Genomic DNA, 62,580 nt, shown 5'->3' on the forward strand with positions numbered 1-62,580 from the left:
ATATACCTCATAAACCCCTAACTAGAAGGAGGAAAAAGAGGAAAAAAGAAAAGAGGTACATTAGATCAGATTATAAAATATAATTAAAAGCCTCAGGCCTCGATCGGGCGACTTTGAAGCCGTTGGGGGTCCTGTCGGGTACCCCTCGAATCGCCATCGCCTGGGTGATGTCGGGATTGCTTTTTCGGGCTGGTGTGTGCCCATGGCCCGCAGTTTGCGCCGATTTACCGGCTCCGAGGCAGGAGCTCAGACAAAGCGTGTCTGATCCGGCCGGCGGCCAGGCCCCGCCCCCCTCCTCAACACTTTTTGACCCTTAAAATGTACCTTTATTGAATGCCATCAGTATTCTCTGTATTACGTTGATAGCCTTAGCTATTTCAAGAAAAACTCCAAGCACCATAACCACTAAAGATCAAGCTCCTTAAAGGCACATTCCAACCACTGTAACAACTTTAGTGTGCTGTAGGAGTTTTTGTGACAGGAGTACCCTAGCACCCCCATTGTAAGTAGTTAAACTGTTTTAAAATGGTTTACCTTCTTACCTGGGATCGGTATGGCGCCACTCTCTGCCTCCGATATTGACAATGGAGAGCTGGAGGCACCTGAACAGGAACTTCTGTTAACTCTTGTGAGCTGTGCTCTGTAGTGCAGGGCTTGATCTTTGGCTACGAGTGGCAGCTGCCAGGCTAAGCTCAGACAAAGAGCTTCCGGCTATCTGTCTGAAGTATTGGAGGCAGATAGCGGCTTTTAGCTGATCCCAGGTAAGATACAAGCAGTTCTAAAACGGTTTACAATGGAGGGGTGCCATGGTGACATTTGTTGATGGGCAAACAAAAAAAGGCCTAAAAAAAAAGCCCTAAAATCTTTGTGTGCATAGACAAACAGTTGAATGCAGAAAATGCACAAATAATGAAAATGCTATTAACAATGCGCAGAGTCCAATTTATCAAGATACGATCTGCAGTTGGTTCCTTCTTTACAACTTCACTATGGTTTAAACATAATAAAATATTTATTTGAAACATGGAACACAAAACTAGCATATAGAGTAAGAAAGCAAAGCAGTTGTGTGTGTGTATAGACTGGTCACTAACATCAGTCACTAAGAAGCATACTGTATATGCACACATTCATAAACAACATATAATATTTAGCCCACTCCATTTTAACGTAGAACTGTCACTTTAGAGAAGTGGCAATTTCTTGTTCCTCCAACTCTGTAAAAACATTTCCAGTGTTTACTTGTACAGAGCAGCAGAGGTGAGTAATAAACTTAAGGATCACTATAGGGTCAAGAACACAAACATGTATTCCTGACCCTACAGCATTAAAACCACCATCTATCCCCCTGGGCCCCAAATGCCTCCATAAATATAGTAAATAATCTTAATGTATTCAAGCCTGAAGCTGTAACTCTGCATGCTGTTTGCCTCAGAAAAACAATCTGTCTGCTGACATAATCAGAAGTGGTAGCCTGATCCAATCACAGTGTTTCTCCATAGGAGTGGCTGAGACTGACAAAGAGGCAGATCAGGGGCAGAGCCAGCATGATTCAAACACAGCCCTGGCCAATCAGCATCTCCTCATAGAGTTGAATTGAATCAATGAATCTCTATGAGGAAAGTTCAGTGTCTGCAGGCAGAGGGAGGAGATACTGAATGTTTGGATGCATTTTAGGCATCCATGACCCAGGAAGGATCTCTAACAGCCATCTGAGGAGTGGCCAGTGAAGTTATCACTAGGCTGTAATGTAAACACTGCATTTTCTCTGAAAAGACAGTGTTTACAGCAAAAAGCCAGAAAGTAATGATTCTACTCACCAGAACAAATTCAATAAGCTGTAGTTGTTCTGGTGAGTATAGTGTCCCTTTACCTCCACTGCATTTACACATTGTGGCAAGACCACTGTGTACATGTGCTGTGTACAGAGCATTGCAAGTTAACTCATTTGCATATTTAGCATGTTCATTAAAATAAGAAACTATGAAGACCTTACATTTCTTTAGCAGAATCTATAGATAATTTTGACTTAGCTATTCGCTAAAATTGAGGAAGTAATAGTTCCTTTTAGTTTTTTTTTTCTGCTTATTCTGAACAATGAATGGAATTAGTTTTATTTTCAACACTATGATTAAAAAAAACTTACCTCCGCTGCATTTCTGTGTTGCAGCAAGACCTAATTTCATCACACAACTCAACCGCATAAACAGATCATTCATGGATACCATTGATATGTATGTAAACAGGTTGTTGATCTAAAGATAAATCTGTTTGCCGTTAGGGAGTCAACTGAGTTTTTGTGCCTTTTTTGGATCAACGGCATAAAAGAATGGACTTCAAATTTAAACTTGCTCGACTTTTTTCGTCTTTTTTCAAACTGCAAGCTAGTATATGTTGCTTTTTTGTTGTTCAGGTCCTGTTGTATACAAACCCATGACTGCCGTTCAAGTTTTAAATAAGGCCGATGAGGTATTTGTGACTGAAAGAGGTGCAAAACCAGGAGTTTTTGGTAAATACTTCCATATAATACATAAAACAGAAAAGCGATGATGTAACACGCGGTTACGCTTGCGGCGCCAAGAGCGGAGGTAGCGAAGGGGGGGGGGCATGCAGGAGCCGGTTTGGAAACGGACAGAGTAAGTGCTGATCTTTTCTCCGGATGAAGGACGCAGCAGCAATTACACATATTGCAACAGTAACCAGCAACCAATGCTAAGTATCAGAGAGATCAGGGAGGTCTCAGTAAGGTACCGTGAATGTTACATATTGCACTGACCGAGGTCTACGACAGCTCCTGGAAAGTTTTTTTTTTTTTTTGGTGATATATATATATATATATATATATATATATATATATATATATATATATATATATATATATATATATATATATATATATATATATATATATATAGAGGAGCTGAAGAGTACCCTTGGATCTAACAAAAAGGGAGAGGAAAAGAGTATCGAACAAGGTTTTTTTCTTGCAGTTTTTTTCATCTCTTTTTTTTTTCTTTTTTTGTGTACTGGCTTTTTGGTATATAATTTATTACTTATGTACTGAACTAACTTTGAGACAAATATGATCAACAACATTTTGGGGGTGTAATTAAAACTAACTAAGACGTATAATTAACTAATTAAGTGTGGAAGGGTGTGGACTTCTGATGTACAGAGCTAACTGAACTTAGCAATGGGAGAGAAGATAGGAATAACCCTAAATAATTCACTCAAAAGTAACTAATTGCTACATATGAAACAATTTGATGATCTATTCACCAAAAGGGGATAAAATAAACAACAGAAGTGAGTACCTCTATCATTGTAGATATCCTAAACGGATAAAAGGACCTTTATTTATTTATTTATATATATATATATATATATATATATATATATAAAAGAGTGAAAATCCTTGCACTCAGGCTCTAATTATAAAGGGTACTTGCTGTGTGCTCAAACCTGGGACTTTCAATATCCAACAAGAAGTAGTGATGGTAGCACTCACGGTCTTCAGTTTAAAAATCTTCTTTATTTGACAAGAATTAAAACATAGGGTCTAGGATCAACGTTTCAGGACTTTCATCAGGATATATATAGATATATATGTATATACTCGAGTATAAGTCGAGTTTTTCAGCACATTTTTTTGTGCTGAAAAATCCCAACTCGACTTATACTCGAGTCAATGTCTGTATCATGGCAATTTATATTGCCATAATACAGACAAGGGGCTGTGTAGGAGGGGGACTGGCAGAGAGCGTTTACTTACCTCTCCTGCAGCTCCTGTCAGCTCCCTTCTCCTCCGGTCCGGTCAGCTCCCCTGTCAGCTCCCACTGTAAGCCTTGCGAGAGCCGCAGGGTCATAGTGCGGCCGCGAGACTTACACTGTGAGCTGACAGAGGAGCTGACCAGACCGGCACGGAGGACAAGGGAGCTGACAGGAGCTGCAGGAGAGGTAAGTAAACGCTCTCTGCCAGCCCCCCTCAACTGAACTGCTAATGCCACTGGACCACCAGGGAGTGAGAGCCCCCCTCCCTGCCATGTATCAAGCAGGGAGGTGGGACGAAAAAAAAAATATATAAATAGTAATAAAATAAAAAATAATTTAACAAAAAAAATTATTAAAATAATAATTTAAAAAAAATAATAATAAAAATGCCCACCCCCCCACCAAGGCTCTGCAACACATACACACACACACACTGCACTCATACACACACACACACTGCACTCATACACACACACACACTGCACTCATACACACACACACACTGCACTCATACACACACACACACTGCACTCATACACACACACACACTGCACTCATACACACACACACACTGCACTCATACACACACACTGCACTCACACACACACACACACACACTGCATTCATTATATACACACACTGTAAATAAATATTCAATTAATATATATTTTTTAGGATCTAATTTTATTTAGAAATTTACCAGTAGGGGCGTGGCCTGACAGCTTGACAAGACGGTCGCATGAGCTGTTAGCTCCTCCGTACATTGACCCTCCACAGTGATTAAATCAGCACTATTTGCTCCCAAACGGCCACAGCAATCTGCACTGACCTCACTACAGGACATGGCATCCAGGTCAGCAAGAAAAATAAAACATAAACAAACCCTGCTGCAAGTTTGGGCGCTCACCCCGCCACGTTTGCAGGCCCAAGGTGGCGCTGGCACGCCGAGATCGCCGGCGGCCTACTCAGACCACAGCGACCTTATCTCGGTCTCTGAACCAGCAGCAGCCCCAGCCACAGACCTCTCAGTCCACAAAATGTTAAAGGCAATGCAAACATCGCTGCAGGCTGACTTTACTAAAATGGCGTGTGAATTAGGTCAGATATCCAAGCGCTGGGGGAAAGAACTACGCATCTCGAGGATAAAACCGAAGAACTTATATCGGCCCACAATACCTTGACAGATGCCTACACTGAATTAAGAGAACGTCTGGAACATCTTACCATTAAAGTGGCGGACCACGAAGACAGAGACAGACGCAGCAACATCCGCCTCTGCGGCATCCCAGAAGAAGTCCTCCCCCAGGACCTCCAGGCATATGCCACATGTCTCTTTCAGCACCTGGTCCCGGACCTAACACAGCAAGATTTCCTCATTGACCGCATTCATCGACTACCGAAGCTGATATTCGTCTCTGCGTCAGTCTAAAGGGACACAATCGCAAAATTGCATTATCATACCACTAAAGAGAAAATCATGAGAGCTTCCAGACGCACCCACGACCTACCGGAGAAATTCGCAGGTGTCCACTTGTTCACAGATCTTTCCGCCTCCACGCTATCGAAACGAAGGGAGCTTACCCTCATCACAAGAGCCCTGAGGGATGCCAATGTTCTATATAGGTGGGGATTCCCAGCCCGCCTAATTATCCGACAAAACGGCACAGACCGGCATGTTACCAGCATTGAAGAGGGCAAGAAATTCCTAAAAGAGTGGGACATACCCTTACCACAACAGCCTGACCGGGTCACCCAAGAGGACCGCCGAAGATCACAGAGAAAGGTCCAGAACGACTGGAATGTAGCAACCTCTGCTAAGTGACCCCTCCACACTCACATTGCTTCTGGCCTACACTCCAGGGCAGGTCTGCCAGACACCCCTGCCCACAAGAGTCACTGACTGTTCTCTCTCTCTACAAATTTTAAATTTTTGATTGTTAATTACTGTTTACTTATTATTTATGCATGAGGTTCCAATTTAATTGCTCAGAGAGTATCTGGATAAGCCTTGCGGCAATGGTGGGGCCCCTACTATTTGGGCCCGGCCATTGCAGCGATGCGAAGAGCAGGTTCGCACACAGCCCCTTCGAGTTACTGCCCTTCGGACATTACACGTGGGCTACCCCCGACCCGCGGGATGGGCCGACCATGTGGGGACATACAAGTATATGTCGCTCCCAGACAAGCCGAGGTCAACCCACAGCCAAAAGACCCCCTGACGGGACCCCACAAACCACTGAGGGTCAATCACCCGACTGTTTGCTAACACCCCCCAGGCTTGCGTGAGCCTTGTTATCACCGTCTATGCCACTCGGCACCTCCCATGACGGAATCTTGTATATAGTTATTCCTACCCTACTGTATCAGTTTATGATATATATAAGTAATCCCTCCCTACCCCCCAAACCTACTAAGCAGTTACTGCATCGTCCAAGGTATATAGCTAAATATGTGAACACACATAGGTCTACCATACACCACAACCACATTAACACATTGAACGGATCGCCCCATGAAGGCACCATCACCAGGACACCTGGCATTCAACTAAATAAACCAGAGACCAAAACCTCTTTGTTCTATCCCCACGCACCGCACTATAAAACACTAACGATAGCATGCCAAGCTATTCCACTATGGCGCACAAGTAGCGTCTCCAAACCAGACACCGCTAGGAACATTGCAGCCCGCCCCAATGACCACTTAGCCACCAGACATCACCTACCTCAATGACGCTTAATTTTTTGTCTCTAAACGTCAAGGGTCTGAACTCCCCCCATAAACGTAGGTTAGCATTGGAAGAGGCGAAGAAACATAAAGCCCATATAGCGTTCTACCAGGAGACCCACTTCAAATGGGGTACCCGTCCCAAGTTCTGCTCCAAACTATTTCCACATGATTATCACTCATGTTATAAGAAACAAAAGAGAGGGGTATCCATCCTGATAGGGAAAACAGTTGCGTTCTCACTGGTTAAGAAAATTGGGTATAGACATGGAAGGTACCTATTGCTCTAATGCTATATCAATAATGAACCGTATACACTGCTTAATATATATGGCCCTCACACAAATCAAACAGAATTTCTGGACAACATATTTGCCCTGGCCAACCTATATAAATTCGGAGAACTCATCATAGGGGGAGACACTTATTTCCTTTTAGCCTGTTCTCTCGATTCCACATCAGCCCACAAACTCACCAAAGCATCTGCACGCAACTATAGCGAGACTATAGCGACTATAGCGAGACTATACCTTCCACTCCCCAGTCCACAACACTTACACCAGAATTGACAGATTCCTTCTGCCAGCCACAACAATGCATAAGCTTCTGTCAGCCTAGATTGGCCTGATTACCTGGTCTGATCATGCGCCAATAACACTAGCTCTGGCAGAACAGTTCCCTACGGCAGGCAAAGGGTCATGGAGACTTAACGACTCCCTACTATTAGATGGACCAAATCAAAGCTGACTTGCTCTCCTACTTCCACACAAACACGACCCCTGAAATCGACTACTTGGCAAGCACACAAAGCTGTCATGCGCAGTCTTTTCATTAGAGCAGGTAGCTATGCCAAAAAACAACGGCTCAAAGAATACACTACGCTGATATCTGAGATAACAGACCTCACGCACAAGAACAAATCCAATCCTACACAAGATATACAGCATCAACTCTTATCACTGCAAACCAAACTCAGAGACCTAGAATTGAAGAAATTTACCAGTAGCTGCTGCATTTCCCACCCTAGTCTTATACTCGAGTCAATAAGTTTTCCCATTTTTGGGGGGTAAAATGAGGGGCCTCTGCTTATATTCGGGTCAGCTTATACTCGAGTATATACGGTGTGTATGTATATATAATTTTCTCTCCTTAATGGCTGTTGGTCAATCAGATACAGCTGCATGACTTTTTACAAAATGTTATCACTCCATAAGAATATTAGATCTATTTAAAAATAAAGGGAAGAGAGAGACTGGAGGAGAGTAAAGGGGGAGCAAGGGAATATTTAGCATTAATAGCATTTACAGCTAGGGGGTCCCCCTCAACTTTTACTACTTGTTGTCTTATGTTGATTCTTCCTGTTTCTAGGAAGTTCAAACTAACAGCTAATAAAATGGGGAAGATAGGGGAGGAAGAAACAGATAAGGAAATCCAGTTAAAATCAGGCCAAAGTTTGTATTTAATTAAATGAAATTAAGGCTTATGATTAACTAGGCGCAAACAGAGAAGGGAGTGACCTCCAAGGAGTAAACCACCTGAATTCAACAAGAGGAAAGGAGAGAGATGAAGAAGAAGAAGAAGGGGAGAGAGAGGAAGGGAGAAAAACAGGAGTAATTCCAAGTAATTGACACAATAATCAATATACAAAATCCGGGTGCAGGACTTTGAAATTTCATCAATTAAGCAATAAAGAGAGAGAGAGGGTAAGGTAAAAGGATTAAGCTGAGTTTCTGGATGTACTATATTTTCCCTGGAGCTTAAAGAAAGTGAGCAGAATATATTTGGAAAAGGGCAGATTGTATAAATGGCTACCAAAAAAAAACAATGATCCAAAGAATGCAACGAAGAGAGACAAGAAGCAAGAGAATAAACCAGAAAACCAACTCTCTTTCTTCTCCCCCCAAACAAATAAATCAAACTTAGAGGCAAATGAATTGGAAGAAAGCATCACAAATATGCACCCCAAAAAATCTTTCATCTAATATAAAAGATCAGACTGTTTTTTTGGAAGCTGCATTCGATTCTTTGCTTGAAAAATGTAAAATTGAAATTAACAACATGAGAAAATAAATTAAGAAGGAACAACACCAAATAAAGATGCAACTCCAAGAAAATGAACTGCACATGCTCCAACTGAAAGAAAAATTTCAACAACAAGAGAAACTAATTAAAAAGCAAGAAGAAAAAAATCTCCAATATGGATTAAAAAATTGCCGACCTAGAAGATAGAACGAGAAGATTACGTGATATTCCAGAAATCATTACACATGAGCAACTAGAAAATTATATATTGGAACTTATAAAAGCTCTTGACATATATATATCAGGGTATAACCATATATTGGAGCGATATCATAGAACATTCAAACCCCCAGATATACACAGTTCAAAACCACGAGATGTTATTATATGCTGTGTATCATCTAGACTTAAGGAACAGATCATGATAGCGGTGAGAAATATCCACACGATTCCTGCATACGCACAAGTAAAGATCTACCCTGATCTTTCCTACCATACTAGACCGGAAAGAATACAATATACTGATTTAACCAAAATACTTTGAAATAAGGGTATAAAATACAAGTGGGGTTTCCCCACAAAAATAATTATATCCTACGAATACAGTACAGTATCATTTGACTCTCCATAAAAATTTGCCAAATGGCTTAAAGAAAAAAACCTGCAAAATTAAAATGAATAAGAGAAGATCCTAAAGCATTTAAATTACATGTATTTTCTCTTCTCTCTCTCCCCTCACGCCTCTCTAAAAGAAAAAATTTAATATAGACAATTACTGGTTAATGACTCCTCCCAAAAGGCTCTAGACCCTCTCTTATTATACAATGCTGATATAAAAGATCAATAGGAAATTTCCTGAGCTGCAGATCTACAACACGATATAAAGCGAAATATAGGGATTTAAGGTTTTTGTTTTTTTTTCTCTCATAATTTTAACTTGATGGTTTATACTGAAAATGTATCTACGGGGGGCGGGGCCGGACCGCCGAGCCGAGCGGTCGCAGGGAAGAGCAGCTCCTGCATAGTATGGCTTCCCCACGCTATAAATCGTGATTCTCACGGACCCAGGCGACCAACAACTGTGACCAGCAACATAGACAAGCTACCGGAGCCGGGGAGAGGCTTGCTCCCGGAGCTCTAGTCCCCCGGAGGGGGTTTCCCTGAAGCGTTTCACGGGATCCAGCCTGACGGTGAGTGGAGTGGACGGCCGCCGCTCCACTATCCCGCCCAACGGAGCATGTCATGCATGAAACCTAACGGTGGTTCCGGCCCTGAACCCCCCCCCCACCGGACCGGGGGGGTGATCCCGGTCCATGCCCCAAACTGAAATCGGAGGCACTACCAGACCACCGTGCAGGCCCAAGGCCAAGATGGCGGAGGCCACATGGGCGAGGAATAACCTGCTGAGCCCGCGCCAGAGAGCAGACACATCCTGACATGGCACACAAGGCTGCAACTCACACCACAACGGGGTACCCAAGCCCAGAGATTCTCCGGGCGCAAAGCCCCGCAGACCCTGCTCGATGCACAGCTCACGTGGATGGGGCTGCCCACGAGGCCGCTCGCCCTTCTTCTGAGCTGGGCGCTCAACGAGAGGAACCCCTCTACTGCCTGCCATACACCCTGGGAGAAGCGACACCCAGGGCCCACGATCCTGCTGATGGGATCAATGGCATAAGGGCGCGAGCGCCTACAAAGGCCTCAGGCTGAAGGCTAGTGGCGTCCGGACGTAGTGCTACCACAACACATGGGAAAATGGAAGACGGACGGAATCCACCTCGAAACACAACAACGTACCCGGTGGAGCGTGCAGACGAGCGGGTAATACCACGTAACCTGGACTTGGGCCTAAATCTCTGGAACAGCCGGACGCAACATCACTGCACATTGCCTTGGTCCGACCGCTAGACATGCCGCACATACCTTGGGACGCAGCAGGCGGGAACTTCGCTCATCGGGACATACGGGCATGCAACACTGGGCAGCCTGCAGCACCAAGCGGGACTTTACCATGTATAATTTCTTTGCCCATACCAAAAGGCGAGACTATCATTTTTGCTTAACCTGTTGGCCCCCTCATAACCTTTGACACTGGGCGAAATCTAACGAAGTTTCACCTGTACCGGACACATGGTGCCGGTCTTAGCTTCCCTGCCCTACCAACGACACGCATGTGAAGCTGTACGAATCTAAGGAGCCAGGTTATCTAGCCCCCATGTCTAGCTTGTATTTAAACATGTACTCAGCAACTCGTACTAGCGTAGGATGCCTGTTTGCTCCCCTTGGTATGTCTTCCATGCCTCCCGGCCACTCACTCATTGGCCTCTGCATAGCATGATATATATTTTACGTATACTTAACTACGGGCCAGACTCCCAGGGCCAATCCTATAAACATGTGTACCTCCTATGTAAGCGACTAGCATTTCCACGGGGCCAACTGCATAATACCTAGCATGTACCTAAACAGATACCACATAAGTATTCGCAGTTGAACCATGTCCAGCATGCACTCTACTCTTGACTATCACCAAAGCAACCTTATCTTTAACAATGTTTAGCCTGTTTTACACGACCTATCCAAGTTGCGTATATAACCTTTGTTTTGACCTCATAGAGAAGCTTTGGTGACCTGCTTAAGGCTCTCCACTTTATTATAAATGCTTTCCTCGTGTTTGTAATTTTATTGAATGCTTAAAAATATAAAATGAGGCAGTTTCTCATGAGAGATGATGTACTGTATTGACGTGACCCCCAAGCTGTATGAAACTGTACACCCCCTCTTTTATTCTGTACCCCAATTAACTAATGCCTCAATAAAAGACAGATTAATAAAAAGAAAATGTATCTACATTCTTAATTGAATCACTACTGGTACAAAATGATGTTGTAAAGCACAATATGCGAAGAATAATATCACACTAAGATATATAGTAATTCTAAAGAAGGCACAAAGTTATTAAAAGGGTTTCACTATTACTTACTTTAGGACACACAATAAAATAAGAATATAGGATAGGATATCACCTAATATGCCCTAAATAACAGAGAGAAGTATTGTAAATATTATATAATATATCACGAAACACAGATTATTTACACAAACTTAAAAGTAGAGATCACACATATGAAATACATACTCTTTATTTATGAGAACAAAACAGAAGATTTTAGATAAATGAGAATGGAGAGCAGAGGACAAAAAGAAAGAGAAAGTTGAGAAGGAGGGAGGCGAAAATAGAGGGAGGGGACAATTTAACCAGATAAGAAAGACCTGATTTAATAAAGGTTAGATAAAGAAGATCATATACTGGTCTTTCATAAACAGGAGATGGAGGTCATGGGGTGGGATGAGAGGGGAAGAGGAATAATAGGTAGATAAAGAGAAAAGAAAGATGGGGATGGGATATAGTGATTTATAAAGGTAGGAAGAAAGAATAATTTGCTCCCCAAGCAGTCCTCCGATTGGGTTGCCATTTGCGAATGGCAATTATTAAGGTGCCCCTGGCCTTGGGTAGGGTGCCCACAGGGACACGAAGGTACCCCTATATATACGGGTTTTTTATGTTATATGTGTATATGTTTGCTCGGTCTGTGATGAAACTGGAATTTTGCGTTATGGGCTTGGGTCCTGATGGTTTGAAGGACGAAACACTAAGAAAATATAGTTAGATTTGCAACGATAAACACCCAGGGACTTAATTCCTCATTTAATAGATCAATCTTAATAGAATAGGATAGGTATTGGATCAGCGCTGAGTGATCTAATAGGAATGGGGACAAATAGAAAGCTGCAACCTATGGGTATGAGGTTCCCTCTAATAACCTCAAAGGAAAAATGGCAAAAACACAATAATAGGTCGCGCTAAAAACAGATAAATGTATAATAACAATGTAAAATAAATAAATAACAAGATAAAATTAAACAAGATCAAAAAGACAAAAAGAAGAGGAATAAAAATATTAATATTAATCCACTTGCACACACTCTAACAGTGAAGAATGGAACAATAATAATGTATATATACTGAATAGTACAATATCTCCCTTATATTTATCCTGCTCTTATTGGTCCTCAGTTTGCACTATTGGAGTTTCTTTGCTTTGTCTTTTTATGTCTACCACGGAGTCAAGACACCCCATGAATTAGAAGATCCATCTTCTTTATTGGAAATTCCTACATACCAAGCCTTCCACTAATTTATTGGAATATACAAGAAGACTATTAAGTATTGGGACTACTTTTTTTTTTTTTTATATTCAGTATATATTCATTATTATTGTTCCATTCTTCACTGTTAGAGTGTGTGCAAGTGGATTAATATTAATATTTTTATTCCTCTTCTTTTTGTCTTTTTGATCTTGTTTAATTTTATCTTGTTATTTATTTATTTTACATTGTTATTATACATTTATCTGTTTTTAGCGCGACCTATTATTGTGTTTTTGCAATCTTAATAGAATATCTGAAGAAACAGAAAATAGATGTTTGTGGTGTCCTGGTCTAAATTTTACACAACGATCCTCTCAACGTCTCTTGAACACAATAAAAAGCAGGGGTTGCTATATTGCTATACAGAGAATTAAATTTCAGAAGTATTGTCACGAGCGTGGGCTATAGGCCCAGCCGAGACAGCGGGGAGAGTGTGGAAGTGACCGGGTTAATGAAACCAGGCCCCTGGTTACCTGTTGCTAGTCCCAGCAACCACTCAATTAACCCCTGCAATCCCTTCTACACTAACCCTCTAGTACACACTTTACTGCCACCACCAAGACTTTAATCCCGGGCGTCTTAGGTTACCCCACACACAGGAGAATTATAGAATCACAGTTCTACTTTTACTGATCAAACCCATATAATTAACCATTTTTGGTAGCGTGTTTACCTGAGCTTTCCTCTGGAGAGTGAAGCTCATAGAGAACAGAGACACAAGCTGATTAAGTAAACATTTAATCTGACAAATAAGATTCACAGTGCTGAGTACAAAATACAGAAATAAATTGCAAAACAGTACATACAATAAAATAGGAGAAAACACAAGAAATTCCTTACATGTATTTACCCCATATAGAATTCTTGTGGGAGTCTTAGATGGTATAGGTCTCCTAGAAGTTGCTGACCAAAGAAAAAATTAATAACTCCCTGGATAGTCCAGCACCCTCAGTATATACCTAAACTAGTTGTTTCTCAGTAGGCAGACCGCTGGAGGGGGATCAGAGGGAGTTGGTCTGGCAGCTTATTGCCCACTATATGCAATTCCTTGTGTCCAGCTCTGGTGATGGCTATCTAGATGTTTTATGGTCTAGGCCTGGTGCAAGATCAAAGACCACAATAAATGTCATCCCAAGGTTTACAAAAAAACAACTCTTAACATATATCAACACACATCAAACACCAACTCATGCTTTTGGCATGACAAGTATATATACAGAACAAGATATTGAGGGAAGATTTGTTATAATAGTCTGTGAGATAGATAACATTATATATACAATAGTTAATCTGTATGCACCAAACCACTATTCACTACCCTTTATAGGTAGAGTTTTAAAAAGAATGGAAACGGTCAAACAAGGTATCCCGGTGATCCTAGGGGACTTGGTATGCGACCCACTTCTAGATAAAAAAAAAACATTACGGGACAGATAACAGACAGAGGACTCCTCAAACACTCAGAAAAATTTAGACAAATAATTCAAGATTATTCATTATTGGACAGCTGGCGTATTTTCCACCCAATAGATGCAGATTTTACTTGTTTTTCAAAATCTCATTATGCATATTCTCGTATTGATTTGGTATTAGGAGATATTAAGTTAGCACAACAGACAAATATAATTAATATTAATGAGATCACATGGTCAGACCACAATGCAGTCATCTTGGATATCAAAGATTCCTTTGAAATTCCAAGACCAGAATGGAGGTGAAATGACAATATCCTGTCAAAAAAAAGGATATAGAATTTATAAAGAAGCAAACAGAGTACTACTTTAAAGAAAACCAATCTGATCATATCTCCTCCTCAGGAATCTGGTGTTCATATAAAGCGGTGATTAGGGGCGTTTTAATGAAATTAGCCTCTGAGAACAGAGAATATAGTGAAAGAGAGTTAACTAACTTACACATTCAACTATATAATCTTTCAAAAGATAACAAAATGGCCCCCAATGAACAGTTCACAAATAGAATTTCTAGTCTACAAGACATGATTAATGAATTATTGTTAATGAAGGTTAGTAAAACACTTGAAAGATTAAAAGCAACCTTTTGTTATAGAGGCAATAGAGCGGACAGATTGTTAACCAATAGAAATGTCCCGAACAGTTCGCCGGGAACTGTTCGCTGGCGAACATAGCTTGTTCACGGTCGCCGCGGCGGGCAAACATATGCGATGTTCGGTCCGCCCCCTATTCATCATGGAGGTGGGAGGGTCTGGGAGGGAGGGTCTGCTGCTGATTGGCTGGAATGTGTCTGCTGACTGTAAGGTACAGGGTCAAAGTTTACTCAATGATGACGAATAGGGAGCGGACCGAACATTGCTTATGTTCGCCCGCCACGGCGACCGCGAACAAGCTATGTTCGCCGGCGAATAGTTTCCGGCGAACTGTTCGGGACATCTCTATTAACCAATAGACTTAAGAAAGAAATTAAGCAAAAAATATTTTCCAAAATTCTATATAGAAGTGAGACTTGCTTATCTCCAGAAAGAATAGGAAAGGCTTTTAGTGATTATTATCACTCACTATATAACCTACCCTATAATCAATATAATCCAACAGATTATTTTAAAGATAAAATAATCCCAAAACATTCAGAATCTCAATTAAATTAATTGAATGCCCCAATCTCCCTATATGAAATACACAAACATATAGAAACCCTGAAGCCAAATAAAGCGCCAGGGCCAGATGGATTTACAAGAACCTTCTATAGATTACTTAAAAGGGAAATATCACCATATCTAGAGACTACTTTCAATGAATTTATATTAAAAACTAAAATACCACAGGAAATGCTAAAGGGCAATATGGTCCCAATATTAAAACCGGATAAGAACCCAGAGAAAGTAGAGAGTTATTGACCGATCTCTCTTTTAAATGTAGATATCAAGGTGTATGCGGGAATACTGGCTGATAGAGTTAAACAAATAGTTACTCATATAATACATAGAGACCAGGTGGGATTTATTCCGGGACGGCATTCCTCAAGCCCTATAAAAAACATGATAGGGATAATGGAACGGGCAAGAGAAGAAAGTATACCCATGCTGACCCTGTCATTGGATGCTGAAAAAGCATTTGACAGGGTCAGCTGGGATTTTGTCAGAGAGTCATTGGTTTCATTTGGATTCTCAGGTGAGATACTTAGTGCAATAATTGCATTATACAGTGACCCTCAAGGCAGAATAGTGGGTCCTGGAATTAAGTCTAAATGGTTTGGAATCTCTAAGAGTACACGCCAGGGTTGCCCTTTATCACCATTATTGTATATTTTATCGATTGAACATTTGGCCGTAGACATAAGATCTAAACAAGGTATAAGGGGGTTTGGAGAAAACAATAATCAAAAAATCAAGTTATATGCTGATGATGTATTGATAACAGTTCAGAATCCAGAGGACTCCATAGACCAAGTGGTCGATGCCATCAGAAATTATAGTATTTTTTCTAACTACAAGATAAATAATGAAAAATCCACAGCATTATATTTAAACACGTCCTAAAATAATATTGATAGAATAGAAAAAAAACTATGGATTTAAACAAGTCAAAAGTAATTTCAAATATCTGGGTATAAAAATCTCCAAAAACCCAAAGAAATGGCTAGAGAGTAATATTCTTCCTTTAATTAAAGAAACAAACCATAATTTGAAGAAATGGAAAACTCTGGAAATCTCTTGGTCAGGGAAAATAAATACACTAAAAGTATATATCGTGCCAAAATTCTCGTATATTATGAGAATGATCCCTATCAAGATTCCAGATAGCTGGCTAGAGTTAATTCAAACATCATTTACCAAATTTATCGGGGCAGGCAAAAAAAACAGAATTAAAAAAGATATTATTTCCAGGAAAAAGATGAAGGAGGTATGGGTATCCCAATTATCCAGGACATTGCACAATCTAATCTATTAGCGCATGTCCTAGTGATAAATAAGGAAGACTCTAAATGAAAATTGGTATAAAAGCGAACAGAGCATGACCTCGGGAGGTAGGGATTATAGAACCCTTCTATGGTCAATGGATAAAGAAACAAATTACTGTATCAAAAACTCCAAATCACTGACAGTCCAACAAATGTTTCCCACCTGGTCTCTATTTAAAAAAAATAAAAATGGGTTAAAAAATAAAATAATCCCTGGCATAAATTTAAGAATACTGGCAGAAATAATGACAGATATAAATTTAGAAATCTGGATTTCATATGGTTTAAAAACGATATCCAACCTTCTGTTAGGAAATAGAGTAAAATCCTATGAACAACTCCAAATTGAATATATCATACCTAATAATGATTGGCTCAAATAAATCAGGGTAAAATCTTTTTTGAATACATATTTAAGATTTAATCCTCTGGAACCACCATTTAAGCTTCTATCAGATTTATATGAGCAGTCAGATTATACCCATTTGGTAAATAAATGCCAACAAATAATATATAAGACTCAGAGAAAGCCAATTCCCCGGGCAATTAATAAATGGAATCACGATTTGGCCAAAGATATAACCATGAAAGAATGGAATAACTCTTTAAATACGTTATATAAAGTCTGCCACTGTTTAAATATACACGACTCATTACAAAATATTAAACAGATGGTACAATACTCCCCACAAAATTGTAGATTATACTAGCTTTAGTGTAACTATAATCTTAATTGTATTAATGACAGGAGGCGAATATTTGCTTAAGTCTCTCTTTACTAGAACTCCATAGCACATTAACATAGAGAGAAAAATACCAGAGACAAAAACATCAGGAATCCATAAAAGGCTCCTCCCAACCAACTATTTCCTCTTTCATGCTGCCATAAAATAAGGTACATAACAATGCCAATAAACAAACAAAAGGAAGAACAAACAAATAACGTAATGATGAATGCCATCCGGAAGAAACTTGGAAGAATGGATGGAATCTTGATCTTTATCCTGTAAGACAGTCGGTTCTACGAACTGTAGTCGAACCATTAAACTGAAACGAGATAAACAGAGTCGAAAACACAGATTAGTGAACTAAATGTACTGAGAAAACATGAATCCCATCATCCGGTACTGACAGTATAACAACATGAAACAATACAATATTCCAGATACCTCCCCCAACTTCCCTAGATATCTACCAAGACTAACAAACGTAGCCTAGGAGATCAGGCAAATAAACAGAAAATCAGTCAAAACAACTAAACCAAAACAGGGGGGGGGGGGGAGGGGAGAAAACTGGGCGGGAAATATTCGCCTCCTGTCATTAATAAAACTAATATTATAGTTACACTAAAGCTAGTATAATCTACAATTTTATAACATGACAGGAGGCTTCATATATGCTGTTTTTTTTTTTTTTGCAGTGCAGGAAAGTTTAACATACAGGCATGTGATGCCCCGACGGCATTTCACGTGCTTATGCAAATAAACAATAATAACAGCGGGGTATCAGATATATCTTGCACATTTTTTAGGGTATAGGGTGCGATTGCATGCAACAATAACATGGTAAGATAGGTTGTAGGTTTTCAGTAGCTTGTGGTCAACATGCTAGCTAGATATTCATGATGCTTATATCAACGTTGGTTATATTTACGCTTAATATGCATTATATAGATTACGTGATGGAAAGTCATAACAGTAGAGGAAAAGAAACGATAACCTTTGCTCAACAATTGGTATGACTGTTAGCTTGTGGGTCACTGTGGTTCGGAGCTGTGTGTGGTGATGCCTCCTTTTCTCCATGGGTGTCAATCCTGGTCACACAGTACAACAGGCTTAGGCTGAAGATGATGAGCCTGGCGCTGACCTGTATGGAGGCTTTGTGTAGAGAGTCTCTATTATCCGATGCCATCTCTTGTGAAGCAGTGGACAGTGGTTGAGGTAGTGTCGGAGGCTGCTGCAGCGGTGGCCAGTGTGGGGACATCCTTCCAGCCCCAGGCTGTTGTGTAGGCCTGCACCATGGTGCCATGAACTCTGCAGCTTCTGGAGCCTGAGTTTCTTCCCCTGACGGGGCAATGGAGGGCCTGGTGGTCTTTGGCCTCTTTCGGCAGTGACGCCTCCTTGCGTGTGGACGATGCGTCCGGGACTTCGCCCTTTTTGCCTGCAACCCGGGTGGGCACTGTGGTTTGGGAGTGTGTGGGGCGCCTGTCGCTTTGCCCAAGGGTATGCTTTCCTCTCCCCACCGCTGTCTGCCTCCCCCACCCATCATCCGTGCTGGACTTTGAGCGGTTTGTGCTGCTCTCATGCGGTCTCTAAGGTTTGCCCAGAAGCGGCTGAATATTACCTCCAGGCGCTGTGCAGTGTCTTGGTATATCAGCGTGTGCTGGGGTTGATTTGGCGTGGGCGGCGTGTCACTATCCGCCATCTTAGGGGTGCCTCGTGGGCGCCGACAGTGGTCTTTCTCCACCTCGCTTCTTGGTGTGGCTGGCGGCTCCAAACCCACCGTGCGGACCGGGATGACCCCCGCCAGTCCAGGGGGTTGGGGGGGAGGGGGTAGGAGGTGAGTCGTTTGGAGAATCTCTCTGCCGAGTCGCCCGTGAGGAGAGCGGCCATCTCTCCCCGACAGGGCCTCGAGTAGGCATCTTGATGCTGGTGCCGGTTCCCGGTAAGCAATTGGTTAATGGCTGGTATCAATCAATTTGCCCGGGTGTCCCCGGTTGTGCTGTCACCTTCCAGGCGTTGAACGTGCTGTTTTATTGGGGTTTTTGCCCCAAATCGTGCCATGATGCTCAGGAGCTCTAATTCAGCACGTCCTTGCAGCCTGGAAGCCAGGCTCCGCCGCCCCATATATGCTGTTTTAACGCTCCGACAGCAAAGCAAAAGAAGCATGGTCCGACGGTCTAAAGTAGAATTGTCGAAAAGTATCTTCTCGGGACCAGTCCGCTGAACGCAAAATATCATTGAAGGGAAGCGCCTGCCATGAAAGCTCCGGAAGCTGCGGCGCCTCTAACTGAATGCGCTCCGAAGGTCGCATTCACCCCCGCCAGTGTCAATAACCATCTTATCCATCGAGCCAGGGTAGGGGAAGAGACCGGCTTGTGGGGTCTGACATACGAGATCAACAACTGGCCAGAATGAGAAGAGCGAAGTGGAGAGGTAACTGCTACATAACAAGCTAGCGCCTTCGCCACACAGAGTTTAGGAGAATCCCTGAAGTAAGGGTACGACACAGCCGTCAAATCCAACTTGGTACGTCTAACCACCTTGAAGGTGACCCCCTCTGGAGAGAACGTGAAAGCGTTGACATCGAAGGCCCGGACATCAGAAACACGTCTGAACGAGACCAGACACAACAAGAGGGCAAGTGTGGCCGAAAGCTGGCGAAGTGAAAGGTCCTGGTTATCCGGCCAATCCCGAAGGAACGCTAAAACCCAGAGGGAGGAGTACTTAGGCACCGGTGGACGCGCCAGCCTCATCCCATGCAGAAGTCTGCAGACAAGCGTATCCTGGCCGATGGGAAAATCTCTAAGCGGGACATGCGCCGCTGAGATAGCTGACCTAGCTGACCTAGCCGCACTACAATCGTCCCAAGTCAAAGAGGTGAGACTAAAAATTCAGCACGCTGGTTACAGGGCCTGTAAAGGGATCGGTATCCCGTTCCAAGCACCAACGACACCAGGAACCCCATGCTGAGAAATAGCATCTCCTCGTCCCGGGAGCCCAGAAATCCCAGAGAAGGTCTTTAGCCGATTGCGATAACGCCTCGACATTCCAGGTACCCCTGAAAGAGCCCAGGCCACCAAGTGCAGGTGGCCGTCCCTCACTAAGGGGGTGCGGGTTGCCCCGGGAGTCCGAGAGGAGCATTCGAGAGGTCAGTAAGAGTAGAGGATCCCGATAGGAGAGATCCAGGAGCTCCAGAATCCAGGCTTGACTCTGCCATAGCGGAGTCAGCAACACCAAGGACACACGTCGACGTTGAACTTGTAGCAATACCCTGGGAATCATAGCAAACGGAGGAAACGCATACGCTCCCTGCGAAGGCCACACCTGGAGAAAAGCGTCCACTGCTGCGCACGCTGGATCTGGGAGCCAGCTGAAGTATGTCTGGATCTGGTGATTCGTCCTGGAGTCGAATAGATCCACCGTGAACGGACCCCTCTGATACGTGAGTTTGAGGAAGATGGGTCGAAGGAGTTTCCAATCGCTGGCATCCCTCCAATGTCTGGAGAACCAGTCCACCGTTAGGTTCGACTCCCCCGGGAGATATTCCGCTGGTGCTGTTGCGTTGGAAACAGAAGCTGTAAATCTCTTTCGTCACCACCGACAGTGTTCGAGACTGAGCGTTCCCCAAGCGGTTGATGTACTGCACCGAATCGCAAATGAACCCGCAATCAACTCCAGGCAATTGATGTGGAATTCCGATTCCTTGTCCGACCACGGGCCCCCCGTAGACCGATCGTGCACTTGGTACCCCAGCCCCAAAGACTCGCATCTGATTCCAGCACAAAATCCGGGGTTGGTCCAAATATCGCCTTGCTGTTCCAGGCAGACATATGCAGGAGCCATCAGTGCAGTTTGGTCCTCACGTTCAGAGACAGGGGAATCATCTGGTCGTAAAAGAGGGTCTCCTGCGCAGAAAATGAGCCTTCAGCCGTTGCATGGCCCTGTAATGCAGTGGGCCCGGGTAGATTGCCTGTATCGAGGCCGAGAGGAGACCCACCAAGCGAACTAACATTCAAAGGGGAATCTGGTCTTGCCGTAAAGTAATTCTTATCTCCTTCCGAATGGTTGCTATCTTGGCCAAAGGCAGGAGGAGAACACATTCTTTCGCATCAACTTCGAAACCCAAGAACTCTACCGTCTGGGAAGGCTCTAAGGCCGATTTCTTCAGATTGACTACAAACCCCAGGTGTTCCAATAAGGAGATCACAGAGCGTGTCTGATACCTGAGACTGGAGGGGTCCTTGCAGAAGATCAGCAAGTCGTCCATATATTATGCAAAGGACGCCCTCCGACCTGAGTCGAGCGACCACCGTCTTCAGGAGCTTGGTGAAGCACCATGGGGCCGAGCTGAGGCTGAAGGGAAGGCACGTGAATTGGCATGGCTCGCCTTTCCAGACGAAGCGGAGGAATCTGCGAAAGTCCTCGTCCACCGAGACGGAGAGGTAAGCGCCATTCAGGTCCAGCCTTGTGAACCAGTCTCCCGGCCGGAGAAGGTCCCGTAGAAGATGGATACCCTCCATTTTGAAGTGGTGGTAGACCACGAAGGCGTTCAATTCCCGCAAATTGATTACTAGGCGGAACTCTCCTGACTTTTTCTTCACTAGAAAAATCGACCTGAAGAAATCCCCCGAATCCGGGGCCTGTTGGACTGCGCCTTTGGCGAACAGTGCCCGAACTTCCGCATCTATCAAGGACTGTTGTTCTCTTGAGATGATGGGGACCCAAAGCATAGAAGTAAATCAACAACAGAATGGCTTAAACAGAAGAAAATACGCCTTCTGAAGTGGCCCAGTCACAGTCCTGACCTCAACCCGATTGAGATGCTGTGGCATGACCTCAAGAAAGCGATTCACACCAGACCCAAGAATATTGCTAAACTGATACAGTTCTGTAAAGAGGAATGGTCAAGAATTACTCCTGACCGTTGTGCACGTCTGATCTGCAACTACAGGAAACGTTTGGTTGAAGTTATTGCTGCCAAAAGAGGTTCAACCAGTTATTAAATCCAAGGGTTCACATACTTTTTCCACCTGCACTGTGAATGTTTACATGGTGTGTTCAATAAAAACATGGAAACATTTCATTCTTTGTGTGTTATTAGTTTAATCAGACTGTGATTGTCTATTGTTGTGACTTAGATGATGATCAGATCACATTTTATGACCAATTTGTGCAGAAATCCATATCATTCCAAAGGGTTCACATACTTTTTCTTGCAACTGTATATATATATATATATATATATATATATATATATATATATATACACACACACATACAGTATATATATATATATATATATATATATATACACACACACACACACACACACACACACACACACACCGTGGGCAACATGTACATGTTTACAAAATTCAGATTTCCAGCAACATTGTGAAATATGCTGAAGTCTACCTAGATAGCATAGATAGCACTAGCAAACTGAGGACAGAGATGACTCAAAGTCTCTCAGTCCCATTTGCATTCCCCCCTCCCCCATCAACTAGAATAGTGTGGGGGGACACAGTAATTAGGCAGAGCTTCCCCTGCGGCTGCCATTCAAGTTCTCCCTGCGGCCGCCAGCACACATATCAGTCTGCCCACACAGGTAGCAACAAGTATGTATGTCAGTGGGAGTGTGTGTGTGTCTGTGTCATGCTGTGTGTGTGTGTGTCTGTGTCATGCTGTGTGTGTGTGTGTCTGTGTCATGCTGTGTGTGCGTGTGTCTGTGTCATGCTGTGTGTGTGTGTGTGTGTGTGTGTGTCTGTGTCATGCTGTGTGTGTGTGTGTCTGTGTCATGCTGTGTGTGTGTGTGTGCCTGTGTCATGCTGTGTGTGTGTGTGCCTGTGTCATGCTGTGTGTGTGTGTGCCTGTGTCATGCTGTGTGTGTGTGTGTGCCTGTGTCATGCTGTGTGTGTCTGTGTCATGCTGTGTGTGTCTGTCATGGTGTGTGTGTGTGTGTGTCTGTCTGTGTCATGGTGTGGGTCTGTCTGTGTCATGCTGTGTGTGTCTGTCTGTCATGGTGTGTGTGTGTCATGGTATGTGTGTCTGTGTCATGTTTGTGTGTGTCTGTGTCACGGTGTGTCTGTGTGTCTGTCTGTGTCATGGTGTGTGTGTGTGTGTCTGTCATGGTGTGTCTCTCATGGTGTGTGTATGTCTGTCATGGTGTGTGTGTGTGTGTCAGTCGTGGTGTCTGTGTGTGTTTTTAAAAATAGTGTTTTACTCACCTTTTTTTTTTTTCCAACGTCGTGCTGGTCTCTGCCTCTATGACTGAGATCATCAAGCTTGATGATCTCAGCCAATCCGCACTGACACAGGAAGCGCCTCTAGTGACCGTCTGAGTGTCTGTCACTAGAGGTGTCACTAGGAAGCAATGTAAACACTGCCTTTTCTCTGAAAAGTCAGTGTTTACATTCGAAAGCCTGCAGGGACAGGCTATAGACACCAGAACCACTACATTAAGCTGTGTGTGTGTGCGCCTGCTAGTGAGTGAGCTTGCTTGCATGTGTGTGTGTGCCTGCTAGTGAATGAGCTTGTGTTTTTATGTCAATGAGCTTATGTATATTAGTGGAATTGTTTGTCTATGAGGCTGTGTATCAATGAGCTTGTGTGTGTCAGTGAGATTGTCTGTGTCTGCATGTGAGTATGCTTACTGCATAATTAAATGTTTTACTCTGAAATGACCAATATTTTATATTAGAAAAAGCTATAAATTATAAATATATATATATATATATATATATATATATATATATATATATATATATATATTACTCAATCATCTGGGGTGGCAAGACATAGCCTTACATATTACATGCGACAATATATGGCGCAATGACTTATGGGGCTGGCATAGATTTTTTTTTTCCAGGGCTGCTTTGTATCCCCAGTCCGGCCCTGTGTATGAGTGTGGGGATAGATGCGTGGGATTGGTTGGGAAAGAATGTGTGGGTGGGATTATGTTCTGTGTGAGTTAGTGGGGGGGTGATTTTACCAGCAAACAGCTTCCCGCCCGCCCGCCCTATTAGTATATTTAGTTGCAGCTAGCCGGGGGTATGTCCTTGCCAATTAAGTTTGAGGTGGTTAGGTTAATTATGTGGAATGAAGTGAAAACGTTTTCAGGTTCTCAACCTCCCCTGCTCTAAAGGGTTAACCTTACGTTACCTGTTATGACGTGCCCACCGAGCGAGGAAAAGGTCGGCTGGTGGTAAGCATTGGAAGGAAGAGGAGTGCCGAGGGGGGAGGGGAGAGGAAGTGGTACATAGGCGCATGGTCAGTTTATTGGCAAGGACGGTTGGGTTCACTGTATGACACTATGTATTAAGTTATATGTTAAGTTATGGTTATTTATGTTTAACGTTTTAGTTACAGAAAGAAGAGAAATTATTAAATAAATTATAGATGTGTTATACAGTATTTATCATATGTTGTAATAAATGCTGTGGCCTGTTTCATCCATACTACATTGTCTGTCATTATTTTGGAGGGTTGAATTGGGTTGGTTTATGTATTATGCTGTATCGCGATTCCCCACTACGTACATACATGACTAAATGACTTGAAGTGTTTAAAATGGATGATGGGCATTTTCAAAACATAAATTTAATCGCCACTATTTTTTTTTGTTTTTTTTCAATAATGATTATCATCCATTTTTTAACTCTCCAAGTCATTCAGTCATACTAGCATTATTTACCCCAACCCATTCAGTCCACACTCACTTCAACAACTGAAGAAGGTGTGGGATAATGTTAAAGGGACACTTCTGCCCATTGGAGTGGTCTGGGTGCCAACTCCTACTACTCCTAACCCTGCAAGTGTAATTATTGCAGTTTTCTATAAACTGCAATAATTACCTTGCAGGGTTAACTCCACCTCTAGTGGCTGTCTACTAGACAGCCACTAGAGGGAACTTGCTGGATTATAGCACAGATTATCTGTGCTAGAGCGTCGCTGGACGTCCTCACGCTGTGTGAAGACCTCCAGCGTCGCTCATTTCCCCATAGGAAAGCATTGAAAATCTTTTTCAATGCTTTCCTATGGGGAGCGCTAATGCGCATGCGCGGCATTGACGCGCATGCGCATTAGGTCTCACTGGCCGGTGGGCGGGATCAGTCTCGCCCACCGGCCGACGGAGTCAGTAGGAGGAGCAGCGCGGAGGAGGAGACAGCGACGAGGTACGTCGCTGCCTCAGGTAAGTGACTGAAGGGGTTTTCACCCCTTCAGTAACCGGGGATTGGTGGGTGGGAGGGAGAGGGAACCTGCAGTGCCAGGAAAACAGATTGTTTTCCTGACACTGGAGATTCCCTTTAATGTGACTGAATGACTTGGAGAGTTAAAAGTGGATGATGGTCATTATTATAAAAACCTGTCAATGAAGCTGTCGGTTTTAACCTGTCATTATTCAATAACCCAGGTATTTCTGGTTTGGAACTGTTCACACCAATAAAGAAAGTGGCCACTATCCCATTATCCCAACAAAGTTAATGGCTGCTGCGTAAGCTGCAATAGACTGCCATGACAATGTAAAATTCATTATATGCAGTCTACCATGACAATATAAAACTAATCTCTTCATGGATGAATTAATAACATTAACAATATGAAGACATGCGTTTTATATTGTCATAGCAGGCTGCATGTTATGAATTTTACATTGTCATGTCATGGCATTCTAATGCAACTTTGCAACATACATTGTGCACAGTAGCCATTTTCTTTATTGACGTGAACAGTTTCAAATCAGAAATACCTGGGTTATTGAATAAATAAAAGTAAAAGCCCCTGGTCTTTTTGCCTCCAAGCAACGCCCCAGTAAGAGCTAGAAATCTTTAAAGTAAACAACTATACTGTAAAAATGAAGCCTCTTTTTCATTGAGGCTATGTGTGTCACGGCAAGGGGAGATGTGGCAGGAGCTGCAAAAACAAAGTGTTTTAACTCTTAAACTGCAGGCGCATGATTTACACACCAAAAGGTCTTCAGTAAACTTAAAGGTCACTATAGGCACCCAGACCACTTCAGCTCAATAAAGTGGTCTGGGTACCAGGTCCTTCTAGTTTTAAACCTGCAGCTGCCAACATAGCAGTTTCAGACAAACTGCTATTTTTACTCTGCAGGGTTAATCCAGCCTCTAGTGGCTTTCTCCCTGACAGCCATTAGAGGCCGCTTCTGCAATTTACATTCAGTAAATCGTACTTATTTGACGCAGGACGACTTCATGGAGTCCAGCGTCAAATAAGATCCCCATAGGAAAGCATTCGGCTACACTCGGGATCTGACGTCGGCAGGGGAGGAGAGGTCACCAGCACCGAGGGAGCCCGGTGCCGGATTAATGTAAGTGGCTGAAGGGGTTTTAACCCCTTCAGGGCCGAGGGAGGGGGGCCCTGAGGGAGGGGGGGGGGGGGCACACCAAGAGCCTATAGTGCCAGGAAAACGGGTTTGCTTTCCTGGCACTATAGGATCCCTTTAAATGTGTTCCCTGACCTGCCTATGACCTGTATAAAAGTTGGTGAATCCATTACCAACACAAACTAAAACTAAAATGACTTGTTTCATTGTTATACGCACAATAGGTAATCCTGGGTACATACATATGATTTACTCAAAAGTTTTAATTAAAGTTCACGTTACTTACAGTAGTAATGCCACCGTCTGAAGTGTCCGCTCCGCTTGCTCAGTCCCTCTGCAAACTGCAATCTCAGGTAGGTAAGGTGTAGCCGCACTGTCCACTCCACTCGTTCCCTCTGCAAACTGAAATTTTAGGCAGGTAAGGTGTAGCCGCACTGTCCGGTCCACTCGCTCCCTCTGCAAACTGCACTGTAAGCTGTCTACAGTCTCCGGTAAGTAAGGCTCCTCTCTGCCTGCTTGTTCTGCTCCCCTCTACTTACTCTGCTGCCCCTTACTTCAAGTTACTTGCTCTGCTCCGCCATTCTTTAAGTTACTTGCTCTGCGCTCTGCTCCCGTTTACTTGCCATGCTCCCCCTTACTTGCTCTGTTCTCTGCTCCCCCCACCTTACTTGCTCAGCCCCCCTTACTTGCTAAGCTCTTTTCTACTCTTGCTCTTCTCATCAGTGCTCTTGCTCTGCAGCTCACCCTACCTTATATGCTCAGGTCCCCCCTTACTTACTTGCTATACTCTTTTCTCCTCTTGCTCTTCTGCTCAGTCTGCTTCCCTTTGCTTGCTCTGTCCTCCTCAATGCTCTTGGTTGTTTTGTTCTGCTTGCTCTTTGCCTCTAAGGTGTGGCCCCACCACCGCGCGCCGCAATGTGCGCTCCGCTCCCTCACGTCACTCTCCCTCTCTATGGTCTCCTGAGGTCTGCACCACACGGTAGCGCCGGTGAGTGAGCAGAGCTGCCGGAAACAACTAAAATCATCAGGGAAGTTCTGACAGAGAGGTGAGACTCTCACCTCGTGGCTGTCAGAACTTCCCTGATAAAAAACAGCGGTGCTGGCTGGCTCAGCCTGGCCATATAAGTTTAACTTGGATTTTAACTGGGGGGCGGGGGTACAGCCTGACCTAGGGGGGTCATGCCCCCCCATAGCGACGCCACTTTGGTGGGCTAAGACTTAACACGATATGCCGTAACTGAATCCCAAAATTTGTTTGCTAAGATAGGTGATTGCATGTAGCCTTGTAAAATGTAAATCTGTATTTTTTTTTGTGTGTGTGTTCATGCTGTTCCTTTATCTGCATTTTGTATATGTTTTGGTCTTTACGGCAGCACCACTAAATAGAAAGGCATGTTCTGGGAGTGCCCCCAATTCCCATTTGTTTTTTAACTTTAAACTGTAATGTCAATTTATACTGGCTGTGAACTGATATGCAGATCGTGCTTTATGCATATATTATTTCTTCTTCATCGTATGCTATATGTAATTGTAAAGCTAGAATCAAAAGGGTTATTTACTAAAGGAAGAATTAAAAGTAAATTTCAAATTTAAGGCCACAGTCAGGGCCGGCGCGTCCATAAGGCGGCACAGGCGGCCGCCTTAGGGCGCACCGGCTCTGGGGGCGCCAGATTTCAGTGACCGGCAGGAGGGAAGCGCTCCCTCCTGCCAGGTCACCTTCTGGATCCCCGGCGGGCGGCAGCGTTCTAATGAGAGGCTGCGAGGGTGCTCTAACCTGTCTGCTCTGCTCCCTCGCGCGCCCTGTGCTGATTCTGCGGGAGCCGGAATATGACGTCATATTCCGGCTCCCGGCATCAGCAGACAGCCCGCGAGGGAGCAGAGCAGACAGGTTAGAGCTCCCTCGCCGCCTCTCATTAGAACGCTGCCGCCCGCCGCACTGAAGCCCCACTGGACTCCAGGGACACATCCACACCAGCTCTCTCCAGGTAGGGAGGCTGGGTGAATATTATTAATAATTTGTGTGTGTCTGAAAGTGTATGTGTGAGTGTGTGTGTCTGAAAGTGTATGTGTGAGTGTGTGTGTCTGTGTATGTGTTTGTGAGTGTGTGTCTGTGAGTGTGTGTCTGAAAGTGTATGTGTGAGTGTGTGTTTGTCTGTGAGTGTGTGTGTCTGTGTATGTGTTTGTCTGTGAGTGTGTGTGTCTGTGAGTGTGTGTATGTGTCTGTGAGTGTGTGTCTGAAAGTGTATGTGTGAGTGTGTGTTTGTCTGTGAGTGTGTGTGTCTGTGTATGTGTTTGTATGTGAGTGTGAGTGTGTGTATGTGTCTGTGAGTGTGTGTGTCTGTGAGTGTGTGTCTGAAAGTGTATGTGTGAGTGTGTGTCTGTGTTTGTCTGTGAGTGTGAGTGTGTGTCTATGTGTTTGTGTGTGTATGTGTTTGTATGTATGTGTGTCTGTGTATGTGTGTATGTGTCTGTGTGTGTCTGTGAATGATTGTATGAATGTGTGTGTCTGTCAGTGTATGAGTGTGTGTTTGTGAGTGTCTGTCAAATCAGTGAGATTATGTTTGTGATTGAGTGTGTGTCTGTCAATGAATAAGTGTGTGTCAGATCAGTGAGTCTGTGTCTGTCAGTGACGTCTGTGTGTTTGTCATTGAGTGTGTGTGGCTGTTAGTGTGTATACACCACTGAGTGTAGCGTGGCGGAGCGGAGCGCAGTACAGGAGCTTCTGTTTCCTGTACCCGGCCAGACTGACAGGAAGTGCTCACTGAGAGAGCACTTCCTGTCAGTCCAGCCAGGTACAGAAAACTGAAGCTCCTGTAGAGGGTCTGCTCCGCAACGCTACAAGACAGGTAGGAGGCACACCAGGAAGGGGAGTGTGACCGCTAAGAGGGTGGGGGGTGCACCAAGGGACAGAGAGGGGAGGGGAGAGAAAAACCAAGGGACAGGGAAAGGAGGTGGGAGGGGAGAGGAACACTAAGGGACAGGGAAGAGGGAGGGGCTGGTTAGGAGGCACATAGGTGAAGATGTTAATTTTAGAGGGGGGGGGGGGGGTCGGAAAAATGCATCTTCGCCTATGTACCCAAAAATCCTTGCACCGGCCCTGGCCACAGTTGCTGTTCTGAAAGCATAGGGCTATTAACCAAAGTGAGAATTCAAAGTAAGTGCAACGTTTATTTCACATGTAAGGTCAAAAAAATAGTTAAACAGCTATACTTCCCATATTACCACAGTCCTTAAAATTCGCCTTGAATTCTCACTTCAGTGAATAACCCTGTGAGCATTACATTTAGAATGCAGACCACTAACCACGCTCTGGGTTTGTGCTGTCTCTTTAATTGACTCGATTAAAAAAGCAGTGAAGGGAGGGAGGTGGGTGTGTGAGGTCTGGGCTGGGGTTTTCGTTTCACTGATTGGCTCTGAGCATATAGATCACCTGACCTGTTAAAGACTCTGAGCGATTAGTGTGTTTCTCTGTGAGCAGTCAGAGTATACTAACAGTAGTGCTAGTCCAGTGTACTGTGTGTTGGTCTGAATTAACCATGATGATCCTGGGGTATTGGGATATCAGAGGGGTGAGTGAGCCTGCACATGCTGGTAATGGTTGCTGTGTGTGACCAGGACATATACTGATTGCTTGCTTTTACTTCCTTTTGCAGCTGGCTCATTCTATCCGCCTCCTGCTGGAGTACACTGAGACCCCATTTGAAGACAAGCACTATGTGGTGGGAGATGGTGAGTGTCTGGGCACAGGAAGAACTAGGGCAGGTTTGGAGGGGTGCAGAGTTAATGCATGCCTGTCTATTTCTGGGGGGAATGCTAGCTGTGAAGGGAGGGGTGATGTCATTCATTGTGTCTATGGTTACATATTTTCTTGCATTCTATAAAAAGCTTTTCCATGTCCCTGTTGTCTGCACACTTGCAATGTAAGGAACACGGTGTTTGTGCCATTTTTCATCCAGCCCTTTTTAATAAACTTTATTTTGATACTGGTCGGTTTGGAGTTTTACAGACTAATTTTGGACTTTCAATATCACCCTAAAAAAATATTCTGTTTATGACCCTCTATTAACTCTTAAGTATGCATATAACGCTCTGCATCACTACATATAAGGGAGACCGCTCTATGTATTTGGCAGGTGGCTTTCTTTTATTCTTAATGGGACACTTTATGCACCAGAGCCACTACAGCTTAATGTAGTGCAGAGATAGGCAACCTTTATAGTAGTATTGTGCCAAAACAAAATCTTGAAGTCCCTTTGAGTGCCTGTTCATTTAAATTGAGGTGTGTATGTTACCATATTCTGCGTGTTATTTATGGATGTTGCTTTGTAACATGTTTGTGTGTGTATGTGGGCTGTTTTATATTGCATACATTAATGAGTAGTTTGTGGTATTGTGGATTATACTTATGAATGTGTGAGCTGATTGTGGAAGTGTGTGTATGTGTCAGGCTGCTTGTGGGGCTATGAGTGTGTGTGTGTATGCAGATTGTCAGTAGAGTTTTGTGTGTGTGTGTGTGTGTGTGTGGGCTATTTGTATGAGGGGGAGGTTTATTCTGCAGCTCTGTGTGTATCTAGCGGTGTGGGTGGCTTTCCTGGGGTCCAGTAGGGACTGGGCTGGCCAGGTATAGTTCCAGTTCAGGAGCTGTGATAGAGGCAGCGGGCTGCTTATATCCAGTGCAGATTCCTGTTCACATGTGCTGGGAGGAAGTGATCTTGTATAACTTCCTGCAAGTGCTGCAAAGCGTAAGTTGAGGATTATCCATCACACCCTGCAATCCCCGCTTGGTTTAAACTAGCAGATATCCACGTCCAACTGGGACTCCTGATAGGCCAGAGCTTGTGCCTCAGGCAGCCTCGAGTGTCATGCATGGCACACGTGACATGGGTTGATGATCCCAAAGAAGTGGTTCTGTAGTCTGTCCCTGCAGACTTTTTAATGTAAAACTTGCCTAGTAACCGCTCTAGTGGCGGTCACTCAGACTACTAGAGGTGCTTCCTAGTCCAGTGCTGCACAGTGTGTCTTTATGAGGAGATGCTGATTGGTGTGGCCTTTTGCTGTGCATGTGCAATTTCCTTCAATGCTTTCCTATGGGAAAGCATTGCGTTGGTAGAGATTATTTTTGGCATCTATATAGCACTTATTCCGCAGTGCTTTACATTTTTATAAAAGGGGAAAATTGAAAAATAAATGAGATAATTACAAGATGTTACAGGAACAATAGGGTTGATGAAGACCATGCTTAAACGAGTTTACATCCATTGGCAGGATGTAAATCCTAGAGAACCAGTCCTGCTCTAAGAAACAAACCCGTGCTTTGTAAATGTCCATATCTCCATTCTTTGTCAGCTGGGAAAATGTATGTATGTATGTATGTCCCCCATGATGCCTGCTTCACCCTTACATGTCTTATATAACTATCCAAAATATATTTTTAATTTTCAATGAAACCTACAGAAGTGATAGAAAATGGTAATATAGGAACATCAGACTTTGTTACGTTAACAGTGCAACCTTCACATGCATTTTAAATTTAAAGCTTTATAGTGAAAATTGTTCCCTGTATCACGGGTGCTTCTTTTTTTGGGTGGTCCCCCATAGTTGGGTAAACCTAACCTTGTGTGTGCAATTGCTTAGCGAAGTTGTAACGTTGGTATCCATATCTAGGGTGGGGCCAGCAATGCTAAGTCTGGTGATACGGTTTACAGGCTGCATTAAAAAAATAAAATAAAACTAATTTTATATTATATCTCTCATTTATATATCATTTTCTTTTTTCTTTTTTTCAATTGCTCCGACTGGTTTTGGGGGGAATGTCTGAGCACTTTCACCAGCTGCAGCCCTGTATTGCACTGTAAATGAATCTGTTATTTTGTACTATAAGGGAGGCACATTCAGGGTTAAGTTTTCAGTTTCTGCACTAAGCTCCATTTAGCTGGCTACAAACTAATTTTGTGTGGGATTTATATGTTCCAGTGTGAACATGTCTTTGTAGTTTTCTTCAATCGCCCTGTGTATGATTCTGTTGGGGAGCAGAACTAATTGTGCTATTAGCGTGTTGCCAGGATTCTTCTCCGTGTGTATTATGGCAGCTGGAGACAGATTAGTCTAAATTTGTAATGGAAGCCAATGCAGAAGTCTTATGCCAGATTGTTAAAGGGACACTCCACTTCCCAAATAAAATATAAAAAAAATACTGTTTGGTAGGTCAGAGCTCAACAAATCCTAGGTGCCAGGTTGCCATGGTGATCAGTAATTTTAGTCTAGCATTTGTGTGCCTGTTCCCGCCAAGGTGGGTGGTGGCCTGCTGACCGTGCATTCTGTAGGCAGGCAGCGAGGGAGCTGTGATCTCCCTGCTGTGGTGTGCAAGGCAGCAGAGCAGGAAGAACACAGCTCCTTCACAGCCTGCCTACAGAACGCGCAGCTGGCTTTCTTCTCTGTCCCCCCAGTCAGCTGCCCACAGGGAAAACCAATCCACTCCACCTTCCAAAAAGTAGGGAGGCTGGGTGGGATAAAATTGCATTCTAACAAATAATGGTTTTGTGTGTGTTTTAGGTGACCAGTCCCCCTTCTGATCACATGGGAATAGTGTTTACTTCTTCACTGGCAAATATCTGTGGTATAAAAATCTAAAAGTATAAAGTGCAATAATTTGGCACAGCAGTGCCCCACTGCAGGTCCAAAGATCCTTCAACTCCTGGTATTGTGAAATAATAATCGGGTCAGAGATGAAACAAGGACACTCCAGACACAGGTCAATGAAGAACAAAGGCTATTTATTATTTTGCAGCTGCAAAGGTCTGTCAGACAATGGTCTTGGAATACTGATACTGGAGAAACTGACGGAAGCCAAGCACAGAGAGATGGACACAGGTTTCTTCAGGAAGGAAGAGATTCTTTATTGGATCACCGATCGGGACTCAGAGGGACTAATGTCACCAAAATACAGCAAGTTCTGAGCCCCGGACAATAGTGCAGGCTCCTTATATAGGCACATAACTCCTCCCATATTAAGCTCCACCCGCACATTCTCTTGACCAATCAATACAAATAAGAATTAACTTCCTGCTTGACCGCATGGCCTGTCCAGCACAATGGAGGAGGGGGGAATACTACATCCTGTATTCTTGCACATGCTCCGTACACTACTGATCGTATCTTGCCTCGTGCAACCAACTGATCGATACGTCAGCATATGCACGTACACATGCCACGTGGTAATCTCGGCCTACTAAATTTATTTTTACCGAGATTCCACCACATTCCCCCCTTTGATGCCTCTTGATATTTCACAATTACTTGAGGCATCACTTAACCTTGGTTTGCATACACCGCAAGTTACCTTGAACCAGACCAGACTTATCTTATGATGTGAATCTTCAACACTCATCTTCCTGCATTGGTTCTCCCTGATCTAGAGCCTTATATTTATAAATTGCCATTATCTGTGCAGCAGCCTTCCTCTCTGCTATATTTTCTATCAGGCTTTGCACAGACCTAACTACTAAGGGTATAAGACACGGCAGGAGTAGACACAACATTAAAATCAGTAGGACTCCACCTACCACTGCCTTAAGCCCTCCAAACCACTCATACCAGCTACCAAACCAACTACTTGGATTATACCCTTTCCATACCTGAGTAGGCACATGCGCTAGTTTAACCATATGGCTAGTAAGCTCAGCTATTGCTTGCCTTTCGTCATCTATTTAAAGACAGCAATTGCTCAGGTTAAACTTCCCACATACACCTCCCTCTACTGCCAAAAGGTAATCCAAGGCTAATCTATTTTGGTATACTGCTGTCCTCATCCTGGTATTATGCTTCGCTAGAAGATTGAGCGCTTGTGATGTCTCGTTAGTAATAATCTCAACCACCGCCTGTAATCGTATAATATGGTTGAGCATATAAATAGGGGTTCTATAACCAAAGGTACCATCTTCTGCCCACGTGGCTGGCCCATAATAATCTATAATACGCTGGGGAGGCCATTCATTATCTTCCCAGACGCCTATCTCTATGGGTCCCCTTTTCTTCCTATGATTCACATCATACACTTTAACACCTAAAGTCTCACCTGTTTCAATAGGTAACAAGAAGAAGGATGGTTTGAGCATACCCAACACACATGCCCCTTCCCAGTCCTGTGGCAACTCCGAATAGGCTTTCTTACCACCGATCCAGTACAAATTTGCTGGGGCTCTCCAGGTAGATGTGATAGGTCAAACCACACATCCTTTAAATTGGCGTATCTAGCAAACGGGTTAGATGGTTCTGAGACATTTGAAGCCAACCACCAAGTTGTATTCTTTGTATCATCATCATAAGCTTTTTGTCCTAGACAAGTTAATTCTCCTACAGAAGTATTATACATCATTCCTTTCCTTGCTATGCAAACATAACCTATGATGGAGGTCTTTAATCTCCACTCAGATTTACCTCTAACACTCATATGATAATCGGCTTGTGTAGATATTAATTGGTCAACTGCCTCAGAACCGGACATTACCTCCTTTGCTTCCCAAGGCCATTGGTCTCCCATGTTAGTACCTCCACACACATAGCAGTTGGTAACATTAAGACTACCGGCAATACTTTCGGCTAAATCAATGAACAGGTTTTTAGCATTATGGGGGATCTTATTATCTATACTCATCTCTTCATAAAAGGAATGGTATACTTGATGAGTCTGGGAGGATACCGTATCAGTCTCTATCCCTATAAATAATACTGTCCCAGGATCTAAACCCGTCCCATATATTTGAAACCCAAATAAATTACCATATGTATCTAAGAACTTGTCGGGGTTATTTATAAGTATATGGACTGGATTGCATTCCATAGACTTACAATATGGGCTGGTAGGCAACTTAGTCACAATCATGTCCTTGTCTACTGTCTGTCCCCAAGTTGCCCACCCCACACAAGACCAATATGGGCAAAAGTTATAATCTCTATTTGGGCATCTAGGACTCACATATTTATTTTTACTACTGGGACAAATATATTTATCGTTGGACCCATACGTCCTCTCCCATCTAAGATCCCCACATACATTCCACGGCTTTCTACCACTTGATATCGCCTTACACGCATCAAATAGCAGAACACCCGAAGAATGTACGCATTCAAGCACCGTCTTATTAATTAAGGTCCCCTGAGGATCTCCATTCCTGAGAGTCAACCAAATTGTACGAGGTTGATACTCTGGACTGAAGCACTTAGGTTCTCCTACTCCTAAATGGCACACACTATATTCTATATTTAGGTATCTACATCTTGATACATCTCCTTTACACTCCTATTGTGAATGCCAAATTAGGGTTTGGGAAATATGGTTACCTGTTCTTGTAGTCTTAATGCATACCTCACAGCTAGGAGTGTCGGTACCTCTACCTTCCTGAATATAAAGATACACATAAATAAACATTATTAAGAACACATCTTTCGTCGTCATCCTCAGTCTTCGTCCGTGCGAAGGCACCTCAGCTTCCAGGATGTAAGGGCTGCAGGGAATGGAGTTCTGCTCGTCTTCACAGGAGTCCCTTCGAGACTTTTCCTGGCTTATATACTATACGTCGGTGAGCGGACAGGCTTTATTATGGCCCTCTCACTCACGTACCAAATCTCTGAAACAATAACATTTTGTAATCCACAAAGTTTCTCGTCACTCCGACTGAGTCGTGCGTTTTAACCGGATCTTGCAGGGATTCTCTGGATCTGCTGTAACTTGCCAAGAATCGACTGCTTCTGGTTTAACCCTGGAGTGATGTATCCACGGAGTCACTTTGGCTACTTTTATCGCTGTAGGGGTAGACAAAAGAACAACATAAGGACCTCTCCACTTGGGCCCTAACGGTACATTATTCCACTCTTTAATCCACACTTGGTCTCCTGGGTGGTAACTATGAACTGGGGGATAAATATTCACAGGTAATCTATCTTGTACCCATTTCTGTACCTCCTCCATAGTCTTACCCAACTCTACAACCTGCTGCCGGGTAATTCCTTCTCCCAACTGACTCAAATCCCCCCTTAAGTTACCAAGTACGGGAGGTGGTCGCCCATACATGATTTCAAAAGGAGAGAGGCCCATCCTTCTGTAGGGGTACTGCGGATTCGCAATAGAGCTATGGGTAAGAGAACGTTCCACTTAAGTTGGGTTTCCTGACACATTTTAGCCAACTGATTCTTAATAGTTCTATTCATTCTCTCTACCTTACCAGAACTCTGGGGTCTATATGCCGTATGAAGCCTCCACTTTATACCAAGCATATGAGTCAGTTGTTGTAGGCACTGATGAACAAAAGCTGGACCATTGTCCGATCCTATAGAGCAGGGTAGTCCATATCGGGGTATTATTTCTCGTAACAGGAATCTCACAACTTCTCCTGCTTTCTCTGTACGAGTAGGACATGCTTCTACCCAGCCTGAATAGGTACACACAATTACCAGCAGGTAACGATGTCCACCCGATTTAGGCATCACTGTATAGTCAATTTGTAAATCGGACATGGGGAGTCCCCCCATAAACTGGACTCCTGGTGGCTTTACTGGTCCTTGCCTTGCATTATTTTTAGCACACGTTACACATCTTCGTACAATGGCCTGAGTCAAGTTGGACAATCTTGGTATGTAGAAATGTTTTCTGAGAGATTCTTCTGTGCTGTCTCTCCCAGAATGTGTCCCGTTGTGATAATTTTGGACAATTTCTACCGCTAGTGATGCTGGAATGACTATTCTTCCATCTTCTAACTGATACCATTTGTTCTCCAAATACTTTCCAGGTTCAGTCTTTAACCACTCCTCTTCTTGAGCTGTATAAACTGGAGTCCATTGAGACAGTGGAGTTGGTATAAGAGCAGCTATATGCCCCACATACTCCTGTCTTCCCGATTCAGCGGCACGCTTAGCTGCACTATCTGCCATCCGATTTCCTTTGGTTACATCACCATCTCCTCTCAGATGCGCTCGACAATGTATAATACCGACTTCTTTCGGCTCCCACACTGCTTCCAATAGTCGTAGGATTTCAGCTGCATACTTGATTTCTTTGCCTTCTGAATTCAATAGTCCTCTTTCTTTATACAAAGCTCCGTGGGCATGAGTGGTTAAAAACGCATATTTGGAGTCCGTGTAGATGTTCACTCTTAAACCTTCAGCCAATTGTAACGCTCGTGTCAGTGCTATCAATTCTGCCTTTTGTGCTTCTATCACCTTGTCTATTGTTGTTACTGCATATCCTGCATAGCGGATCCCTTCTTTCACATAACTACTGCCGTCGGTGTAATATTGAACATCGGGGTTCTGGATGGGAAAATCACGAAGATCTGGTCTACTTGAAAATACTTCATCCATTACTTCCAAACAATCATGTTGACTTTCAGTAGGTTGTGGCAAAAGGGTAGCTGGATTTAAGGTGTTTACAGTCTCTAAATGCACTCTTGGGTTTTCACACAACATGGTCATACGGCTGTTACTAAACCAATGATTTCCTTTGTAATCCAACAACGTCTGTACTGCATGTGGGACTCGTACATAAAGTTCTTGACCCAGAGTGAGTTTATCGGCTTCAGCTACTAGCAGGGCGGCTGCAGCTACGGCTCTTAGACAAGGTGGAAGTCCGCTGGCCACTGCATCCAGTTGCTTAGACATGTAGGCAACAGGTCTTTGCCATGATCCCAAGTACTGTGTCAATACTCCCACAGCCATTCTTCTTTGCTCATGTACATACAGGTAGAATGGTCGTGTGTGATCAGGTAGACCTAATGCTGGGGCACTCATCAAAGCCTTCTTCACATCTTCAAATGCCGTTTGCTGTTCTTGAGTCCATAAGAAGGGGTCGTGCTCTGTACCTTTGATAGCTGCATACAGAGGTTTTGCCAGTATCTCGTAGCTGGGAATCCATATCCTACAGAAGCCTGCTGCCCCCAAGAATTCTCGCACTTGTCTTCTATTCTTGGGTATCGGTATTTGGCACACAGCTTCTTTTCTCTCTGGCCCCATAATTCTTTGACCTTCAGCGATATGGAATCCCAGATATTTGACAGTTGGCAAACACAACTGAGCCTTCTTTCTAGACACCTTGTATCCTGCCTTCCAGAGAATGTGTAGTAGATCGTGCGTTGCTTGCTGACATATTTCCTTTGTAACTGCTGCTATCAACAAGTCATCTACATATTGTAACAATACACACTCTCCTGGGATAGACTCGAAATCCAGTAGATCTTGACTTAGGGCTGAACCAAATAGGGTAGGTGAATTTTTAAACCCTTGGGGCAGTCTTGTCCAGGTCATTTGGCGTTTTGAGCCCGTTACAGCATTTTCCCATTGGAAAGCGAAGATACATTGACTTTCTGCGGCAATTCGGAGGCAAAAGAAGGCATCTTTGAGGTCTAAGACTGTAAAGTAAGTAACCCCGCCCGGAATTAAAACAAGCAGGTTATATGGATTGGGTACAACTGGATGTATACTAACAACCGCATCATTGACTGCTCTCAAGTCCTGCACAGGTCGATACTCATCTGTACCGGGCTTTTGAACAGGCAGCAATGGGGTGTTCCAGGGGGAAGTACAGAATTTTAGGATACCATACCGTATGAACTTATCCAGATAAGATTGGATGTTCTTCTTAGCCTTCTGCGGGATGTGATATTGTCTTAGGCTCACTGGATAAACCCCAAGTTTTAGTTCGATTTTAATAGGTGGAATATTGCGGGCCAGTCCTGGTGGGTTGTTCTCTGCCCAAACTCCTGGTATGTTGAATAAGGACTCATCACTCCTAGGGTTTTGGCTAGTCAACGCTGTATAAAGTCGCCACTCTTCTTCCTTTGGTACGGATAATGTCATAATACCTGAAGGTCCATTAAACTTTAAAGATGTTGTTCCATTTGGTAGGAACGTTATCTGCGCTTGTAGTTTTGACAACAAATCACGTCCTAGCAGTTGGACTGGACATTCAGGCATATAAAGGAATTGATGTTTTACTACGTGGCCTCCCAATGTACAGAGTCGACTTTTAAGAACCGGTTTTGCAGCACTTCTTCCAGTTGCTCCTATTACGGTAATAGTTCTTCCAGATGGAGGAGCAACTAGATTAGTCACCACCGAATGTTCAGCACCAGTGTCGATCATGAACGCACTCCTTTTTCCCCCTATTGATACATTGACCATAGGCTCCGCTCGACCAAGGGGGATGGAGCCCGGTCGGTATCAATAGTCCTCCATAACCGTGTCAGCCAATCCTACAAAGTCCCTACCTTCTCTATCGCGGGACCTTTGCGCTGCTGGAAAATACCTATCTTCCCTAACACTTCCTCTGTTCCCATTGCTCCCTCTATTACCATTACTCCCTCCGGGGCCTCCTCTACCTCTCGCTCTGCCTCTAAAGTTTCCATAACCTGTCCTAGGTCTGTCTCTCTCATACTGTTCTCTTCGCGGACACTCATTTCTCCAATGCCCTTCTTCCCTACAGTATGCGCACTGATTTCTACTCAGAGGTTCCTCATTCCACTTACTATCGCCTCTATCTGGGCCCCGTCTATCTACGCCTGCGATCGCTACCGCTAACATATCTGCCTTTCTACGCATCTTGCGCTCTTCCTCTTTCTTAGTCTCTGTTTCCCTGTTCATGTATACTTTATTCGCTACCTCCATTAGTTGGGTGATAGACATACCTGCAAACCCTTCTAACTTCTGTAGCTTGCGCTTAATATCTCCGTAAGCTTGGCTGACAAAGGCGGAGTTCACCATTCGGGAATTATCTGCGTCTTCCGGATTAAAGGCGGTATACAAGCGGTATGCCTCCAATAATCGGTCATAAAAGACACTGGGCGCTTCATCACTTTTCTGAATCACCTCAACTGTCTTCGACATGTTAATAGCTTTCTTTCCTCCGGCTTTCATGCCAGCAATTATAGCGTCTCTATAGGCTCTGAGTTGAACCATATCAGCACCATTTACATTCCAGTCGGGATCGGTGTTAGGATAATGTGTTGCGGCCCATGCTGCTGGATTGGCTTGATTCAAAGCACGGGCTCTATCCTCTAGCGCTTTAATGGCCGCTTGGTTAATCCTTGTCCTTTCCTCATTGTTAAACAAAGTCATTAATAACTGCTGGCAATCAGCCCATGTCGGGTTATGTGTCTGAACTATTGAGGTGAACAGATCGGTCATAGCTTGTGGTTTCTCAGTGTACGAGGAATTGTGGGTCTTCCAATTCAAGAGATCGGTAGTCGTGAACGGGACATATACGAAGACTGGGTCAGCATGTGCCATTTGACCTGCGGCATCGATATAGGCTGACCCGGGATTCAGACGAAGAGGCATCTGATAATGTTTTAATTGTTGAGTACCGGTCAGTTGTCGGGTTAGTATGGGGCTACGTAGAGGGGCGTCAGTTAGAGGTTCCGGTCGGGGGGTAATAAAGCATGAGGATGTGGGAGCTTGGTTTTGGGAAAAATTAGTAAATAAAACACTTCGAGCCGAGCTAGAAGAAGCTTGACCGGAAGTCTGAAGTGGCGCCAAATCAGGATATTCAGATCTAATGGGGGTTGGTTCTGGTTCCGGAAGGGGAGATTTAGTACGAGAGGGGGTGGATTCTGTACTGGAGGAGGAAGCGGAAGTGGATGGGGGCAATGGGGGAAGGGGTGCAGGACTTCCTGCATTCGCGTCACTTCCTCTTAAAGGAAAGTAAGGGGGCGGCAAAGGGATCTCGGACTCAGGGGGCGTGTCCAAAATGGGCCTAACACCAGTCCTAGTGGACAAACAAGTCCTAGCCACCATGAGGCGACATTGCTCCTCGTGGCATGTCTGAATCCATTTTGGCGAGTCATTTACGGCCTGTCTCCAACAATCAATATAAGGAAACTGCCCGTAAAGTTCAGGCCTACCTGATACAGCCACGTGTAAGCGCTGTACCAGAGTTGGATCCAAACTGCCACGTGGCGGCCATGCCGCAACCAAAGTAGGCCACTCCCTAGTACACAAAGTGACCAAACGTACAGGAGACATTTTAACCCCAAAATCACATGTTTTGAATCCCTTTTTAAAATTCTTCACCATACAACCTAAGGGATCCGGAATCGTTGACTCCGACGCGCCCATACTTATCAATGGAACGTCGTTGACAACGAATACTATGCACTCGTACTATTCAACAGTCACACCCGTTTCCTCTGGCAACAGCACCACGTGGTACGGTTACCAAGTGAAACGTACACAATAACACAATAAACACTCAGGGAATTCCCGTACACACACAGCTGTTACACCAGTCACTAGATAATCAATATTATGCCCTTTGGCGAAACTATACAGTCACCCACGCTATAATTCTCTATATACGAATTACCCGTCTATAACACACCCCAGTAACATCGTCTTTTACAAATAGCGGTTACAGTACGGTTAGCATAGGTCAAAGCACAATTTAAGGTCACAATACAATTATTAGTGGTTATGGTGTTAAACATGCAATAGACGACAATGATTAGTACTTATATACAGTGTCAGTAAATATACAGGGTTATGGTACCGTGCACTATAATACAGCAACACACTATTAACACTCTCGCTAGACGGCTGAGCTCGCGCTATCTAACAAGATATACACTTTACTAAACAATCTTTAACACATTTACAATTCCCAACTAAACTATTGGCCAGTACCTTGAATGGACTACCTAAAACTATCTACATCCGTTTTGGTTAGCCACACTGCCCAAGCACCACATATAGCGAGCTAGAGGACCGAATTTACACAGACGCCTCTTAGTCGATTACTATCAAAAATCTAGTGGGTTCCAAATTTACACGCCTTCCCACTTAGCCAAGATAGGTTGAGAGCTAGCGAACCGAATTTACACAGACGCCGCTTAGTCTCCCGGTCCCTCCGACCTAGCGAACAAAATATACACCCTAGAACGCTAGTCTAGACAAGACACCGGTGTCCGGCTAGGGCTATTTACACCAGAACCCCGCCTGACTAACAAAATCAAATGGTCTGACTAAAGAGCGTTCGATCGAGCGGTGCGCCTTCGCTCCTTCCCTCCGACAGAGGGGGCAGATTCCATACACAAATAACCCCTTATGGGCCTACCGCACAATCGGTATACCCCTAGTGGGTCTGCCGTCTAAAACAGCAGTTGTCTTACCTCCTCGTTCCTGAACCTGAGTTCACACTCATCGACGGGGACACCCCAGCACTTCTTACGTAGAGGCCGATGATCTCCTGGACAACAGACCAGTGGCGCCGAGACGAAGGGAGGTCCACGCAGAAGTTCAGGGGTGCAGCCGTAGAGAACGTGGGCAAAGATAGACCGTTGAACGATGAGCTTCCCGGCCAATGCACCAAATGATACCGGAGAAACTGACGGAAGCCAAGCACAGAGAGATGGACACAGGTTTCTTCAGGAAGGAAGAGATTCTTTATTGGATCACCGATCGGGACTCAGAGGGACTAATGTCACCAAAATACAGCAAGTTCTGAGCCCCGGACAATAGTGCAGGCTCCTTATATAGGCACATAACTCCTCCCATATTAAGCTCCACCCGCACATTCTCTTGACCAATCAATACAAATAAGAATTAACTTCCTGCTTGACCGCATGGCCTGTCCAGCACAATGGAGGAGGAGAATACTACATCCTGTATTCTTGCACATGCTCCGTACACTACTGATCATATCTTGCCTCGTGCAACCAACTGATCGATACGTCAGCATATGCACGTACACATGCCACGTGGTAATCTCGGCCTACTAAATTTATTTTTACCGAGATTCCACCACAATACCCGACTGTGCACACGTGTGCAAGAGAACAAAGAATATATACCACAAATGACGTATTCCATACGTATACAGAGAATATGAAAATTACACCTTCATTACTATAGTTGCATCAAATTTTTAAAATAAAACTTGTCTCTTACATATGTTATCTAATAGTGGGCGTTCCTGACATTCCACACATGCGCCCTGGTCCAAGATAGTTGCACAGTAGTTTTAACCATGTGAGTTCTGAACTTTACTTAAACATCCTGTAGCTTCTACCACAGTATCAGGGGCTCCAGAAAGTCCTGCTTTTTTAGGTTGTGATCAGCAGGTAGGGATATCCCCCTGCTAAAACCTGTTATTTAAATGTCGATAAAGATTTTGGAGAGTGTGATATATATATATATATATATATATATATATATTTTTTTTTTTTATTTCTTCTGTGTATTTGGAATAAAATATTATGAATCTTGTAATGATTGTTGCTGTCCTAAAGCACAGAATGGCTTGGCTTAATGCAGTAGTTTTCATGGATACAGAGTGAGATCACAAGCATACTCCAAGATTGACTACTTACCCTGGGAAACTGCCAGCCATTCCTGATACCATAACCACTGCAACATACTAGGCATGTTCCTTATGCTTGATCATTTTTTATGATCCCAGTGATGGGACGCCTGGCACCTGACTGGGTACCCCGCCAATCGATGCTTCCTAGCTGATGCTGAGGACTGTAAGCACCGCACCATAGACCCCACGAACCTCTGCAGCTTGGTTGGGGTCTCGCTGCCCTAGACCAAACTCCTGGATCTAGGGACTCTGTGGCAAGGCCTCTCCTCCAAGATAGTATAACTGTGAAGCTCTTATAAGAGCTAGTGGTATAGGTGTATAGCAGGTCCCCTACAATCATGAGACCAGGCTACGGAGGAGACCAGGGTTAAGCAGAAACTGAATTTTAATGGTGCCACACTGGCCTTTTATGACAATTCCCCAAGCAAGGTGTACGCCCACATGGACCTTGTTGGGGACAGGGACACAAACTTACAAACCAATGATAACACGTTTACAATGTATGAAACCCCTCTCCCCCACCTCCTCCTTCTCTAGCCAATAGGGCAGGAAAAACTTAAATTAAACAATCAAGAGGACAGATATATCAGGCTCTCTGTCAGCCCAGTTCCTCAGTTTTTTGTTTTTTTGTTTTTTTGTTTGTTTTTCCTGTCCTTAGATTTTTTTTTTTGCTCACCTGACTATATTTGTAGTCTTCACCCTGGGCAGGTCAGCCTCCCTGCCCAGGAAGCTCCAGGTTAACATGTAGCCCACCTCTGTGTAGATGGGAACCCCTGGAGACTGCAGAGATGAATATCTCTGCAGTACATCTTGGATCCTGCTGCTGCTACATCCATGCTTCCAGGCTTGGCCGAGTATGTGTTCGGTGGAATTCAAAAGTCTGGTAAGGGTTGTTTTGCCGGTTTCTGGCTGTAAATGCCTCTAGCAGGCAAAAACTGCACGAACGGCAAGCCGTTCATATGTATCAGGCGTGCGCAGGTCTCTTGTTTGGCCGTGCACGTATGCGCACAGATTTTAAGGCGCGAAAATGTAAAAGTGGGGCTTTTAAAGTTTGCAGCTTTTCTCTGCACAGCAAGCTTGGATTTGGATGTGTTTTTTTTTTTTTTTTTTTTTGGCTCTCAATTCCAGAAATTTAGCCTGCTGCAGGTAAGAGAGGGAATTTGTTTCCCATTAAGAAATTATTTATGGTGCATACATTATGGACTTAAAGCAACATTTCATACTTAGCCCATAGATCAATATGGACCATTCTCCTATCTCTGCCAACTCATCTGCAGTAGGTCATAGGTGAGCAATACTCATTATTTTATTGGAAATATTAAAGAGTGCAGAGGGTACAGTTTTTTTTTTATTTTTTTTTTTATTTATTTTTTTGTTTTTTTTTATGACTTCTGTCTCAACAGCCCTCAAGACCGGTCGGGCCCTAGATCTCCATCACTGTGAAGGGAGAAGCTGGCGGCCTGCCCAGGATGTGGTGCAAGGCCCTTGGAGAATTGCAGGCTTTGCAGAAAGTGCTTAGCCCTACTTGCGGGTGAATCTGAACAACATCAGGAACCCCAGGCCTCAACCTCTGCACAAGATCTTGCCACTTGGATAAAACAGGCAGTGGCAGAAGGAATGGCCGAATCTACTAGAGCAGTGTTTCCCAACCCAGTCCTCAAGGCACACCTACTAGTCCAGGATTTAAGGATTACCCAGTTTTGTCGAAGGTGTTTTTTTCTTTTTTTTTTTCTTTTTCTAAAAACACCTTAGACAAAACTGGGTAATCCTTAAATCCTGGACTGGTAGGTGTGCCTTGAGGACTGGGTTGGGAAACGCTGTACTAGAGGCAAAAGGCCCAGACAAGATTCTTTCCAGATGGGATCAGAATCATCAGAGGAAGGGATGCAAGGCACTAGAGACTCCTGGGAGTTGGAACAGATTTTCTCCCAGTGAAGAGGAAGCCTCCAACAGTCAATGCCCCTTGGACTCAAGAGCCGTGGAGCATTTCATCTCCTTGGTCAGGAGAACATTGGAGACAGATTTTTTTTTTTTTTTTTTTTTGGTGATCTGAGCTGCAAAAGAGGCTTGTTTCCTGTACATAAATCTATTAAGAAACTTATGAAGACTGAATGGGCAACTCCTGAGAAAAGATTATCTTTGCAATCACGACTCCCAAATCTATATCCAATTAATGAGTGATTCAAAACTTTGGATTTCTAATCCTAAGGTAGATGCACCAGTTATCAAGGTGGCTAAACACTCCACTCTTCCCATTGATAGTAATGCTTCTCTAGTCCATCCTAAAGAAAGTATGGGTAACGGATATCGAAGAAGACCTAGATAGAGGTGTTGGACACACATCTCGGAATCCCTAAAGGAGGTGAAATTGGCCAGTGAATGGCTTTCGGCGGCTTCTACAGACCTGATTAGGGTTCTCTCTAAATCTATGGGATATTCTGTATCCGCAAGAAGAGCCCTATGGTTGAGATCATGGGGAGCAGACATTGCGTCTAAACACAATTTATGTACCTTACCCTTTCTAGGGGATGTTCTCTTTGGAAGACACTTGGAAGAGGGCAGTGGATGCAAAACAGGTCCTTCTGCATCAGGATAAGAGACCAAGGAAACCTCTTCCAGACTGCAGGCCCTATAGAGAATCTAATTCCTATAGGTAGAATAAGGCTTGCAGACCAGGTAGAGAATATGCTAGACACAATACCTGGAGAAGTAGTCAGTCCGCTAAAGCTAATCCTTTGCCTTCCTTTCGTACTAACAAACAGTTCTGAAGATTACAGTCCCCAGGCTTCCCTAATAGGTGCCAGACTCTTACACTTCAGGAAGGCCTGGGATACGATTCAAGATGTGTGGGTAAGAGCCATAGTGTCTTCTGGCTACACCCTGGAGTTCAAAGACTCTATTCTACCTCCGCGGTTCATAAGGACATGAGTACCTTTCAACCCTCAAAAACAAGAGGCACTATTGCATTGCATTACATCTTATCCCTTCTACAACAGGAAGTGGTACTACCGGTACCAAAAAAGGCAAGACTTGAGTGGGCAGAGCCTAGCCGCTAAGCAGCCCAGACGTGTTCAGCACGAGTTCCCACGTCTGGGTCGAAAAACAAGGTGTTTCACCCCAAAAAACGGCACTTTCCAACCGCAGCTTCTACTGCTGATAACCGGGAGAGGCTGCTGCACCAAACGGTACCTCTCCCGTCCTTCTACGTTAGTGGATCAACCAACGAGGCTTGCGGCCTACAGAGGACTGAGTCCGGGAGAGACGGCCGCTCTCCAGGATCTCAAGCAACAGGTGGGCACCCTGAGAAACCTCCCCCCCCCCGGACCGGTGGGGGTCATCCCGGTCCATACCACGCACAGACTAGCACCATACGGAAAGCGGGTACCGGAGAAAGCGGGAAGCTGTTAAACTGCGATCTCCCCCAAAATGGCGGAAACAGTTTCTGCAAGCGACACAAGGCAGGCCACGTCAGATGGATGCGCTGCACTCGACCGCATGCTGCTACACATCGACGAGGTCTTCGCCCGGTTCTGGAAGCATTTAGACAAACGCGTAGCAGCGGCGGCTGGGGGAGGGAAAAGCGGATGAAGGCGAGCAGGGGAAGGGGTACGTGGGGCCATGCCGGGCACCACGGCCCACCCAGCATCCAGGCCGCATGCAAACAGCCCTTCTGGGCAGAAGGCCAACAAGAAACTTGCCCCAAGAGCCACAACGAAAGGCCCCTCAACAGCTGACAAAGCATGACACTCCCAGGCGGATTGCAACCCCAAAGCAGCAGCCAGCGGTACCGAGGAAGGCCCCACCATGGCGGCGAGCAAAGCACCATCCGTCGCACCGGCTGCGGGTACAGCTTGGGCCCCACGCATCATCCCTGCACAAGCAAAAGACAAAGCAAAGCCGGATCCATAAGAGACATACCTCTGCACAGCACAGAAGACTCCCGGTACTCCCAGCGACTACCACCCAAGGGTCTGACCGAGCCCACTTGCCGAGACAGGAGACGGGAGGCCTGGGCTACCCTTCAAATAGGTCTGGACAGTGTCTGATAGCCATGGGCATAGGCTGAGCGAAATAAGCACCAGGGGACACTAGCTAAGTTAAAGCTATAATCTGCTGTTCCCTCTCCTACACACAGCACTGATATACAATGGTAGCATGTGTTTTCATGTTTTAGTATTTTGTTTCATGCCTATATTCCTATGCCCACTAATCCACTAGATCCCACTACTATGTGGTACAAAGTCATTAATAGACCTGGTGGTCTCCTCTCTCAAATAATGACCAGCACCTGTAGTCCCTTAGCATGCGTTATCCTATCAACTACCTGAATATTCCTGCTGCCCCTCTAGGACCAGTCACTTATTGATACATGACATACATAACCTTACATCCTTTCACGGCCCTAGACACATTCTCTACGCCTGTTCTATAAGCCTGATTTAACAGCCTGATTTAACAGTCTGATTCCTAAGCTTGATTTACATGCCTGTTTTCTTAGCCTGTTTTATACGCCTGTTTTTCATGCATATTTCGTCTTAAATATACATAAAAGTGCAATGTCTATGCAAGCCACATTACAACCTATGTATGACCGCGTAAAATCTGGCAGAATGCTGTTGTGGCACTTGCCGGTATACATGTACCTTGTCTTAACTATGCACAATAAAATAAAGAATTAAAAAAAAAAAAGGCAAGATTTCAGGGGTTTTATTCCCAAAAAAACCAGAAGGGAAATGGAGACCGATTCTGGATTTACACCAGCTCAATCTCAGAATCAGGAATTTTCGCATGAAGTATTTGAGATCGATCATGCCGGTGATTCATCAGGGAGACTGGGTGATTTCGGTAGATTTGAGGGATGCATATTACCATATCCCGATTGCCAATCCTCATCAGAGATTTCTCCGGTTTTGTATCACTTCCAGTTTCGGGCCATGCCGTTTGGCGTAAGAACTGGTTACGATTACAGCTTTGCTAAGAAAACAAGGGGTCCCAATCTTCCATTACCTGGACGACACTTTGATAACTGCTCCAGAATACAACCTGTTGATTCAATATCGGTCTCTGGTTCTAGAAACTCTATCCCAATTCGGCTGGTTGATAAATCAAGAAAAGAGTCAACTACATCCTTCCAGGGAGCTGATATTTCTCGGGGCTTATTTTAACACCAAAACTGCTGTTGTATCCTTAGCCCACGAAAGGAAGTTGACTCTGTGTTGCACAGGGTGCGGCAATTTCATCAACAGTCTTCGGCTCCAGCAAGGGGTTTCATGAAGTTACTGGGCACTTTATCGTCAACAAAAGGCCTTGTCAGATGGTCACAGTGGAATATCCGTCCACTTCAAAAGTACCTGCTAGACCACTTCAACGCCAATTCTTAGGAATGGGAAACTGCCCTTTTCGTTCCACGACATCTGAAGCAGGATCTCCAGTGGTGGCTGTCTTGGAATCACACATCCCAGGGGTTTCCTCTAAAGAACATAGACTGGTGGATCATGACCACTAATGCGAGCCAGTCAGGCTGGGGTGCCCATTTCGGAAGAGTTTGTTCAAGCAACGTGGCCTCACCATGCCAGTCAATTGCCCTCAAATATCCGGGAACTAAGAACAGCCTTTCTGGCCCTCCACTTTCAAGGCCATCTGAGGAACAGATGGGGTGGGGGGTGAGGGTGGGGGCATCCTCAGGGCACTCTAGTGCCAGGAAAACTAGTGTTTCCCTGGCACTGGAGTGGTCCTTTAAGGTTAGCAACATAATTTAAAAAGCTCAGCAATATAAGGTTCAATATGTACTGATGGTTACCATGAGACTCTCTAAAACTAATTTAGCATTTTTTTTTAAATTTATTTTTTCTACAGTACGAACACTTCATCTGTCCATCGCAAGCTTATAATCTTTTCAGTATACGAATATCTATTCTTAAAGCCAGCCAGGTAATCGGTGTGCAAACCCTGATTTGCTAACACGTATGAGCCTTCCCCACTGAGACACCTAGTGAACCTGTTAAATTTTAAAATGTGCAGTGAAAGACATACATTAAATTGTTCAAGTTATGTTCTCTCTCGATCAATGTCTATGTACACCTGTGAAACTTGCAATGCACAATAAAAATAAAGAATTAAAAAAAGTTTTGCATTGCTCTATAATTCTACATATACTCTGCATTTTTGTTTGTTTATTTTCCTTGTACTTCCTTAGCTCCCACTTATGACCGCAGTCATTGGCTTGATGAAAAGGAGAAGCTGGGATTGGATTTTCCTAATGTAAGTGACTCTTTAGCTCTGTTAAATATATCAACACGGAGGATTTCAGCTTGGGGTGTGTGTGTGTGTGTGTGTGTGTGTATATATATAATTTTTTTTAAAGATGTGTGAATTTCATAAACCAATAACCCCCTAAGGGAATTGTGTATTCGCTATAAAGCGAGGTGTTTTGAATTGACTTTGCAATTGCAAAATGTAGGCTTAAACAGAGTGGGGGAAACACAATTCTCTTTGACTTTTGACATGCATTTGTAGTTATTCTGGTAAATAAATGCAATTTGTGCTATTGTACAACTTTCTTGCTTTTCCTTATTTTTCAGCTTCCATACCTGTTTGATGGCGATGTCAAGCTGACTCAGAGCAACACCATCCTGCGCTATATCGCAAGCAAGCATGGATTGTGTAAGCGTCTTTCCTTGTAGACCGCTACACTTTATAAGACAAAAAAACAAAACAAATGTCTTCCTTTTAACTCATGGAAATGGGTTTCTCATGACTCCTGGGAGGGAGGGTTAAAATCTAAAGGGGTGAATTTAAATTCATCATAGCTAATTGCAGTCAGTACTGAGTAAAGAGATTGGAATAAAAAAAATCGACTCAAAGGTAACAGATTTGTTTCTGGCTTATTATCATGTAGCTAATCAGACAATGTTGTAGTTTCTATGTTAAGAAGTACAAAGCCTTGGATCCAAATTGGGAATTTTAAAAGTGGACCTAACAGTGTCTGGTTTTGTATTATTGTAAAGTGGTGAGCCACTATTTTAAAGAGAATAAACTTTTATGCAAAGTGCCATTATGCAAATTAGGCTTCTCTCCCTGCTTGTGGAAGTGGCAAGCAATATGTATTGGTTCTATCACGTAGCAGGTGAGCAGTGGCGGCAGGACCGGACTGGGGATACAAAGCAGCCCTGGAAAATAAATCTATACTAGCCCCATAGATCATTGTGACATGTGGTGTGTATGTATACATATATACAATTTTTGTGTTTATAAATTACTCAATTATCTGGGGCGGCAAGACATAGCCATACATATTATTGGTATATTTATTTTTTCCAATTCAAAATATTGATCCTTTCAGGGTAATTAAATTAAACCGCAAGTATACTCGCATGCAGACACGGACAATCTCACTGACACAATCTTATTGATACACAGGCTTACAGGTAATCTTGTGAAATACATAAGCTCATTGACATAAAAACTCAAGCTCACTGATGCACAGAGACGCTTACTGGTACAGACAAACTGACACACACAAGCTCAATAGCAGGCACGTGTGCACACAATCACTGTCATGGCTGAAGCTTACCTGGCACTAGTAGGTGAATTTGTCATGCACTCTGTAAATTAAATTAATTATTGCTGGCTTCAGCTTGTTCTCAATACTTTACCACTGTTTCTCCTTTCCAGGTGCTGAAACTGAAAAAGATAAGATCATTGAATCCCTACTTGAGAACCAGTTTTGGGATTTTCGGATGGGTCTTGTGCATATTGCCTACAACCCACAATTCGTAAGTGAAGATAAAGATGAGAAATGCAGCAAGTGTATTATCTTAACAAACTATACAATTATCTTTCTTCCAGGAAACTCTCAAGGGACCATACCTTGAAAAACTACCTACAGCCTTGGCACGTGTTTCTAAATTCCTTGGGGACAGACAATGGTTTGTAGGAGACAAGGTAATCTACCACTGTTCTAGGTCTGTTTTATTACTCGTTCATACCTTTTGCATGTATGATTTCATTGTACAGATACATGGAATACCCTAATTACATGGAATTGAGTGTCAGGTGCAGAGTAGATGGGTCTATATTGAAATTATATGCTTTTCCTAGATCACTTTCATTGACTTTCTCGTGTATGATGTTTTGGACCAGCACCGGATGCTAGAGCCAACTTGTCTTCAAAACTTCCAGAACTTGCAGGACTTTCTGAACCGGTTTGAGGTAAATCTTGCATGCTTTTTCTCTTCCTTTTCACGATGTTATACAGAGTATAATTTTATTATTCTTCCATTCTTCAGGCTCTTCCTACTATTGCTGCATATATGAAGTCTCCTCGCTTTATGAAGACCCCCATAAATAATCGGATGGCATCCTGGGCTAACAAAAAATAAGTTAAAGCCTCTTAATCAAATCAGTGTTCACATCCCAGTCAAAGTTCTCCGTAATCCCATCTTATTCCTACATCTTAATTTCCTGTAAACTGCTAACAATAAATCTACACTAACTATTGCTACTTCTTCATATTAATCAAACTGTCACTTCCATGGGGAAACACCTAATGGCAAGGACAAAACTTTTTGAATAACTTTGTCTCAAAAATGTAGAAGTAACAGCTAAAATGTGTAGTGAAAAATAGCCTGGCTCTAACCAATACCTTTAGGGCTGAGGCCATTAATTCTTCAACCTCTCTTGGTTCAATCAAAGCCTTAAAGCTATAGAAGTAAAGAGTTAATTCCAAATGATGATGTGCAAAATTGTGTTTTTTGTGACAAATGAGATTCTCCATCTTTTGGTACAAAAGAAAGTGGGTGAGAAACCATTAAGAGGAAGGTGATTTGTGTGGATGAGTGGTGTATGATTAATGATTTGGGGAGAAAAGGGGTACTAAGATTTGTTGGCTTACATGATTTGTTAGTTTTGCAAAATCACTGAATCGGGGTATATGTAAATCCCAACCTCCTGCTACCATTTACAGCTTTGTAGGGAAATGTGACAAGTGGTAACACATGCTAATGAGTTTGTATTTGCTTTCCCTGACCTGAGAGACATTTGAATATATCCATAAGTTTATTAATGAAGGTAATCCCAGGGTGTGTTTCCCAAGTTCATGTGCATGGGCCAGGAGAGTGGCAAAGCCTCTTACAAAAAAACAAAACCTCAGATATAGGACAGTGTAGTTGTAGGATTTTACGTGACAGATATCAAGACTGAAAAGCTGTGGACTGGTGGCAGAGAGCATGCAAGTTGAGTATGAAGTGTAGCTAAAGACAGTTATAAACACGAAACTAAGTACTAGTACTGGTCCAAGTTGACTGTAGGAATGGGTTTGTCAGAGATGTTGTGTAGGAAAGAAAATACGTATATATTGTGTGATAAAATGAATACATGCAATTTAGCTAATATGCCACGAGGTGCTAAAATAGAAAGACCAGATTTTTTTTTTCTTTTTTCTTTTTTTTCTTTCTCATATGGTGGCAGTTCCTGTGGGTTGTGCCTCCTTAATTGAGAAAAGCATCTGCAAGATGAGAGGTAAATAAGTCCCTCCCCTTTATCCCATAAAGGGCTTCCCCTGGCAAACCCACCTCAGTTCTTCCTTGTCCCAGCATCTACATTAAGGTGAGGCACACGGGTTGATGTCTGGGGTAGGAAGCCCGATAGCTGCCCAGGTGCCAGGCTGAGCGGCATGGTTCCATCCGTGTAGATTCCGGAGCCCTTTTCAGGCATTTAAATTTGCGCCGAGTATGTTCCTGCTTTGTGAGTATAGGTGGGACAGGGCACACCTTCATGCCGCTACAGGCCATGCGCCTGTGCACAGTGGTGGAGCGCACGTCCAGGTGGTGTTGCGTTCCACCGAAGTTCTGGGTACGCCATTGCACACACGTGAACCAGAACTTCTGGGAAATGGTGCTGGATTTGAATCCATGGGCATATAAATGCTGTGCAGTTTCCCTCTGGCAGCTGGATGCTGATCAGAAAGGAGCATCCAGCTGCCAGAAGGAAACTGCACAGCATTTATATGCTCAGAGGTTTTTGAAGTACAATTAAATCTTTACTTTGAAAAGCTAAAGACATGCCTTCTCCAAAGCCACACATTTAGTTTGCAATGATTGTTCCACCCCCACCTTACCGCATGGCCCTAGGGAAAAAGTGTGTAATCAATGTGCAGCAATATCTTTGGAAAAATCCAAACAAAAGGATATGCAATTGTTCCTGTCTCAAACTTTGGATTATTTTAAAGAGTCACAAAGTTTCTGCTGAGGTGGTCAATAGAGGCAGGAAATGGTAGTCTAATTCTGACATATCTTCTGGCAAATTCCAGAAGTTTGCTGTTGGAAAAGGTTCGGGCCAAAACCAAAGTGCTTCAAGGACACGGTTGGATACTGAACTGAAAATAATCGATTCTTCTTCCGTCAAGAAAAATAGAATTCCTGGGATTTGAGATATGCTCAAGAGCATATATGGAACCTGCTCGAGAAGGTTTATGGAAATTATATGTACATTTGAGAAAGCTAAACTAGACAACACCAACTTAAAACTTGGAGAGGAAATAGAAAAACTAAACCAGTTCAAAGGGGAACCCACTTTCCCACCCCTTGAAAGTAAACTCAAGCTAAACCTGGAAAGGTATCAGGAGTCAATTAAATTTAGGAAGCATCAGAAATTTCTCAGACTCTAGGGATTATCAAACCGGTAATATTTACAATTTCCCCACCCGCCGCCTGAGACGAAACTCTGAAAACTACCTAACTTCCGATTATGACTCTTCTGACCCTGACTCCAACAATATACCGTCGAACTCACAACCCCCGACTCAAACCCCCTCTAACCCTGCCAACCCCCGTAGCATTCTAAAAAACAAAGGGGTGGATTTTTTAGAAATAAGCCAACAGGAAGATTTTCCCAACTATCAAACACGGTTCCAAACCAGAAACAGGGACAGAGGGAGAGACAGAGAGGGGAGGAGAGGGGGAAGAAGAAGACGGTATTAAGACCTGACCCTGTACCTAAAACCACCTATACTCCAAAATTGCAAGTAATTAACCTATCATCGTGTCAACTAGATAAATTTCAGCTTAATATCTTGGAAAAAGGCCTTTCATTTGTCCCCACTCCAGCTTTCGATAGATTCATATGGATTAAAGATTTACATCTATTCGTACGGAAGCTGGCACTTCACAAATTTCACGAATTAAACAAAGAGAAGAAAGCTAAATCTCTAGGTCTCTCTGGTAGGGACATTGAATGTCTAAACACTCTAGTCTCCCTCCTTGACGAGAATGATATACAACCATCATTTAAACACACTGAATTAAAACCTAAAAGTCACTTTACTCCCAACTTTTCATCTTTCAGAAATATTGATTTATTCCTTGAGGCTGTCAAGAGCGAGATTGAGGGTATACAATATAACAACCTCCACTCCTTTCCTCACGACAATCTGTCCAAAAAAGAACAGACGGCCCTTAAATCACTTAAAGATAACAATGATGTGATCATTAAACAGGCAGACAAGGGGGGCAATGTTGTAGTCATGGACACATCTAACTATGAGAAAATGGTGAAGAAGGTTCTGAATAATGAAGATACCTACAGGATCATCCCTTCTGACCCTACCAATACTTTTCTCCAGAGTTACAAAGCAATTTTGGACGATGGCCGCAGTGGAGGGTTGCTATCGGATGGGGAATATCACTTTATCCTCAACCGTCAACCAAGGATAGCAACCTTCTACTGCCTGCCGAAAATCCACAAATGTTTGGAGGATCCACCAGGCCGCCCAATAGTTTCTGGGATCAACAATCTCACCCAGAACGGCAGCCTTTATATTGACCAGATCCTCAGACCTTTTGTCGAACGTTTACCCTCATACATCAGGGATACAAAACAGGCTCTATCTTTACTTCTTAATCAAAAGATAGAACCAACTGCAAACCTTTGTAGCCTCGATGTTGAGGCACTTTATTCCTCCATCCCTCACCAAAGAGGGATCCAACATGTCAAACACTTTTTGGACAGAAGAGGCCCTGAATATCAAGCACACACTACTTTTACCCTAAAACTTCTCAACTTCATTCTAGCCCATAACTACTTCTTGTTCCACAATAAGTACTACCACCAGGTGAGAGGTACGGCGATGGGCACGGCTTGTGCTCCATCGTATGCCAACCTCCACCTGGGCTGGTGGGAAGAACAGTTGAGGGCATCCGACAGTCTCTCCCCCTTTATATCCAAGATTATTTCTTGGCACAGGTATATTGACGATGTCATTATAGTGTGGCAGGGCACTAGGGAGGAATTCGACAATTTCGTGTCCCTCCTAAACATCAACGAAGATAACCTTAGATTTACTGCAGAATTTGGGGGCTCAACTTTAAATTTTCTCGACCTAACTATTTCGGTCTGTAATGACGGTTCCCTAAATACCACCTTATTCAAGAAACCATCTGCATCCAACTCCCTTTTGAAATGGGACAGTTTTCATCCTAGCCCCTTAAAGCAGGGTATTCCCACAGGACAATATCTCAGGCTGCGGCGCAATTGCACAGATACATCGGACTTCCAATTGAAAGCCAAAGCTCTGAGACAACAGTTCAAGGAGAAGGGGTACCCGAATAGGTGCCTCAAGAGGGCCTATAAAAGGGCACTGTTAACTGACAGGGAGGACTTATTGACAGAATCACCCTACCCTGACAACATTAATAAGAAAACAATCAGGATGATAGGGACTTTCGATACCGGCTGGAACGAGGTCAAACATTCCATTCAGAAGTTTTGGCCCATTCTCCTTAAAGACACCCATCTTAAGGATGTACTGAGCCCTCAAGCCTCCATAACAGCCCGGAGAGGTAAGAACCTCAGAGATATTCTTGTCCCCAGCCATTTTTCAACTAGACAAAACACAAACCCCACATGGCTGGGACGCAAGATCCCAACAGGCTCATATGCCTGTGGCAGATGTGTGGCTTGCAGATTTATCCTTAGAGATTCCAAAAGCGTAAGCGACAGTGAAGGCAAACAAACCTTCCAAATTCCCCATTTTTTCAACTGCAACTCAATGGGGGTAGTATACCTGCTCACTTGTAGTTGCAAGATGATGTATGTGGGGAAAACATTCCGGGCTCTCAAGGAACGTATTAAGGAACACGTCAGGTCCCCAAAAAACCGTCTAGACACTCCAATCTCTAGACACCTCAAGGAATGCCACGATGGGTCCTCTAAAGATATACGATTCTGTGGCCTTGAACTCGTAAAACGCGAACAGAGACGAGGTGACTATGACAAGATCCTACGTCAAAGAGAGTGTAGGTGGATCTACAAATTGAACACCCTAAACCCTAAAGGCCTAAATGAGGGGTTTTCTTTCTCTCCATTTATTTGATTCATCAGGCACCAGTCAAAACTGAGGTGCTTATAGTATATATATTTTCCTTTTTTCTTTCTTGATATTATATTTTTCTAAATGTTAATCTACTGGCAACTAATATACAGTGTGTGGATTAATAGTGACTATTATATGTACACATTTCATGGTAATACTAACAATTTTTACAAGACCACCATATCGCTACTTGTCCACAGGTGACTAACCTATGTCTAATCGACTTAATAAGGTACACTTCTGGAATGAGGTGCCCCAGTGGGGACCTTTGTACACTGGTTCAACACCTACACTACTATAATCCAGACTACTGTCGTCACAGCGGGGATGACTACCTCGACACAAAAGTAAGAGGTCCGCTGCACTAGGGGACACTTTGTATCCAGGCCATACTGCCGGAGAGTCACTCAGCTCCCTATAATGGAGCGATTACACCCCCTGCCTGACGATATAACAGACTTTATACTTCTGTCTCAATGATCCCCGTTGATTTTGACTGACTCTGTACCCATTTACTGAGTCATAGACATGATTTATGCACTATGGACACTGTGCAACACTTTGTGTTTTCACAGTTTAAACCATTGGTAATCATTCCCCTTTAGGGATATAAGGGCCCTGCACCAGTTTAGCAGTGATGCCCCTTTTTTCCAAACACGCCCACCGACCCCTCCAGGATTGGCCTGGAGAGGGAGTGGGTGGCGAAATCCACTTAAACTCAAGTAAGTACGGATTGGATGATTACCAAGGAGGGGAGGGGTTAGACCCCCCTTATAAACAGGTCCGGGAACTCACACTGAGTAGCTCTTGAGAAAGGCGTCCAGTAACGCCGAAACGCGCGTCGAGCTTGCGGGCTTGCTCTTTGCTGATGCATTCACTCTGAAGTCTTGACCCACCTGGGCTCCCACTATGTCTATGCCAACTCTAGCATATTATTTTGAGGGATACCATTAGGCTGCCTCGAAGCAGCAGTTGAGTTTGCTACAAGGTAGTCAGTTAGTTCAGGGCGTATTTATAGGCAGTTCACTTTGTATCCGCTGGGATCTTTATTCTCCTATACGTCCATACTAGTAACAACTGTACTTACCTCTCCGCTACTCTCTATCTGCCGCTAGCCGCTGGTCCCACTATTCAAGTTTTGAGGGATAGCAAGAGGCTGCCTTGAAGCAGCAGCTGTTGTGGATGTGAGCTGGATATTTGGTTAAGGACATTGAAACAGAGGTATTTCTCACTAAGTGTATGCTGGTAGGACTGTTCACTCCCCCATGGTGTTACTCATCACACGGAGGAATAGTTGAACAGATCCGAGACATATTAACAGCTAAACAGAACGTGAGAAAGATTTGTTCACATTTTTCTGTACATTTATGTTAAGTAAATACGTTAAGTACCAGTTCCTTATACCTTTACCGCCGCTTTCGCAGCATTTATCCGCTCTCCATTACTTTTACTGCTCTGTATTGCTAGAATCTGACTATTAGCTCTACCCGATATAGGGGAGGTGTATGCTGGTTATTCTGATCCTTTTTTCAGGTCTCTGTACTCCTACCCATCCCTGTCCCCTATAACATATATGGGTACCTACATGGGAACATTTCCAGGCTTTTAATAGATGTTTTTGCATCTTCCACCTTAAAACACTTTTGTTAGGGTGTGTTCAATATTATTTATTATCTTTATATTTTTTTCGGGTGAATTTGTTCACCAATCACTTTAACACTTCTGCTAGGGTATATCTATTATCCTTTTTAAACATTAAAATTAAAGTTCAATATGTATTTTTGTTAGGTAAACCTGTTTACCCATTACTAGAAATAAAGATTTATTACCATATTTTTGTGACCCTATACTTAAGGGAGTAGTTAGAAGTGGGAATGGACTCCACCCATCTTTAATGGGTGGTTCTCCTTTTTCCCATTTTCTTTCCTTTTGCCCAAATTTTTGTCTAACCGGGGTTAAGCCCCTACTACTCCCCGTAACCTCGCTGAAACTTAGATGTGATTCATCTTACATTCTAAGTCTCTTCCTCTTCTTTTGTTATAAACTTTAAGGTTTCAATACCTAGGTTACACGTCACTTCAAACACTATGGCTGTTTTTTTATCTAATAAGCAGGATTTCAATACATGGTGCAAAGACGCCGAAAATGTATTTTCCAATGATAATCTTGAAAATAACTATGCTTCTCCCGACATTAATCAGTCCTTTAATACAGTAACTAAAACTTACAAACAACAAATTAGGACATGTTGGGAAATATCCTCTTTAGAAAACTATATCAAGAAAGACATGATCCCGAGGGGTCTCAGAGTAAGGAACACTCCCACAGCTTACACCGATAACTCTGATTTTATGAAAGAGTGGGAACTCTCAGCTGGAACCTGCTCGAGAAGGTTTATGGAAATTATATGTACATTTGAGAAAGCTAAACTAGACAACACCAACTTAAAACTTGGAGAGGAAATAGAAAAACTAAACCAGTTCAAAGGGGAACCCACTTTCCCACCCCTTGAAAGTAAACTCAAGCTAAACCTGGAAAGGTATCAGGAGTCAATTAAATTTAGGAAGCATCAGAAATTTCTCAGAGACTCTAGGGATTATCAAACCGGTAATATTTACAATTTCCCCACCCGCCGCCTGAGACGAAACTCTGAAAACTACCTAACTTCCGATTATGACTCTTCTGACCCTGACTCCAACAATATACCGTCGAACTCACAACCCCCGACTCAAACCCCCTCTAACCCTGCCAACCCCCGTAGCATTCTAAAAAACAAAGGGGTGGATTTTTTAGAAATAAGCCAACAGGAAGATTTTCCCAACTATCAAACACGGTTCCAAACCAGAAACAGGGACAGAGGGAGAGACAGAGAGGGGAGGAGAGGGGGAAGAAGAAGACGGTATTAAGACCTGACCCTGTACCTAAAACCACCTATACTCCAAAATTGCAAGTAATTAACCTATCATCGTGTCAACTAGATAAATTTCAGCTTAATATCTTGGAAAAAGGCCTTTCATTTGTCCCCACTCCAGCTTTCGATAGATTCATATGGATTAAAGATTTACATCTATTCGTACGGAAGCTGGCACTTCACAAATTTCACGAATTAAACAAAGAGAAGAAAGCTAAATCTCTAGGTCTCTCTGGTAGGGACATTGAATGTCTAAACACTCTAGTCTCCCTCCTTGACGAGAATGATATACAACCATCATTTAAACACACTGAATTAAAACCTAAAAGTCACTTTACTCCCAACTTTTCATCTTTCAGAAATATTGATTTATTCCTTGAGGCTGTCAAGAGCGAGATTGAGGGTATACAATATAACAACCTCCACTCCTTTCCTCACGACAATCTGTCCAAAAAAGAACAGACGGCCCTTAAATCACTTAAAGATAACAATGATGTGATCATTAAACAGGCAGACAAGGGGGGCAATGTTGTAGTCATGGACACATCTAACTATGAGAAAATGGTGAAGAAGGTTCTGAATAATGAAGATACCTACAGGATCATCCCTTCTGACCCTACCAATACTTTTCTCCAGAGTTACAAAGCAATTTTGGACGATGGCCGCAGTGGAGGGTTGCTATCGGATGGGGAATATCACTTTATCCTCAACCGTCAACCAAGGATAGCAACCTTCTACTGCCTGCCGAAAATCCACAAATGTTTTGTAGATCCACCTACACTCTCTTTGACGTAGGATCTTGTCATAGTCACCTCGTCTCTGTTCGCGTTTTACGAGTTCAAGGCCACAGAATCGTATATCTTTAGAGGACCCATCGTGGCATTCCTTGAGGTGTCTAGAGATTGGAGTGTCTAGACGGTTTTTTGGGGACCTGACGTGTTCCTTAATACGTCAAAGAGAGTGTAGGTGGATCTACAAATTGAACACCCTAAACCCTAAAGGCCTAAATGAGGGGTTTTCTTTCTCTCCATTTATTTGATTCATCAGGCACCAGTCAAAACTGAGGTGCTTATAGTATATATATTTTCCTTTTTTCTTTCTTGATATTATATTTTTCTAAATGTTAATCTACTGGCAACTAATATACAGTGTGTGGATTAATAGTGACTATTATATGTACACATTTCATGGTAATACTAACAATTTTTACAAGACCACCATATCGCTACTTGTCCACAGGTGACTAACCTATGTCTAATCGACTTAATAAGGTACACTTCTGGAATGAGGTGCCCCAGTGGGGACCTTTGTACACTGGTTCAACACCTACACTACTATAATCCAGACTACTGTCGTCACAGCGGGGATGACTACCTCGACACAAAAGTAAGAGGTCCGCTGCACTAGGGGACACTTTGTATCCAGGCCATACTGCCGGAGAGTCACTCAGCTCCCTATAATGGAGCGATTACACCCCCTGCCTGACGATATAACAGACTTTATACTTCTGTCTCAATGATCCCCGTTGATTTTGACTGACTCTGTACCCATTTACTGAGTCATAGACATGATTTATGCACTATGGACACTGTGCAACACTTTGTGTTTTCACAGTTTAAACCATTGGTAATCATTCCCCTTTAGGGATATAAGGGCCCTGCACCAGTTTAGCAGTGATGCCCCTTTTTTCCAAACACGCCCACCGACCCCTCCAGGATTGGCCTGGAGAGGGAGTGGGTGGCGAAATCCACTTAAACTCAAGTAAGTACGGATTGGATGATTACCAAGGAGGGGAGGGGTTAGACCCCCCTTATAAACAGGTCCGGGAACTCACACTGAGTAGCTCTTGAGAAAGGCGTCCAGTAACGCCGAAACGCGCGTCGAGCTTGCGGGCTTGCTCTTTGCTGATGCATTCACTCTGAAGTCTTGACCCACCTGGGCTCCCACTATGTCTATGCCGACTCTAGCATATTATTTTGAGGGATACCATTAGGCTGCCTCGAAGCAGCAGTTGAGTTTGCTACAAGGTAGTCAGTTAGTTCAGGGCGTATTTATAGGCAGTTCACTTTGTATCCGCTGGGATCTTTATTCTCCTATACGTCCATACTAGTAACAACTGTACTTACCTCTCCGCTACTCTCTATCTGCCGCTAGCCGCTGGTCCCACTATTCAAGTTTTGAGGGATAGCAAGAGGCTGCCTTGAAGCAGCAGCTGTT

General features: G+C 43.5%; 1 protein-coding gene across 1 annotated transcript; it reads left to right on the forward strand.

Moving 5' to 3' along the window:
* The first annotated feature begins 30,157 nt into the window (after positions 1 to 30,157).
* On the forward strand, positions 30,158 to 52,815 carry LOC134590069 (glutathione S-transferase Mu 2-like). Its single transcript, XM_063444376.1, has 8 exons — positions 30,158 to 30,308; positions 30,393 to 30,468; positions 50,280 to 50,344; positions 50,665 to 50,746; positions 51,758 to 51,858; positions 51,932 to 52,027; positions 52,184 to 52,294; positions 52,372 to 52,815. The coding sequence occupies exons 1-8, from the start codon at positions 30,276 to 30,278 to the stop codon at positions 52,462 to 52,464; spliced, it is 657 nt and encodes a 218-aa protein (XP_063300446.1). The 5' UTR covers positions 30,158 to 30,275; the 3' UTR covers positions 52,465 to 52,815.
* Positions 52,816 to 62,580: the final 9,765 nt, after the last annotated feature.

The sequence above is a fragment of the Pelobates fuscus genome, chromosome 1 (genome assembly GCF_036172605.1).
Source record: "Pelobates fuscus isolate aPelFus1 chromosome 1, aPelFus1.pri, whole genome shotgun sequence".
In the NCBI taxonomy this organism is placed as follows: domain Eukaryota; kingdom Metazoa; phylum Chordata; class Amphibia; order Anura; family Pelobatidae; genus Pelobates; species Pelobates fuscus.

Coding starts and splice junctions, on each gene's coding strand:
- LOC134590069 (XM_063444376.1), top strand. CDS start 30,276: ATGATGATCCTGGGGTATTGGGATATCAGAGGG. Junction 30,309..30,392: donor GGTATTGGGATATCAGAGGG/GTGAGTGAGCCT, acceptor TTCCTTTTGCAG/CTGGCTCATTCTATCCGCCT. Junction 51,859..51,931: donor TTGCCTACAACCCACAATTC/GTAAGTGAAGAT, acceptor TCTTTCTTCCAG/GAAACTCTCAAGGGACCATA.